This window comes from Triticum urartu, chromosome 6 (genome assembly GCF_003073215.2).
Source record: "Triticum urartu cultivar G1812 chromosome 6, Tu2.1, whole genome shotgun sequence".
Taxonomy (NCBI): domain Eukaryota; kingdom Viridiplantae; phylum Streptophyta; class Magnoliopsida; order Poales; family Poaceae; genus Triticum; species Triticum urartu.
Window position 1 is genome coordinate 508402086 of NC_053027.1, and position 72089 is coordinate 508474174.

The following is a 72089-nucleotide window of genomic DNA, read 5'->3' on the forward strand; positions in this document are numbered from 1 at the left end:
TCATGGCGACAAATTCGGCTTCGTCGTCAATCAGGCCGACCGGGTCAATTTCCAGGGCAAAGGTATCTTCTCTCACTGGTGGGATCAGATCTACTACTTTGTATGAAGGAGTGGCCATCTTCTTATTTTCACTATCAAAACCCGGCTGGTACTTCTCAACATTGGTGTCATCTCCAAGACTAGTCGCCTGAGGCCGGACTTCGCGTACACACGCTATGAAATCATCCTGATCAAACGGAGACCCGTCCTCCTTCACAGTAGGGTAACCTCTTGCTACGTCCGCCGGGTCTAGGTCTGGCACCCAAGCCTTGGAGCGGCTTAGGGAAGTCAAAGCTCCGGCTCACGCGCAGGAGCGTTTTACTTCTTGGAATCTGGCAGGAAGGATGGACAGCTTCTTCAGGACATCGCTAAGCCGGTTGGGTCCTTGATTTGTAGGAGAGATAGCGGCCAGAGCCCGTTGTGCACCAATATACAATTGTTCAACCAAGGTGTATACTGCCTTCAGTTTAATCAACGGATCTTGGCTCAGATTTTTACTTCGCGGACCTGCATATATTTTTAACAGAGTAAGTTGGCGGATTATACTCTGGTTTGGCAAAAATTATACAAAAGGTCAAATCAGGCAGCTTACCAAAGATAGCAGCGACTGTCGGTGTCAAAACCGGCGGATCTCGGGTAGGGGGGTCCCAAACTGTGCGTCTAAGGCGGATGGTAACAGGAGGCAGGGGACACAATGTTTTACCCAGGTTCGGGCCCTCTGGATGGAGGTAAAACCCTACGTCCTGCTTGATTGATATTGATGATATGGGTAGTACAAGAGTAGATCTACCACGAGATCAGAGAGGCTAAACCCTAGAAGCTAGCCTATGGTATGATTGTATGTATATGATCTATCGACTAGCCTGGCCTCAGTTTATATAATGCACCAGAGGCCTAGGATAACAAGAGTCCTAGCCGAATACGCTGGTGGGGAGGAGTCCTTGTCTTTATCACCAAGTCTTGTGGAATCTTCCATGTATGCGGCAGTTTTCTGAATTGGCCCATGAGTATACGGCCATGGGGGTCCTCGGCCCAATCTAACAGATCGGGAGACGACGTGGTGAGTACCCCCTAGTCCAGGACATCGTCAGTAGCCCCCTGAACCGATCTTCAAGTTAGGGACACTCCTCGATTCTTCCGAACTATTCTTCATCTTCGGTTGTCGGTCTTGAAAACTGGTTCAACAAATCTTCTCATCTTCTATCTTGAGGATCGCCGAAATGCATTCGACAAGTTTATACGCCGGGTATCCGAGGAGCCCCTTTAAGTTTCTGGCCTTTATCAATGCCTTGTTATTTTTATGCCACACCTCGGGTTTTGAAGTTGTTCCCGAGAGGCAGTGTCCTCTTGCGTCCGAGCACCAACGCCGGACTGCATTCGAGGTATCTTTTGCAGCCGAGCACCAATGCCGGACTGCTTCCGAGCTCCAACACCGAAATGTATCCGAGCTCCAATGCCGGACTGTGTCCAAGCTCCAATGCCAAAATGTATCCGGGCTCCAACACCGGACTGTGTCCAAGATCCAACGCCAGACCATATCCAAGATGTCATAGATCATCTTGGTACAAAAAAGTTGAAGGAGTTTAGCCGAGTTTAATGCCAGAAATGCCCTCTATGGAGCTAGCCACTAGTGCCCGAACTTTATGCTGGACTGCTTCCGAGGTGGTGCACCACCCCGACTGTGGGCCGATTTTTTGTCAATATTTTTATTAGTGCAATTTATTCTCTGCCGAGATATACAGCCAGTAGCCCTCAAGGTGTATCGGTCTAAAACCCGAGATGCACCTGAAGGATGACGTAAGACCGCTGATCCCAGTAGCCGCTAAGACTTAGGTTGATTTGCAAAATCGGCCTGAGGATCAAGTCCTAGCTCGGCAGAATACTTCGGGACACAAAAAGCGGCGTGCTCAGTCCTCGAGACTCAGGTTGGGTGCGGCCGACCAACCTAAGGATCAAAATCTCCTCGGAAACTATATTGCACATAAAATTTTCTACATTGGACAGGCAATGCAGTAGCCCCCAAGACACTGGTCGGGTGGAAACACCAGATCAGGGGATCGATGTGCCCCTTTAATATTTGTAAATAATAAGCCCAAAGCCCAGTAGCCCCCGAGCCTTAATGCGGGCACGGGTGGCCGAATTAAGGATCGATATCCATAGTAAAATCACAAATTATGTGTAATGACTCTATGTATCCAAGTACTTTACATCATTAATGCTCGGATCCGCATTGTACAAAACTTTGTTGACCGACCATCGGCTTCTACCTCCTCGGCAAGTAGCCGAGGAGTGTTTGTCCTACTTTATAAAGCCTTTATGAGGGCAAAGATTTACGACAAACAAGGCAATCTGGCCATACGGTTTTATAAACAAAGGTACGGAGAGAGATATGTTATATTACTATTTAACATAAGAAATGTCTTCTAAAGAAAATAGTCCCGCTATCGGTTCCTTTCTTTGTGTTGTCATGCTAAGCATGATCATGAAACCTCAGCTCTAATGTAATAGCAAAATATGGAGGATTTAGTTTGGGAGGCCAGTTAATAGCCCCCGGTAGTGTTCGGCGACAGTCGAGGTCAAGCCGTAAACACTTCAGCCATTGTTATGAATGGTCCATCATTTAACACAGTCATCGGATCGCTGACCAGTTTACGCTTATTGTGACAGTCAGTTTTTGGCTTTCTCCACTAAGGTGCTCAACCATGTGAGCTGGAAGCACAATCGCAGTGGTTCTCCCTTTGCAGGAGCCGGGCAATCCAACTATTGACCGAAGACACAATTCGAAACCGATGCATATATAGCAATATCCGAGAATGTTTTTGCCGAATTTCTAAAGGTGTCCGGCACTGCACTGTGAGACTTGTGCTGAAAACACACAAATAGTTTAAAAGTGTCATAAGCTTGGAAAACCAAAAAACGTCAGTAAAAACTTGACGTCCGAACAAGATCAAGTGTTCGGTGCCAATTCGAAAATTGGTCTTAGAAAAAAAAGAGTGCTTCTGTCGTGCTTTAACATGTTACATCATGTCTCAAGACTTCAAGCGGGTCAGCCTACAGCTTCAACCTCCTATCCCGAAGGCGGAGTACTTCTCATTAGGCCAGTTTAGCAAACTAAACTCTAACGGCTTTGAGAGAGAAATTAGGCTCCCCGGCTAGTGACCACACACTAGTGTCGAAAAAAGGAGTGATGAATAATAATATTAATAAAGACTTTGCAACGACTAAGAAGAAAAACACTTATTATAAAACGGCTCATATAAATTTAAGAGCCCCCAAGTGACTTGGGTAAAAGAATTTTATGTATAATGATTGTATGTACCGAAGTACTAATTGTGACGCCCCCGATTTAATCGTACACTAATCATACACGCAAACGTGTATGATCAAGATCAGGGACTCACGGGAAGATATCACAACACAACTCTACAAATAAAATAAGTCATACAAGCATCATATTACAAGCCAGGGGCCTCGAGGGCTCGAATACAAGAGCTCGATCATAGACGAGTCAGCGGAAGCAACAATATCTGAGTACAGACATAAGTTAAACAAGTTTGCCTTAAGAAGGCTAGCACAAACTGGGATACAGATCGAAAGAGGCGCAGGCCTCCTGCCTGGGATCCTCCTAACTACTCCTGGTCGTCGTCAGCGGGCATCACGTAGTAGTAGGCACCTCCGGTGTAGCAGGAGTCGCCGTCGAAGGTGGCGTCTGGCTCCTGGGCTCCAACATCTGGTTGCGACAACCAGGTAGAAGGGATAGGGGGAAAAGAGGGAGAAAGCAACAGTGAGTACTCATCCAAAGTACTCGCAAGCAAGGAGCTATACTACATATGTATGCATTGGTATCAAATGGAATAAGGGTATCATATGTGGACTGAACTGCAGAAAGCCGGAATAAGGGGGGATAGCTAGTCCTTTCGAAGACTACGCTTCTGGCAGCCTCCGTCTTGCAGCATGTAGAAGAGATTAGACTGAAGTCCTCCAAGTAGCATCGCATAGCATAATCCTAACCGATGATCCTCCCCTCGTCGCCCTGTGAGAGAGCGATCACCGGTTGTATCTGGCACTTGGAAGGGTGTGTTTTATTAAGTATCTGGTTCTAGTTGTCATAAGGTCAAGGTACAACTCCAAGTCGTCCTGTTACCGAAGATCACGGCTATTCGAATAGATTAACTTCCCTGCAGGGGTGCACCACATAACCCAACACGCTCGATCCCATTTGGCCGGACACACTTTTCTGGGTCATGCCCGGCCTCGGAAGATCAACACGTCGCAGCCCTACTTAGGCACAACAGAGAGGTCAGCACGCCGGTCTAAATCCTATGGCGCAGGGGTCTGGGCCCATCGCCCTTTGCACACCTGCACGTTGCGAACGCGGCCGGAAGCAGACCTAGCCTAGTAGGCGTTCCAGTCCAATCCAACGCGCGCCACTCAATCGCTGACGTCACGAAGGCTTCGGCTGATACCACGACGTCGAGTGCCCATAACTGTCCCCGCGTAGATGGTTAGTGCATATAGGCCAGTAGCCAGACTCAGATCAAATACCAAGATCTCGTTAAACGTGTTAAGTATCTGTGAATGCCGACCAGGGCCAGGCCCACCTCTCTCCTAGGTGGTCTCAACCTGCCCTGTCGCTCCGCCTCAAAGTAACAGTCGGGGGCCGTCGGGAACCCAGGCGCACCACTACCTAGATGGAGCCACCTGCCCCTTCAGCCCCCATCTCCGAACAGTATCACAGGTAAGGTAACTGTGTGAAGTATATTGTATATGCCCGTGATCACCTCCCGAAGTGATCACGGCCCAGTAGTATAGCATGGCAGACGGACAAGAGTGTAGGGCCACTGATGGAACACTAGCATCCTATACTAAGCAGTAGGATAGCAGGTAATGGTAACAACAGTAGTAGCAAGGACAGGCTATGCATCAGGATAGGAATAACGGAAAGCAGTAACATGCTACACTACTCTAATGCAAGCAGTATAGAGGAGAGTAGGCGATATCTGGTGATCAAGGTGGGGCTTGCCTGGTTGTTCTGGCAAGAGAGAGAGGGGTCGTCAACACCGTAGTCGTACTGGGTAGCAGCGGCGTCGGTCTCAGTGTCTAGCGAGAGAAGAGGGGGAAGAAACAATAAATATTAAGCAAACAGATGCATAGCGATGCATGAAATGACAAGTATCGGTGCTAGGGTTGCCTTAACGCGGTATGAGGTGATACCGGTGAAGGGGGTAAACATCCGGGAAAGTATCCCCGGTGTTTCGCGTTTTCGGATAGATGAATCAGAGGGGAAAAGTTGTGTGTTTGCTATGCTAGGGATGTGTGGCGGACAAACGGGCTGTGCATCCGGATTCGTCTCGTCGTTCTGAGTAACTTCCATGTACAAAGTTTTTTCATCCGAGCTACGGTTTAATTTATATTAATTTTCAAAGTTTTAAATCATTTTTGAAATTAACAGAATAAAATTAATTTGGAAATGCCATTATGATGTCAGCATGACATCAGGGTGATGTCAGCACTCAACAGTCAGTTGACTAGGTCAAACTGACGCGTGGGTCCCGGTTGTCATTAACTTAGGTTAACTAAACAGGATTAATTAGTTTAATAATTGATTAGGTTAATTTAACAGATCTAATTAAGTTAATTAATTAATTAATTAATTAATTTTATTATGTTTTTTATTCTTCTTTTTTTAATAGGGGCGTGGGTGGGGAGGCCACTGGGCAGTGGCCCATAGGGCCAAACGGGCGCGGGCGGTGGATCACATGCGGGGCGCCAGGACGCCCGCCCGCAGAGACGGGGGCTGTCCGCCTCCGGTGGAAGTGGCGAGGCCACGGCGAGTGGCCGGAGCAGCGGGAGCCAGAGGCGGAGACGAGCAACGCGCGGTGGTGCTGGAGCACAACCAGGGCGTGAGCGGGGCACGCGGCCCAGGCGCGGTGCGGGGACAAGGCCACGGCATGGCGTGCGCGCGAGGGATGGCAGGAGGTGGTTGCGGCAGAGCCGCGTGACTACGGGTGCGCGGCGTCAGGGGGACAACGGGCGCGGAAGCCGAACGACGCCGGTGGGCGCAGGTAGCGCGATGGCCAGGAGCGCGCGGGGCGATGGCCGGTGCGAGGGCCGCGGCGACGAGCGCGAGCACGCGCAGGAGGGGTCGCGCGAGGGAGAGGGGAGGGGAAGAGGCTCACATCGAGCATGTAGTTGTGTAAGCGCGTGCTCGGGGAGGGCCTGAGGTAGACGGACGGCGGCGACGAGGTCGGGGTCGTCCAGTAAGGCGGCACCGACGATGTCGGGGCAGTCCGGGGCGACGTCGAGGTGCAGGCGATGGAGACGGTGTGGCGGCACCGACGACGGCGAGGTGGCGGGGCGGCTCCGGCGTGGTGATCTCCGGCGACGGCATCGAGCGGCGGTGCGGGTGCGCGCTGGGGGAGATGAGGGGAGAGAGGGGATCGATCCCGATCCAGGGGGATCGGGGGAGGGAGTGGGGCGAGTGGGGGGGTTAGGGTTACGGGGTGGGGATAAGGAGAGAGAGGAGGGGCCGGCTGGGCCGGCCAGATTGGCCCCTAGGCCATCTGGGCCGAGGCCCAGCGAGGGGGGGCTGTAATTTCTTGTCTTTCTTTTTTTTGTTCCTTTTCTTTTACTGTTTTATTTTATTCTAGTTTTATAAAACATAAAAGTTGTATCTTAAATAGTAACACTAATTATACCTCTGCCACAAAAAGGTTTAACCCCCAAATAATATAGTTTAGTATTTTATAAAATATCAACACATTTATTTATTTGTTTTACCTACAGTTTTAGTTATTTGAATGCATTTAGACATTTTATAAAAATGTGGTTCCTCCACCAACATTACTTATGAATTATTTGTTACATTTAGAACATTTTAGTATTGACTTTTGAAAACTTTAACTGTTTGACTTGATTTTTAAATTTGAAATTTGAACGGGATTTGAATCATCGCAAGATTAACAACGATAATCATGGTGACTCAGCATCGTTAACGTGGGATTACTGTAGCGTAACTATCCGGGCGTCACAATTCTCCTCCACTACAAGAAATCTCGTCCCGAGATTTAAGATGTAGTGAAAGGGGGAGAGGTTTGGTAACGAAGCCAGCGGGTCTCCTCATTCTGGCTTGCTCCTCTCGAAGAGGCCGAACTACTACATTGATGTCCTCATTCCTCTGTTTCAGGCCATCATGATGAAATCGTCATCCTTCCCTCGGGAGCTTCAACGCACGTTCGAAAAGGATAAGGGGTAACTTCAGAAGAACGGACCTCTACAAGGTTGCTGTCTGATAGATAACGTCAATGAAGACGACGAAAGTAACTCTCGAATTGAAACTTAGAAAATTTTGAGAGGAAAGTAAGAAGGTGCAATAAGGAGTTTCAAGCGGCCAGGCAATCGCTCGATGCCTACTCAGAAGGTGAAAGGGTTTCAGGACAACGAGAAAAAGTAATGCGTGTGATACCAGAATAGATCTGTAGGAAGGTGGTTCGTGAATTTCGCACGAGGCCACGCGCGAGGGATTAACTTTGGAGACCGGGGATGTATAGGAGAGTCAGGTTTCGATCCTGTGGAAATGTGGGTTATGGGCCCACCATGTGGGTTAAAAATAGGGAGGGTGACGACGTCTTGCATGATAAGGTAAGCAAGGCATGTCAGAGGATAGCCTGTCAGTTATGTCAGCAACAACATCAGTACCAAGGGCGAGGGACGAAGAGAACCATTTTCCTGCTCGTTGAACGAGGCGGACCAATAGGCAAAGTTCTCGTCCATCGGTGTTACCGAAATGTCATCAACAATGGCAACAGGGTCTTGCTGACAGAGTGGTACAACGAGGTGTTTACATAGGCCGGGATATATTACTGCTTATATAATATAGATCACAAGAAGGTTTTAAATAAACCAATGGAAAGGAAAAGTGATTGTCAGGTTTAAACAGAACAATGGAAAGGAAAATGTGTTTAAACACATATTTCAGGGGTATATCCTTCCCAAGGACAAGCAGAGCATTATATCCATGACAGGATATAATGTAGAAAACTCTTTAGGTAAGGTGAGAGAAATTAAATGGCATTACCCATACAAGGGTGTTTGGATAATTGAGCAGTAAACATTTAACTTTAGGCTTTAAATGTTCTTGTTGCAAATTGGAGTACATATATATATGCTTCGAGATAGCATTGACATGGTCTTCAGGCAAAGGTCGGACTTTGGATACTCAATGGATTTATCAGGAACAACTTATAGAATAAGTCTTTCAATTTCCTGTGGGAAGAATGGTTAACATTGCTAAAAGGAAGAACAATAACAATAGGCCCTCCGGCCAGGTGTGCTAGGCATGACATCACCTTAGAGATCAATGTTACAACTCTTGGAAATATGTTCCAACCATCATATCTGACCGAGATCCAGTTCTGATTGGCGTCAGGATATCGCAGACTCGGGATGCCTGAGAAGAGAGGTGCAACACAAATTGTCGAGATGACATTGTCAGATTCTCGGGAATTGAACTATGGGAGCGAGTTCCGACACAAGAGTTCATCAGTAAACCAAGGAGAGGATGAGGAGGTGGCTGATAGGCTCAGCAAAAAAATCATCGAGATTTCCAAAGGATTGATTTCCACAATTATGTGAACAAGGAAATATCATTTGTCGGATCAAATGATATAATGATGTATGCTCGAGGGAAACATACACAACTGAACAATGATAGAAGGGTGCACCCAGGAATCTAGACTAGGTAGCACGATCAATGTTCGAATGATAATTCAATAAGCAATAGACTTATAATGAAACTGTAGACCAATAACCTCAAAGCAATAGGGTTGCCAGAAGTTTAGCATTTACACATCACAGACCATTTGTCGGTATTACGGTTAGAAACAACACGGAGACCAAGAAAGAATGCTGATGGTGAGAAGCATCAATATACCAAGAATTCTTAAGAGGTGGAGCAATTCTCACAACATTCTTGACATAAAAGATGGTAATACTCCAAGGTAAAGGAGAACAAATGCTGGATAGCGAGGATCTCAAGGTATAACACAAAACACGAACAAGTTTGTGTTGAACGGAAGGAAATCGAGTGGTCGATGATAACACAAATCATCAAGGGCAAGGATGGTATTTCTCATCAGGAATTCAATTGATATCCTTGAGGAGCTCGAAATGTTGATGATGATCATGACAATTTCTGTCGAGAGGTTTCATGGAGATGTAATCGGTCGGCGATGACATCAAGTCAAACGAATGATGAAGCGAAAGGTTATTGGAACCATGGGTACGACACAAACTTGAAATCAAGTTTGTTGTTTGAGGTGAAACAATAAGACAAGGAAGATCAACGTAAGCTTAGCCCATCGTCGAAATTGTGCTCCGGAAAGAAGGACCAGGTAGCATAGTTAAAATTTGGCATGATAATGATATAGCCAAGTAGGCTCGGAATGACGTGATCGAGTTCAGACTCATAAGTAATGAAGGTTACCAAGAGTTATTGAATCATAGTGCGGACTCAATTCAGTTGTCGGTGTCCTTGAGGGGTTCTAACAACTGAGAACCCGTTGGAAAAATGGAATCGGCAAGAATATTAGTTGATGAAGAACTCATAAGAAGTTATGTATTCCGTGGTATCCTCGAGATACCAGGGGGTAATACTCGACGACAGATCAAAGTAGAGGTTGGACTGCGGTATTGCTCTGCAGAAGACAAGTGCTTAAACTTGCACGAGAAATGGTACCTAAAAGAGAACATGGTCGAAACCACGATTGCAAAAGGCCAGATCCCAGATATAATATGAACTGATACCAAGGGAGTAATTAATTTAAGAGAAGCTTTAATGATAAGATCTACATCGTGTCCATGGGCATGAACACAAAGTTCAAGGTCGACTCCCACTTCTTTAATGCATAACCTTACATTTAACTCCCCTTTTCGAAGTTGTAGTGTTGAAAAGTTATCTGACGAAGCGTCAGCAGGGTATAACCCGCATAAATTTCGAGGTCACACAAATTAAGGAAGGCATAGGTTCAACCCGTCAGGGTATCGTGGAAACATATACCACAAGCTTTGAGAGTAAATATTACCAGCTCGAAAGCAGAGCATGGTTGGCAAAAGGAGAGGATACAAATTACCAAAGGCATTATGTATCAGAGAAAGAACTCACAAGGTGATTAATTATGAAGGACATCGTCGGATAATAATCCAACACTGGATATGGTGATCCACAACGGAGCTGATGTGAGTATCGATACCCAATCAGAGGAAGAAAGAATGCAAATGCATCGTTTTACAAAACATCTAAATAATTCAACGTTTAAATAACAAAGGAATTATGATTTTCAAATCAAGGGATCAGGAGCAAACGCTCCGATCAAGGACGGATAAGTTGGATAGACTTAGGGGTACAATCGATGGCAATCTGATTGGCCGAGGACCAGCTCACGTTTTAAATGACATCTGAGCCGGAAGGATGAATTCTATGATCTGAGTGAGGATTGCGAGCATTCACAACCTATTGAATCAATGGACTCAAAATGATATTGACAAAGGTTGCCAATAAGATTACTATACTTATGGGATTAACCATAATGCAAGCAAGCAAGAATTTCAGGAGCAATAGGTTGCTCAGGATTTTCGGAAGACCGAATGGTATTTTGAAGTCTTTGGCGAAACACCTGAACAACTGGGAATGAGCGGATACCTGATAAGTGCGAGAATTATCCGTAGGGGTGTATATGTGGATAATGAACTGCAAGGCAGTAGGCATAAAGTATTCTCGGAAAAATAGAGAGAATTTCTGAGGTATCTTGTAATAACAAGAACAATTGGGAATGAAGTTATGGACGACAAGTGTATGTAGCTTTCCATAGGGACTTATCGGTGGTATGGAATTGCAACGGCGAAGGACACAAAGGTCTCGGGGAAACATCGGAGAGTATCTTCAAAATATTCTGGTGCAGCCAGCGATCATCTGGACTGAAGAGGCTCTCCGGGAGAAAGTAATTACGAGAACCTAATGTTAGAGTTTTAGTAAATTCATTTAACCCGAATAGAAGAGATGTCAGAGTCCTAGAGTATAGGTCAAGGAATAAAAGATCCTACTACCACCCAATGGCGACGTGGACCCGTAAGCCGCACAACCATGTTAGTAAAAGTTTTGCAATGACTAGACTCAACTTCGGCCAAAGAGTGTGGAAGGGGGATTCCTACAGGCAGTCGGCTCTGATACCAACTTGTGACGCCCCTGATTTAATCGTACACTAATCATACACGCAAACGTGTTCGATCAAGATCAGGGACTCACGGGAAGATATCACAACACAACTCTACAAATAAAATAAGTCATACAAGCATCATATTACAAGCCAGGGGCCTCGAGGGCTCGAATACAAGAGCTCGATCATAGACGAGTCAGCGGAAGCAACAATATCTGAGTACAGACATAAGTTAAACAATTTGCCTTCAGAAGGCTAGCACAAACTGGGATACAGATCGAAAGAGGCGCAGGCCTCCTACCTGGGATCCTCCTAACTACTCCTGGTCGTCGTCAGCGGGCATCACGTAGTAGTAGGCACCTCCGGTGTAGTAGGAGTCGTCGTCGAAGGTGGCGTCTGGCTCCTGGGCTCCAACATCTGGTTTGTGACAACCAGGTAGAAGGGATAGGGGGAAAAGAGGGAGAAAGCAACCGTGAGTACTCATACAAAGTACTCGCAAGCAAGGAGCTATACTACATATGTATGCATTGGTATCAAATGGAATAAGGGTATCATATATGGACTAAACTGCAGAAAGCCGGAATAAGGGGGGATAGCTAGTCCTTTCGAAGACTACGCTTCTGGCAGCCTCCGTCTTGCAGCATGTAGAAGAGATTAGACTGAAGTCCTCCAAGTAGCATCGCATAGCATAATCCTAACCGATGATCCTCCCCTCGTCGCCCTGTGAGAGAGCGATCACCGGTTGTATCTGGCACTTGGAAGGGTGTGTTTTATTAAGTATCTGGTTCTAGTTGTCATAAGGTCAAGGTACAACTCCAAGTCGTCCTGTTACCGAAGATCACGGCTATTCGAATAGATTAACTTCCCTGCAGGGGTGCACCACATAACCCAACACGCTCGATCCCATTTGGCCGGACACACTTTTCTGGGTCATGCCCGGCCTCGGAAGATCAACACGTCACAGCCCTACTTAGGCACAACAGAGAGGTCAGCACGCCGGTCTAAATCCTATGGCGCAGGGGTCTGGGCCCATCGCCCTTTGCACACCTGCACGTTGCGAACGCGGCCGGAAGCAGACCTAGCCTAGTAGGCGTTCCAGTCCAATCCGGCGCGCGCCACTCAGTCGCTGACGTCACGAAGGCTTCGGCTGATACCACGACGTCGAGTGCCCATAACTGTCCCCGCGTAGATGGTTAGTGCGTATAGGCCAGTAGCCAGACTCAGATCAAATACCAAGATCTCGTTAAACATGTTAAGTATCTGTGAACGCCGACCAGGGCCAGGCCCACCTCTCTCCTAGGTGGTTTCAACCTGCCCTGTCGCTCCGCCTCAAAGTAACAGTCGGGGGCCGTCGGGAACCCAGGCCGACCACTACCTGGATTGAGCCACCTGCCCCTTCAGCCCCCATCTCCGAACAGTATCACAGGTAAGGTAACTATGTAAAGTATATTGTATATGCCCGTGATCACCTCCCGAAGTGATCACGGCCCAGTAGTATAGCATGGCAGATGGACAAGAGTGTAGGGCCACTGATGGAACACTAGCATCCTATACTAAGCAGTAGGATAGCAGGTAATGGTAACAACAATAGTAGCAAGGACAGGCTATGCATCAGGATAGGAATAACGGAAAGCAGTAACATGCTACACTACTCTAATGCAAGCAGTATAGAGGAGAGTAGGCGATATCTGGTGATCAAGGGGGGCTTGCCTGGTTGTTCTGGCAAGAGAGAGAGGGGTCGTCAACACCGTAGTCATACTGGGTAGCAGCGGCGTCGGTCTCAGTGTCTAGCGAGAGAAGAGGGGGAAGAAACAATAAATATTAAGCAAACAGATGCATAGCGATGCAGGACATGACAAGTATCGGTGCTAGGGTTGCCTTAACGCGGTATGAGGTGATACCGGTGAAGGGGGAAACTTCCGGGAAAGTATCCCTGGTGTTTCGCGTTTTCGGATAGATGAATCAGAGGGGAAAAGTTGTGTGTTTGCTATGCTAGGGATGTGTGGCGGACAAACGGGCTACGCATCCGGATTCGTCTCGTCGTTCTGAGCAACTTCCATGTACAAAGTTTTTTCATCCGAGCTACGGTTTAATTTATATTAATTTTCAAAGTTTTAAATCATTTTTGAAATTAACAGAATAAAATTAATTTGGAAATGCCATTATGATGTCAGCATGACATCAGGGTGATGTCAGCAGTCAACAGTCAGTTGACTTGGTCAAACTAACGCGTGGGTCCCGGTTGTCATTGACTTAGGTTAACTAAACAGGATTAATTAGTTTAATAATTGATTAGGTTAATTTAACAGATCTAATTAAGTTAATTAATTAATTAATTAATTAATTATTTTTATTATGTTTTTTTATTCTTCTTTTTTTAACAGGGGCGTGGGGGGCCCCACTGGGCAGTGGCCCATAGGGCCAAACGGGCGCGGGCGGTGGATCAGGTGCGGGGCGCCAGGACGCCCGCCCACAGAGACGGGGGCTGTCCGCCTCTGGTGGAAGTGGCGAGGCCACGGCGAGTGGCCGGAGCGGCGGGAGCCAGAGGCGGAGACGAGCAAAGCGTGGTGGTGCCGGAGCACAAGCAGGGCGTGAGCGGGGCACGCGGCCCAGGCGCGGTGCGGGGACAAGGCCGCGGCATGGCGCGCGCGCGAGGGATGGCAGGAGGTGGTTGCGGCAGAGCCGCGTGACTACAGGTGCGCGGCATCAGGGGGACAACGGGCGCGGAAGCCGAACGACGCCGGTGGGCGCGGGCAGCGCGGTGGCCAGGAGAGAGCGGGGCGATGGCGGGTGCGAGGGCCGCGGCGACGAGCGCGAGCACGCGCAGCGCGAGCATGAGGGGTCGCGCGAGGGAGAGAGGAGGGGAAGAGGCTCACATCGAGCCTGTAGTTGTGTAAGCGCGTGCTCGGGGAGGGCCTGAGGTAGACGGACGGCGGCGACGAGGTCGGGGTCGTCCAGTAAGGCGGCACCGACGATGTCGGGGCGGTCCGGGGCGACGTCGAGGTGCAGGCGATGGAGACGGCGTGGCGGCACCGACGACGGCGAGGTGGCGGGGCGGCTCCGGCGTGGTGATCTCCAACGACGGCGTCGAGCGGCGGTGCGGGTGCGCGCTGGGGGAGACGAGGGGAGAGAGGGGATCGATCCCGATCCAGGGGGATCGGGGGAGGGAGTGGGGCGAGTGGGGGGTTAGGGTTACGGGGTGGGGATAAGGAGAGAGAGGAGGGGCCGGCTGGGCCGGCCAGATTGGCCCCGAGGCCATCTGGGCCGAGGCCCAGCGAGGGGGGGGCTGTAATTTCTTGTCTTTCTTTTTTTGTTCCTTTTCTTTTACTGTTTTATTTTATTCTAGTTTTATAAAACATAAAAGTTGTATCTTAAATAGTAACACTAATTATACCTCTGCCACAAAAAGGTTTAACCCCCAAATAATATAGTTTAGTATTTTATAAAATACCAACACATTTATTTATTTGTTTTACCTACAGTTTTAATTATTTGAATGCATTTAGACATTTTATAAAAATGTGGTTCCTCCACCAACATTACTTATGAATTATTTGTTACATTTAGAACATTTTAGTATTGACTTTTGAAAACTTTAATTGTTTGACTTGATTTTTAAATTTGAAATTTGAACGGGATTTGAATCATCGCAAGATTAACAACGATAATCGTGGTGACTCAGCATCGTTAACGTGGGATTACTGTAGCGTAACTATCCGGGCGTCACACTAATATCATATCGTTGTTCAACCGAACTTTAAACGCGTCTTAACTGACCGTCGGCTTCTCCCTCTTCGGTCAAGGACCGAAAAGTGTTAGGTACTCCACCTGTCGAGAATATCGACAGTGTTTCCGATAACCAGGCAACCGGGCCATAAGGCTGTAACAGACAAAGCGCCCTCAGGGAACTTATGCTATATTACAGACGAAGTGTAAGAAGCATCTTCGAAGAAAATAGTACCCGCACCGGTACCTTTCTTCGGTGCTCATTATTTCTATGAGACTCGTGCAATAGATTTTTTGTACTCATGAGTTCCGTTGTGTGCCGACCATGATTGAAAACAATAAGGGCGCTAGCTTTCGGCTTCACCCAGTCTGAGGTCAGAGCTCGGAGGACCCGGTCGTGACAATCGCAGAGGTGCTCCCTTTACTCCCTAGCCGAACAATCGGGAACGTAGGGGTAAGCACAGGAGCCAGGCAACCCAGCTTGCAAATCGCTTAAGTCAATATGGTGCATATTGTGGCGTAATACACGAACAAGGAACGAAGTTGTACAAGTATAATCATATGCAAGAGGAAAAGCTTCATAAAGGAAGCCCCCAAATAAACAGGGTATTTGAATATGTGTGTCACAAACCAAGTTTGGACAAGGAAATTTTTTACAAGCAACTTTTTTCCAAAAAAGTATAATGCTTGGTCGAACCGAACACAAGTTAAAAATTAAAACTTTGAGCATGAAAGCGACTTAGCTGGTTAATGTGTTCGGTATTGATGACGTGGTCCGAGCTTGATGCGGGACAAGGTTCCATCCCCCAAGCCGGTCCCGAGGTGGCGGAGCGGAGAGCTCGACACACCGAAGTGGTGACATAGCACGGTCAATGCAGACCGGCAGAGTGACGGCGAAGTCCCCGGATCATTTTCCTGTGCACAAAAAATAGTGCAAACCGGAGATAATGGTAATAATAATAATTAAAAAAATCGTTGCATCATAAATAATTTATGCAAAGTGAGTAATAAAAGAAATATGGCCTGGCGCCAAAGTCAATGTCGATGCAGGGCGTCGGCGTCATGCGGTAAAGGCGTGGCAAAGCCTGACTTCACAGGTCGGTCCAAGTTCCGGATGCGGCGTTCGCCAGACTATGTACGGAAACTGACCGGACCACCACGCAACCGTTGTTAATGCGGCCATCATTTGATAGACCTTTGTACAGATGATGGACAAAACAGAGTAATAATTCCTTGGGAAAATAAACCCAAACAAGCAAAAAATACTAGGATTAATAGCACCTGGTTTATTTGTTGTAGCAATCCGAAGAAAGGTGATTCCCAAAATTGGGACTCGATCCGCACACCCATTGCCTGATGGGCGATAAAGCGACGGTATGGCGATGCTGGCAAAGGTTGGCTCGCTGAGGCAAAGCCCTCGGTCCAGCTAACGTGATGGAGCTGGTCGGCTAGTGACGTCGAAGTCTCCGGAGTAGGTTGATGAAGAGATGGTGAAGCCCCCGGTCCAGCCGAGATGTCGAAGCCTCGATGTCAGCCGATGAGTCAAAGTAGGTCGGCGTGATGGACACCAGCTTGAAGAAGCAATAGTGCGGCCCTGCCGATGCAGGTTGTGACGTGGTCGATGTCGGCTTGATGAAGTGACAGTGCGGCGATGCCGGTATGCCCGCTCCGTGTAATCCGTGGGAGGCGATGTTGGTGATGATTTATCCTTCGTGATGCCGGACTCTTGTTCGGCTTGCCGAGATGATGATCCTAAGAAGTTGAGTTCGGCTCAACAAAGTGACGACGTGTCTAGCGCAGGTCGGTAGCCTTGGAGCAATATCGCCGGACTGGTTTGACACCAGCATGATGATGAAGGCGACCTCAGGGGAGGCTTAAAAATTTGCGGGCACGTGTTTAAAAACAACGCACAATACCCTAGAAGAGAATCCCTCTAAAAAGGTTGTCCAATGTCACGTTCACAAAGAAACATGAATTCGGGTCGGATCCGTATTCACGCAGAAAACAGATCCGAAAATTGATCCACTCATCGGAAGGTTCCCGGAGTTTGAACCGTCGGATCGAGCTGAAATTTGGAGGGCTGGTAGATATGGGAATTCCATAGTAGATGAACGGTTGCATCTTCCAAAGGACCTCCGAGCTAGGCTCTGGAGACCACGCCCTAAACTCGTCCAGATTCCCGTCCAGATTTGACAGGGCTCCGGTATATCGTAGATTGTCGGAGATTCCTCCATCAGAACTCGACGAAATTTTGCATGGCTGTTGTAGACTTAATTTCGCACAATTCCACCAAAGGGATCATCAAAGAGATCCTCTAGGAGGTGGTGGCAGCAGATACAAGTTTGCTGTTCAGAAAAACAGCACGGTCGCCCGAGGGCAATGTTGATGTTGAACCCCCGAGCTCCATGGATGATTCCTCCATAATCTTGATAGAGATCGAAGTTGATGTTGATGAGGGCCCTCGTCCGAACATGACGATCGGAGATGGAGCACGATCCTTGGTCGAGCCAAGGTGACCAGTCGAGCCAGCGACGAAGATGCCGGCATCGCGGTTGACCTGCAGATGAGCCATCGATCCTTTTGCCGATCACACAGCGGAACTCTCAATGAAAGCACCAATGTCGGTGTCAAAACCGGCGGATCTTGGGTAGGGGGTCCCGAACTGTGTGTCTAAGACGGATGGTAACAGGAGGCAGGGGACACAATGTTTTACCTAGGTTCGGGCCCTCTTGATGGAGGTAAAACCCTACGTCCTGCTTGATTGATATTGATGATATGGGTAGTACAAGAGTAGATCTACCACGAGATCAGAGAGGCAAAACCCTAGAAGCTAGCCTATGGTATGATTATATGTATATGATCTATCGACTAGCCTGGCATCGGTTTATATAATGCACCAGAGGCCTAGGATAACAAGAGTCCTAGCCGAATACGTCGGTGGGGAGGAGTCCTTGTCTTGATCACCAAGTCTTGTGGAATCTTCCATGTATGCGGCAGTTGTCCGAACTGGCCCATGAGTATACGGCCATGGGGGTCCTCGGCCCAATCTAACAGATCGGGAGACGACGTGGTGAGTACCCCCTAGTCCAGGACACCGTCAGCGACCATCTGAGACACCCGGCCCTTTAAACCGTTCAGCTCTATTGAAATTTCTTTCAGAGCTGTTTCGGCCGTCTCAGCTCATCGGGTCAGAAGTGTTTTCTCATTTTCCCAAACCTTCTCCTTGGCAGCAAAGCTGGTCTTCAAATTTTCCATTGCAGAAAGGCTCATTTGCAGTTTGGAAATGGAAGATTTGATTTCGGACTCCTGACTTGCTAGCCGGGTCTTTGCGTCCGATAATTGAGAGTTCAATTCAGACAAGGCATTCTGTGAAACATTCAGATAAGTCAAGACTTGGTTTCAAATTCAAATATTCAAATTCAAGATTCAAGTCTCAAAGTACTTTACGAGTAAACCACTTGACACTTGGGGGATAATGTATGCCAAATCAAATTTTTACGACTCAACAAACATATTTAAAGTCCCAAGTCCCTTACAAAGTAACAGCACTTGGCACTTGGGGGCTAATGTACGCAGTTCGGCAAATTTATCAAGATTAAACCGGAGGATTAAGTATTTTGAAGAAGGTTTTAAATTCTAAAGTACCGATTCATTGATGGTCAAAATAAACCGGTCCTTGGGGACTATAGGTGAAGTTTTTGTTTCTATCAATATCAGGCAAAGATTCAGAGGTAAAAGTCTCGGACTGTACTTTAAGTCTACAAGTTATTCTGTTTCTCTCATAAATCTGAAGACTTGAGGGCTGAAGGAATATTAGTAAACCGGAAACAACGTACCTCATACTTCAACTGAAACTGCTTGACCATCTCGATCTCAAACTCACGACTGGAGTGTACATGACTGAGATAGCCGGATAAGATATCACTGGCATTGAGACGGTCATAATTGGCAACATCAAAGTGAACCTTCTGCCTCTCCAGTGCTTCTTGCTTTGCTGTGCACCGAGCCAACACCGTTGGGTTCCCCGGCTCAACAAAGCGGCTCCCAGTAATTTGAACATCTTGAACATGTGGAGACGGTGGGTCGGTTGAGCTTGACGGTCCAGCTATAGAAGGATTCATAGTGGCTTTGTCAAGGGACGGCTCCGGAGGATTTGCTTCATTGACAGTAGGGGGTTCTTCTGGGGCGTCAGTTAATGGAGAAGGCGGCCTAGACGGGTCAGATGCTAGTACTGGCGGGTCTTCCGCCGGTTTTGCTGCCTTCGCCTTCTTGGATTTAGCCTGGCCGCTAAGGAAAAAATATTGCAGGGTTGTCAGCATCAAGATACAATTGATCAACCCGGAAGAAAAGAGGATTTCTGATTACCCAGGAGCAGTCTTGAAAGCCGGAAATTGTGTTTGTGATGAGTCGCCTGAGGAATGAGACACCTCCTGAAAAGGTAAAATAAAGGAGTTAAAAGAAATACAAGGAGCGGGATTCATTAAAACAAGTTAAGGATAGTAATAAGTAAACCTCGTTCGGGCGTTTCCGAGGGGTCTGTTGAAGGCCGACAGCCGGTTCATCTTCAATATCAACTTCACGGCGGCTTTCATGTTTCTGCTTTTTCAAATGAAAGTTGGGATCCAAGTGAGCTAAGGGGTTAGAAAACCTTACTTTATGGATCACTCGTCGAACTTTGTGTCTTGGTAAGGGCTCTGAGTCAGAGGAAATGATAGTTACCTCTGCTTCCCCGGCCTGACTGGCCCCAGTGTCATCCTGGTAAGGATCAATGTCAATAAGATTGTTAAAAAGTTGTCCAAGGGAATCAAGGGCTACCTCCGAGTCAGACGTGTCATCAAGTTTCATTAAATCTTCAACAGTGGTTTTCTTCTTCCTCTTCGTTCTCCGGGTCGATTTCTTGGCGTTCATGGCGGCAAGTTTCGCCTTCTTGGCAGCTTCGTGATCATATTTCACTTTCCAAAAGTCAGAGTTGGCCTACAAAGACAAGAGGAAGGATCAGTGATAAACAATACGGCTGGACAAAATACACAGGAAAAAAGATCAGAATGTCCTTACTTCTGGTACCGGGTTAAGCTTATAGGAGGGATTTAACCCAACAACACTGCAATCTTCATACTTCGCATTCACCAGAAGGTTTGCCATTGCGACAATGTCCTTCTCGGTTAGTTGAACCGGGGTATGATGGAGAGAGTCGTCCGGGTCTCCACCATATTCATACATCAATTTTGAACGATGGCTTAATGGAATAATCCGCCATGAGATCCAGCAGCGGGTTAGATCGACTCCGGTTAAACCATTCCCCAACAAACCGTTGATTCTTCTGATAGATGGAAGCAGCTTCTTGCGTTCAGCAACGGTAAGTTTATCTGGCAGGGCGAACTTGGGGTCAAGACGATCGGGGCGGTAACCCGGCAGTGGCTTCTCGTTGGCGGGTGAGATGTCCTGACAGTAAAACCAAGTTTGTTACAGTCCTTTGGGCGACTTGGTAAAACTATGAGAGGGAAGACAGCACCCTGCCGGCGCTGAATTGAGATGCCTCCAAGTTCTAAGCTAAGGCCATTGGTGCACTCGTTCTGCCGGTTCAGATAGAAGTACTCTCTAAATAGTTCCACAGTCGGCTCTTGCTGAAGATATACCTCACAGAGCACTTGGAAGTTACAAATATTGCATATGGAATTGGACCCAATATCCTGAGGATGGAGTTTGAAAAAGTGAAGAACTTCTCTGAAAAACTTTGACCCGGGCGGTGAAAAGCCCCGGTTCATGTGGTCAGTAAAGACGATCACTTTGCCGTCTTTTGGATTGGGCCGTTCTTCTTCCGGGTCAGGAGCACGATAAGACATGATGCTTCTTGAGGGCAGAAACCCAATGAGGAAGAACTCTTTTAAACGCTCCTCAGTTATGGTTGAGGGGACCCAATTGCAGATGTGGGTGTCTTTGACGGCATGACGTGTAAGGGACTGAAAAAGGAAAAACAACATGCCGGTTCAATTTACAGTTAAAGGTTGAAGTTGTAAAACAAGTAACGGCGGCTTAAACTAAGGGCTAATGACATATAAGGAAAAGAAAGATGGAGTGGTAAGCCGCCATGACTACAGATTTTCTCAGAAAGCAGATTCAGCTAAGTGTTGGCATAAACAAGTTTCACCAAGCTATCATTACTATTTTGGATCAAATGGCTGTCCCAAAAGAAAATATTCTAGACCTAAAAATCCAGTACATATGAGTTTATCAGCTAACAAAGCATCTATACAGGAGAAAGAGATCTACTGCTATCAAAAATGAATGTCAAACAGCTACCACAGCAGTTCTACACTATCAGGCGATCAAGAAAGGGCATCAGAGGCGAAATCTACCAAGACTCTGTGACGAACACCGACAAACTCAAGAAGCCGTAATGCAGATCTAAGGCAGAGAAGGAAAGGGACTTACAGATGCAGGGCTACTGCGGAGGTTCATTGCGTTTCTCTGGTCAAATCAGGTCGATGCAACGGCCTGAGGTGAAGAAGACGAGGAGATCTGCGGCGGCGGCGGTGGCAGAGCTCGAGCGGCAGCGAAACAGCGAGAGGAGGAAGACGACCGAAGGGGGAGAATGAAAAAGACCTAGGTCGTGCCTATTTATAAGGGAGTACGTGAACAGGCAGGCGCGAAAATCAAGGAGACCTGAATAATGATTATCCAACTAAACGGACGTCTCGATTCTCGAAAGGCATTAAAAAATTAAAGATCCGTTGGAAGATGACGTCATGAAAGTTTTTTGTGTTTTCAGAAGATGACGTCACGGCCGGTTACAGAAGTTTTCAGACAGAGGATGAATTCCACCTAAGTATTGAAGATTGACAAAGAACAAAGTTCAAAGTCAACCTGGGGCCTAATGTTGGGGATATTACTACCAGTATGACCCGCCCAGGAGGGGCCGGGTCAGCCCTAATAGCGGGTTACATAAGAAGCCCGATAAACATTCAAGATGATAGTTTACTAAACGTATAGAAGGCCCAAAGGCCTGGGCCGGCTTAAGGCCTGATACTGTAAACCGCCGTATGTAAGGAAAGACTTGTAAAGAAAGGCATGTAAAGGAAGTCACCGATGACACGATTATGAGCCGGCCGGGACTCTGTAGGCCACTAGGCGTCAAACCGTGTATATAAGGGGACGACCCGGTGGCGGTTTAGGACAAGAAACAACCAAGTCGATAACCAAGTCGGTGAGTTAAGCCTCTTGGAGATCGAAACTTCAGCAATACCAATCCCAACTAGACGTAGGCTTTTACCTTCATCGTAAGGGGCCGAACTAGTATAAAAACTCTCTCGTGTGTCCTTTGTCCCGATTAACCCCTTTAAGCTTCCTAGTGCGATGGCCCTACGACTAAGCCCTTGCTCTAGGACATCTTCCATGTTAACTCCACGACAAATACCCTGTGTGTTATCAAACGTCACAACATAATTGGGTGATCATAAAGATGCTCTACAGGTATCTCCGAAGGTGTTTGTTGAGTTGGCATAGATCGAGATTAGGATTTGTCACTCCGAGTATCGGAGAGGTATCTTTGGTCCCTCTCAGTAATACACATCATAAGAAGCCTTGCAAGCAAAGTGACTAATGAGTTAGTTACAGGATGATGTATTACAGAACGAGTAAAGAGACTTGTCGGTAATGATATTGAACTTGGTATGAAGATACCGACGATCAAATCTCAGACAAGTAACATACCGATGGACAAAGGGAATTACGTATGTTGTCATAAGGTTTAACCGATAGAGATCTTCGTAGAATATGTAGGAGCCAATATGCGCATCTAGGTTCTGCTATTGATTATTGACCAAAGAGGTGTCTCGGCCATGTCTACATAGTTCTCGAACCCGTAGGGTCTGCACGCTTAACGTTCGTTGACGATACAGTGTTATATGAGTTATTTGATTTGGTGACCGAATGTTGTTTGGAGTCCCGAATGAGATCACGGACATGATGAGGAGTCTAGAAATGGTAGAGAGGTAAAGATCAATATATATGATGATGGTATTCGGACACCGGAAGTGTTCCAGAGTGCACCGGGTAGTCATCGGGTCACCGGAAGGGGTTCCGGATACCCCCGGTAAGTGTATGGGCCTAATGGGCCAAAGGAGGGGAAAGACCAGCCCGCTAAGGGGCTAGCGGGCCCCTCACCTTGGCTGGCCGGCCCGCGGGGAAGGAAAGGGGAGGGGTGGCCCCTCCTGCCTTTCCCTCCTCAGGAGAGAAAGGAAAGGGGGCGCCACCTCCTCCTTCCTCCCGCACTTATATAAGGAAGGGGCGCCACTTGGTGAGGACCCCAAGTAGGATTCGGCCTACATGGGGGCACCTCATGGTTGCTCCCTCCTCCCCCACCTATATATATGTGGGAGGGGGCACCTAGCACAACACAACATTGTCTTAGCCGTGTGCGGCGCCCCCCTCTACCGTTTACACCCCCGGTCATATTTTTGAGTGCTTAAACGAAGCCCTACAGAGATAGCTTCACCATCACCGTCACCACGCTGTCGTGCTTCTGGAACTCATCCACTACCTCGTCGTCTTGCTGGATGAAGAAGGCGGAAGATGTCACCGAGCTAAACATGTGCTGAACGCGGAAGTGTCGTACGTTCGGTACTTGATCGGTTGGAGTGCGAAGAAGTTCGACTACATCAACCGTGTTGACAAACTCTTCCGCTTACGGTCTACGAGGGTACGTAGACACACTCTCCCCTCTCGTTGCTATGCATCTCTGTGGATAGATGTTGCGTGTGCGTAGAATTTTTTGTTTTCTATGCAACGTTTCCCAACAAAATACACTTAACAAAGAAGATATTGACTGCCATATCACTCCATGAGCGGTACCAGCACACAAAACAAATGTTTATTTCAAGGTTTTAGAGATGACACATGCAAATTTACTTGGAATGGCAGGGTAAAACCGTATATAGGTAGATACGATGGACACTTTATTGCATGAAACTAGGTTTAATGGTTTTGGATGCACAAGCAGTATTCCCCGTAGTACAGAAATTTTGGCTAGCAAAGATTATAAACAAGCACCACATGTTGGAGGATCCATTACAATATAACTTCTATGCAAATATACCCAAACATAACTCATTACATTGTCTTCCTTGTCCAACTTCAACTTATTTGGTCGAGTTTGAAAGTAATTAATGGCTATTCACAATCATAAAATATGTCCAAGATAATATATTTTTATGTGAAATCCACGATTATCTGCCGAAAATTTAAGGCTCTCAGATATGAACTCAAACGATGGAGTAAACAGATATCCAAGCTGGCCACTGCTATAGCTAACTCCAATGCTGCACTTTCTGATCTGGACGCGTTGGAAAATAAAAGGGCCCTCACAATACCTGAAAGTAACTTTTCAGAAGAATTCTCAACAAACATCTGCTTAGACTCCTTGATTACCAAAAACAATATTGGAGAAAAAGATGTACCATAAGGTGGGCAACTTTTGGGGATGAGGACCCAAAATTGTTCAAAGCAATGGCCTCTGAGCGATATCGACGAACAATATTTCATCTCTACAACTAGATAATGGCACCATAATTGAGGATCATATTTGTAAAGAAGCACTAATTTACCAAAGCTTTAAAGAGAGATTGGGCACTTCAAGAGAATTCCAAATGAAATTTGATCTAGCCAATATTATCAAAAAGCGTAATGATCTGGATCAGCTGACAGTACCATTCACTAAAGAAGAAATTGATGCTGTCATTAAGGAATTTCCTGCGGATAGAGCACCGGGGCCGGATGGTTTTACTGGACTTTTTCTTAAATCTTGCTGGCACATTATCAAGGAGGATTTCTATAAATTGTGCGACCAGTTCCATGAAGGGACTTTAAACCTTGAGAGCATCAATGATGGGTACATAACCTTAATACCTAAAATCTCCTCTCCAGCCACGGTCAATGATTTCAGACCCATCACACTCCTCAATTGTTGCCTAAAGGTCATCACTAAACTGCTTGCCAACCGACTCCAAAAACTCATTCTAAAGATCATACATAGAAACCAATATGGTTTCATCAAGGGCAGATCAATTCAAGATTGCCTTGCATGGGCGTTCGAATATATACATCAATGCCAAACGTCTAAGAACAAAATTGTCCTCCTTAAATTGGATTTTGCAAAAGCTTTCGACACCATTGAGCATGATGCAATGTTGGACATAATGAAGCACATGGGTTTCAATGATAAATGGATCCAATGGATTCAAACAATATTTTCCACGGGAAAATCTTCAGTTCTTCTTAACGGAGTGTCGGGCAGACAATTTCTTTGCAAAAGTGGTGTGCGTCAAGTAACCCCCTCTCTCCACTTATATTCGTTCTAGCTGCAGATCTTCTCCAAGCGGCCATTAATGATGCCTTCAGACATGGTCTCCTACATCTACCATTCCCAAGACCAAATCAAAAGGATTACCCTGTCATACAATACGCGGATGACACCATAATCATAATGCCGGCTTGTCAAGACCAAGCACAATTAATGAAAGGGATCCTCACTGACTATGCCACCTCCATTGGCCTCAAAATAAACTTCCACAAATCAACCTTGATTCCTATGAATTGTGATGAGAATTTAAGCCAAGACATTGCTCAAATCTTTGGATGCAAAATAGGGAAAATGCCCTTCACATACCTCGGTTTACCTCTTGGCACCTCTAAACCTTCTGTACAAGACCTAATGCCAATCGTTTGCAATATGGAAAGAAGGCTAACGTCCACTCTGTCAATGATGTCATATGGCTCCAAATTATCTCTCCTCAACACAGTAATTACCTCACTGACAATTTTTGCACTATGCACACTTCGATTTCCACCAAAAATACTTGAGTTGTTGGATAAATTGAGAAGGAAATGTTTATGGACAAAAAAACAGAGCAAGGTGAAAAATGTAATTCTTTAGCTGCATGGGACAGAGTATGCAGACCAAAAAATGTGGAGGGCTTGGGATAATAAACCTCATGATACAAAGTGATGCGTTGCTATTAAAGTACTTACACAAATTCTATAATAGATATGATCTCCCTTGGGTTGAATTGATCTGGTCCACTTATTACACTGACAAAATTCCACATGCCTCTGACCCATGTGGATCATTTTGGTGGAAAGACATTCTTAAACTAACTCCTATCTTTAGAGGGATCTCAAGGGTTCAGATGCTTGTTGGAGACAATGTGCTATTCTGGAAAGATATTTGGCTGGATGAAATTCTCACAGACACACATCCCAGGGCATTTTCATATGCAAGAAATGAATATTGTTCGGTCAAAGACTTCCTGACCATCAACTCCCTAGAGGAACAGTTCTATCTGCCACTCTCCAGCCAAGCCCTAGAGGAGATACAAGATATGCAAGGCCTTATGGCACAAATAACTTTTGACAACAGTCAAAACGCAAAGGATGTATGGTCTTACACTTGGGGGGAGTAGAGAATTCTCTGCGAAAAAATATTATAGCTTCTACTTCAGAGACATGAGGGACCACAAATCGTACCAGTGGTTATGGAAATCAAAAGTCACGACCAAAATCAAAGTTTTTGGCTGGCTGGTACTTTCGGATAGATTAAACACAAGAAACATGCTGAAAAGAAGACACTACAATATTGGTACTAACCTTAACTGCCTACTCTGTGGACAAAAAGAAGAAGATATTGATCATATGATCCTCACATGCCCATTCAGTAGAAGCTCCTGGGCCACTTTTGGTTTGGACCCTGGACCACAAGCCAACAGATTGTCCTGGATGGAACAAGCAAAAATTAGCTGGAATCGACCTCTATTCATCGAAATTATACTACAAGCTTCCTGGAGCATATGGAAAGAGAGGAATAACAAGCTGTTCAGAAATATCCAACCTACATACAAATCCTGGCTGAATAGATTCAAGGAAGATTTTGGCCTTTACAGTATAGGGTTAAAGATAATAAGAAAGACTTTATCTTCTTACTTCTAGATTCACTGCCCTCTGATTAGCACACCCCCTTTTACTCTTTACCCCATCACCACAAAGTGGGATGGGTGCCATGTACATGATGTAACACACTATGTAAATGTGTTGTGATAATTAATATATGACAGTGGGGGACTCCCCCACTATCTCAGTTCCTCAAAAAAAATTCTCTTCCTTATACTGAACTTTCATGAATTGCTTTTATGACCAATATTGTGATTGTCAAATTTAAATAGATTTTACTTTCTAAACCCAATGTGAAATTATTACTAAGCATATGGATCGTGTATAATTTCAGATTTATGATATTCAATTCATTCAACAATTTACTCTTAGATATAAGTGAAGCACAAGAGTGAATGACAAGCTACTCCAAACGATATAAGTGAAGAACGAAGAGTGGCTAAGTAAATAGGTAGCTTTATAAAGACTCTCTCCAATTAAAAATTCAGATCTAGGAATTATTTCAAACAGCAACCAAAACAAAACTAACACTCCAAGAATAAGAAATATCATGTGAACAAATAGAAAATTAGGTTCAACTAAGACTAATCGATAGTTGTTGATGAAGAGAGGTGGGATGCCTACTGGGGCATCCCCAAGCTTAGATGCTTGAGTCTTCCTTGAATATTACCTCGGGGTGCCTTGGGCATTGATACATCCATTTTGCATCATGTTTTCCTATTGATATTTATTGCATTATAGACTACTATTTCACTTTATGATACAATTCTTATGCCTTTTCTCTCTTATTTTGCAAGTTTCACATGAAGAGGGAGATTGCCGGCAGATGGAATTCCAGACTAGAAAGGGCTATATCGGAGACATCTTTTCTTCACAACTCCAAATGACCTGAAAATTGACGGGGAATTATTTTGGAATATATCAAAATTATTGGCGAAAGAATCATCAGAAGGGGGCCCACCAGGCAGCCACAAGCTTGGGGGGAACGCTCCTTGGACTTGTGGGATCCCTAGTAGGCCTCCAAGCCCATCTTCTGCTATAAGGTGCCATTTGACCTAGAAAAAATCAGAAGGAAGGGGGAACTTGGCCAGGAGCACTTTTGCTCTCCGTCGAAGCGATTCCGCTGGGGTAACTTCCCTCCGGGAGGGGGAATCAAAGCCATCATCATCACCAACGATCCTCTCATCATGGGAGGACCAATCTTCATCATCTTCACCAACACCATCTCATCTCAAACCCTAGTTCATCTCTTGTATTAAATCATTGTCTCAAAACCTAAGATTGGTACCTGTGGGTCGCTCGTAGTGTTGATTACATCTTATAGTTGATGCTAGTTGGTTTATTTGGTGGAATAACATGAATATGATTTTTTTTGTAGTTACTTTTGTTCTTGAGCACATGGGAGAAGTTCGGTTATAAGTAATCATGTGAATTTGGTATTCATTAGATATTTTGATGATATGCATGTTGTTGCTTCCTTTAGTGGTGTCGTGTGAATGTCGACTACATGACACTTCACCATATTTGGGCCTAAGGGAAGGCATTGTGGGGTAGTAATTAGATGATGGGTTGCTAGAGTGACAGAAGCTTAAACCCTAGTTTATGCGCTATTCCGTAAGGGGCTGATTTGGATCCATATGCTTCATGCTATGGTTAGATTTATCTTAATTCTTCTTTCATAGTTGCGGATGCTTGCGAGAGGGGGTAATCATAAGTGGGAGTCTTGTTCAAGTATGAGCAACACCCAAGCACCGGTCCACCGACATATCAAATTATCAAAGTAACGAACGCGAATCAAACAAACATGATCAAAGTGACTACATGAATTCCCATGTGTCCTCAAGAACGCTTTGCTTGCTATAAGAGAAAGTTCTGGCCCGTCCTTTGATATAAAAAGGATTGGGTTACCTTGATGCACCTTGGTTACTATTGCTACTTGTTGCTCGTTACAAATTACCTTGCTATCAAACTACTTGTTGCCGATAATTTCTGTGCTTGTAGAAAATACCTTGTTGAAAATTGTTTGTCATTTCCTTCAATTCCTCATTGGGTTCAACACTCTTACTTATCAAAAGAACTACGGTTGATCCCCTATACTTGTGGGTCATCAAGACCCTTTTCTGGCACCATTTTCGGGGAGGGAAGCGCCTTTGGTAAGTGGAATTTGGCAAGGAAACATTTATATTATGTGCCGAAATGTACTGTCAGTTGTCACTATGGAAAACAGTCCTTTGAGGGGTTTTTTAGGGCTATCTTCACCTCGATTGGAAGTACAAAGAGTTTTCCCTCAACTTATTGCACCTACTAAAAATATTTACTATGAGATCCCTTTGGGTGTGTTAGAGAAACTGCTAGCTAATCCTTATGCAGGAGATGGAACAATACATCCTAATATGCACCTAATCTATGTGGATGAAATTTGTGGATTGTTTAAGCTTGCAGGTTTATCCGAAGATGGAGCTAGGAAGAAGGTATTCCCTTTATCTTTGGAGGTAAATACATTGACATCGTATAGGCTATGTGATGATATTGGAACATGGATTGGCACCGATTGAAATTGAAATTGAAATTGAAATTTCATCAAAAGTATTATCCTATGCATCGGGTTCATCGTGATCGGGATGATATATATAATTTTTGGCCTCGTGATGGAGAAAGTATCACTCAAGCTTGGGGGAAGCTTAAGTACATGATGCACACATGCCCTAATCATGAGCTCTCAAGAGCAATTATTATTCAGATTTTTTATGCTCGGCTTTCTCATAATGATCGATCCATGCTTGATTCTTCTTCTACTGGTTCTTTTATGAAGAAAACTATTGAATTCAAGTGGAATCTTTTGAAAAGAATTAAATGCAACTCTGAATATTGGGAGTTTGACAAAGGTAAAGTGTGGAAAAGGATAGTAACATTGTCCCTTCTTTCTTTTTCTCTCATTTTTTATTTTTTTTCATTGGGCTCTTTGGCCTTTTTTATTTTGGGCTCTTTGCCTCTTTTTTTATTTTGTTTTTATTTTATTCTGGAGTCTCATCCTGACTTGTGGGGGAATCATAGTCTCCGTCATCCTTTCCGCACATAGGACAATGCTCTAATAATGATGATCACCACACTTTTATTTACTTATAACTCAAGAATTACAACTCGATACTATAACAAAAATATGACCCTATATGAATGCCTCCGGCGGTGTACCGAGATGTGCAATGATCCAGCGTGACATGTATAAAAAAATATGAACGATGGCCAAGCCACAAATACTATGTCAACTATATGATCATGCAAAGCAATATGACAATGATGGTATGTGTCATAATAAAACGGAACAATGGAAGTTGCATGACAATATATCTTAGAATGACTATGGAAATGCCATAATAGATAGGTATGGTGACTGTTTTGAGGAAGATATAAGGTGGATTATGTGCGAAGGAGCGTATCACATAACGGGGTTTGGATGCACCGGCAAAGTTTGCACCACAACTCAAGGTGAGTAAGGGCAATGCACGGTACCGAAGAGGCTAGCAAAATGCGGAAGGGTGAGAATGCGTATAATCCATGGACTCAACATTAGTCATAAAGAACTCACATACTTATTGCAAAAGTTTATTATCCCTCGAAGAAAAGTACTACTACGCATGCTCCTAGGGGGATAGATTGGTAGTAAAAGACCATCGCTCGTCCCTGGCCGCCACTCATAAGGAAGACAATCAAAAATAAATCATGCTCCAATTTCATAGCATAACGAGAGATCATACGTGCATGCTTCGGGAATCACAAACCTTAACACAAATATTCTTACTAAACCACAATTACTCACTAGCATGACTATCACCATCTTTATATCTCAAAATAAATGCAAGGAATCAAACTTCTCATATATTCAATGATCTTCATGAAAGTTTTTATTATATCCCGCTTGAATACCCATCATATTAGGACTAAATTCATAATCTAAGCAAATTGCCATACTATTTATAAGAGAATCTCAAAATAATGTAAGTGAAGCATGAGAGTTCATCAATTTCTTCAAAATATAACCCCCGTCATTCTCTAAAAAGTATAAGTGAAGCACTATAGCAACTACCTAGCTCAAAAATATAAGTGAAGCACATATAGTATTCTAATAAATTCATGATTAATGTGTGTCCCTCTCAAAAGGTGTGTACAATAAGGATGATTGTGGAAAACTAAAAAGAAAATAAAGCAAAGACTCATATAATACAAGACGCTCCAAGCAAAACACATATCATGTGGTGAATAAAAATATTGGCTCAAGTAATTTATAGATGGATCGTAGACATAAGAGGGGATGCCATCAGGGGCATCCCCAAGCTTAGATTCTCGGTTGTCCTTGAATATTACCTTGGGGTGTCATGGCAATCCCCAAGATGAGGCTCTTGTCACTCCTTATTTTGTAGTCTATCGAAACTTCACCCAAAACTTGAAAACTTCACAACACAAAACTCAACAGAAAACTCGTGGGATTTGTCAGTATAATAAAGCAAATCGGCACCTTTAGGTACTGTTGTAAGCTCATTCCAATTTTATATTTGCATTATATCTACTCCCTCTGTTCACTTTTATAAGTCCTTAAAGACATTTCAAACAATGTACAAAACAACCCACTTTGAGTTGTCTGAAATGACTTACAAAAGTGAACGAAGGGAGTACTATATTCTAACTTCATCATGGTTCATACCCCCCCCATACAACCATAGATTCATCAAAATAAGCGAACAACACAATGAAAACAGAATCTGTCAAAAACATAACAGTCTGTAGTAATCTAGACTTTGTACAAACTTCTGTAACTCCAAAAATTCTATAAAAAATTAGTAAAATGTATGAAATTTGTATATTAATAAATTGGAAATAATTCAGAATTTTATCACGCTCCAGAAAATTTTAACAATTCTGCTACCGGACGCAAAAGTTTCTGTTTTTCACATAATCAAATCAACTATCACCAAAATCATCCCAAAGGTCTTACTTGGCTCAAACACTAATTAAAACACTAAAACACAATCATAACAGAAGTATAATAGCATGTTTATTAAAAACAGAAGCAAAAGCAAAAACATAAAATAAAATTGGGTTGCCTCCCAACAAGCGCTATTGTTTTACGCCCCTAGCTAGGCATATTGCATAGATCTAGGTATTGTCATCTTGGGTATTCAATTCCTCAATTGCACATCCATACTTCCTAGGTATTTCATTATGTTTGTTGATGATCACACTCCCAGGTAGAAAATCAAGAAATTCGTTCCTAAGAGTGGTTTCCTTAATCATATTGATAAAGTAGTAGGGCAAATACTTATCATCTTAAAATCCCTGTTTACTTTACTAGATGATCCGCCCTTATTTTTAGGAACATAAATAAACTTACTAGTTTTATTAGGAGGAAATTTTGGAGTAGTCTTGACAGAAGCAAAAGCGGTACCCAAATTGGTAATAATATCCTCCAATTTATCGGTTCTTGTGGGACTTTGTTCGACCCTCTCATCAATTATAGGCTCCTTATCCTTTAGAGTTTTTAAAGTAATTCCCACCTTTGATCCAATTTGAGTAATATGATTATGAATCTTTTTATCCAAATTTTCAATATGCTCTATGGTAGAAATTTTATTCTCAATAACATCAAGCCTTTGCATCACATGTTCCAAGGTTAATGTTGTTTCATTAATCATTATTGGCGGTGATCCCACCAAATTTTCCATATCATTAAAAGCATCCATAGGGCTCGAGGGCTTGTGTGGCTTCGACAAGACTGGCGCGGGGTTGATTCAAGACGGTGCACATGGGAGCTTGAAGTCGACGGGGCGTGAGGATGGATTGATCATCTACAGTGTAAGGATCTGGAGAATCGAAGCATATTTCAATGCGAAAAGCAAGAAGCATGTTGTTTGGGCTAGAACTCCATGGTTTGAGGGATATGTGTGACTCGTCATAGGTCGGTGATGATTGGTGGTACTTTGAAGCAGGGTTGGACGGTGTGGGTTTGCGGCCCTGAAGACTTGACCAGAACAACAGACGCTCGACGCGATGACAGTGGCGAGGTGTGTGGTAAGCACTAGACATGGAGGTGGGACATGGCTCTGGTGGTCATACATGCGGTTAGACAACCGTGAATTTGGCTCAGGATGAGTATAAGCAACAGTGAAATCCCTTCAAGTTTCAGATAGACACTCAAAAATGAGAAAAACTGTTGAGTTCAGGCAACTCTTATGTGTGACACCTGATAAGTGAGTTGTCCACTTTCATGCAGATCAGTGGTCAGTATGTGATGACGTTGAACGGATATTCTAGAAATTGAGAGCACAAAGTAGAGTAAAGAGGAACTTAATTTTGATTGAGTGTTGATTGTGATGAAGAAGAGAAGGGACTACAGTTGCAGGTGGACTTACATGGTGTCTGGGAGTAGCAACAACACTCATAGGATAAGTTCAAGTCCAATGTACATGAAAGTTTGATGCATTGATGAATTCAATGTGATGGAGAATATTTGTCAATGTGGACTTTGTTAGAGTTGTGAAGAATATTATGTGCAATGTAGGTTACACTTGGACTCTGAGCCATATGGTATGTAGACACTGTATATATGTAGTCATGTCCTGATAGAACACTTGTATTCCGGGACTCTTATGTAATGTGGGGTAAACGGAAACTGCATCGATGAACCCGGATATATATGAACCCACTTTGGAAAACACATCTCTAAATGCTAAAATGATCTGAAAAAGATTGCACGGATATGTCTTCATGTTTTATGTGCGTACATAAAGTTTCACGAAAAAATAACTTTTTTGTGGCCTATGCAAAAAAGACAAAAATTGTGTCGTAAAACAATATTTAGAAGCACTAAAATTTGTCTTTCTTGCGAAGACAAAATGAAAAGACATTTTTCACAAAACTTTATGCCGTGCACACACATTTGCGAACATGTATGTGTGGAATTTTTTTTTTGAATTTTTCGACATTTGAAAATGTGTTTGAAATGTGTTTTTCAAAAAGTGGGTGCATATGCCCATGGGTTCAGGACGTGCTGACTCAGGGGTACACGCACGATTTAACACATGCCAACATAATAGTACAGACACACAGGAGGCGTCGACGACGTGTGTCGGTGCCCGGGTGGCTGGTGTGCTGTATTGTAGAGCTATCATGGGGAGTAGCGCACATAGTTAGGCTCTGGGGATGTAGCCGATGTTCGGTGAACCTCGTTAACAAATCTCGGTGCCCTGCATCTTGTGATTGCTTCCTCATAAATCGATTATGCACCTCGAGTTATTCTAACATAGTGTTGTGTATTTTATCGGTAAAAAACATATCCGATTATTTGTTTTTATCATCGACCTGGTTGAAAAATATTTTTTCCATCTGATATGCAATAGTCTTGTTCTGGACGGTGATGTGTTATTAGGTGCTAAAATTAACATAAAATTATATTTTGCCTTAGCGAACTATATTTGTTTTTGAACATTAGAGCCGAAGCTTCATTAAGAAATCAGTTGGGCATACCGCTGAATACAAGTTCAGTGACTTGCGTCGGACCATTAACATTCATACTCAACGTACATTGGGTCCTCATAGCGTAAACCCATATTTGCTAAGGTGCAAGGCACCTGATAGGCATCTACACATGAAGAGAACCAGGTTTTATCAAACTATATTTTGAAATATTTGAATTGGTTTTTCTCTTTTAGAAGTAATCCAAATTGGTGTTTTTAGGCCAATATGGATTATTATTTTTAAGGTAAATATGGATTAGTTTGTAGCGTAGTCAAGTAATTATAGGAGGCGTGGAGGTTGATGGGCACATGACTAACAGTATGATGGAGCATGTTCCAGTCAATTACAGCTGCCACGTAACTTCGAGGAGGGTGCCCCCTCACCAAAAGGGGGTCACGGTGCGTAGGCTTGGACGGCAGCTTATCAAAAACACAGGGCTTCACAAAGTCGTAATATCATGTGTGGGCTTAGCTCCTGCCTACTGTCGAAAGGTCAAGAAAGTTGATGAACTGGTGACAGGGAAGTCGAAAAGTGAAGCCTTTGTGAACATCAAATGTAACTATAACGGTTTTAAGGTGACAAAATTCGTTGTAAGATAAGTACCGACCCACATGAAAGACATAAAGATGTGGGTACTATCTCAAAGAGACGGTGCAAAAACCTGTGTAAAAGAGAAATATAGCGCTTGGTGTAATGGCCAGGGCAAAAATACATTGCTTAAAGTGGCCGAGATACCCAACTACATTTTTTTTTCATGACAAATGGTGCTTTTATTAACTTAAAATATAGCATCAAGAGGATAAAACTCATAATAAGCATATATCCATTCTCTACATGACTAGGATGCACACAACCAAGATAATTAGAAGTATAAAAATATAAAAGACGTCAGTCAACAATAAAGTCGTTCATGACCCAAACCATGCCTATGACAACGAATGTGGGAGGCATATCCGTAGACTATGCCGCCACTCATGTGGGGTAAATATATCCTTCACCACCTGCTCCAAGAGTGTACACACCATTGTAACATTGATTGGTGCTGCAAAAAACCTAGAGTAAAACCACAAACGAAGTTAGTGCGTATATGAGTAGATAACCTGCATAGGAGATGAATTTGTACCATTAAACACCATGTCCACCATGCTATAGCTGGCGTTCAGACTTCGTTAAGCATTTTTTTGTTTCTATTTAATTATAGTATTTCAAACAATATATACTGGTAATAGAAATTGTTTTGAATATATCCAATGATGTTAATTATACGTCGTATAATTTATACTCTAGAATATGTGGAATTTGAATTTTATATTAGTATAATTGTTGATCAAACTTAGTTCTTGAAATATGTGTATTATGCCATAAATCTGAAACAAAGAAGTAAAAGGGGATGAGAAAGCTTCCTAGTCTCATTGGACGTTTGACCCAATGAGTCAATACAATTACCAAGGCGTGCAGTAATTCCTAGTGCCTCGTGCAAATCCATCGGCACTATAAGGAGTCACCTTTCACACACTAGGTACTACAGGTCAGCAGCAGTGCCATCTCCTGAACGCACACGCCATGGAGAAGGCCACACAAACACAAGGGCATCTGGGCAACGGATCGGTGGAGAAGCCATCGCTCACCTTCGAGTTGGTGTCGAAGTTTTTCTGCATGCTGATCCATGAGGCGGCGCGGGAGCTCGGTGTGGGGATGACGCTTCTGAAGAAGAGATGCAGGGAGCTCGGGATCCGCCGGTGGCCGGCGCGCAAGGTGAGAAGTCTACAGAAGGTCATCGATGATGTTAAGGTGCTCTCCCTGTTACAACTCTTCTAGCACTCCTGATTTCTTCAGCATACGTTTGCAAATCTGCAAGGTAGGTGAGTATCAATGTCATGTCCTGCAGGAGCTCGGGAATGAAGGCACCCTGGAAAGGGCAGGGCAAACTAAGATCCTGGTGCGGAAGTTGCAGCAGGAGATGAAACTGATTGTGGAGAGACCTGATGTTCAGCTGGATGAGAAGACGAAGGAGTTTAGGCAAGCATGTTACAAGGAGATGTATTGCCGCCGAAGAAAGAGGAAACTCGGTAAGGTTCTTGATTAATGACGGGGATGTAGACCATGTTATTTCCTGTTGTCCGTCTTGAAAAGGTTCTAGTGCACTTCGAAATAACATACTCCATCTGCCCGCATACACGTTTTGTTTACTCAAGTTCAAGGTTATGACTAGCCCTCTAGATGAGAATTAACTGGGTCACATCTACTCCCTCCGTTCCTAAATATTTATCTTTTTAGAGATTTCAAATGAAATACTACATACGGATGTATATAAATATATTTTAGAGTGTAGATTCACTCATTTTGCTTCGTATGTAGTCACTTATTGAAATATCTAAAAAGACAAATATTTAGGAACGGAGGGAGTAACAACTACACCATTTGATTTTACACCAAGATGCATGCGAATTTTTTCTTTTCTTTTCTTTGTTTGATTAATCAAATGATGTAGGAGTTACTTCCTCCGTTTCAAAATATAGCGTGTATAGATTTTTTTTCAAAAGTCAAACTTGTAGAGTTTGACCAAGTTTATAGAGAAAATTAGTTATATTTACAATATAAAATATAAAAAATATGAAACTACATCTTATGATGAATCTGATGATATATGTTTGACGTTCTAAATGTAAATATATTTTTTACAAACTTAGTCAAAGTTTGTGTGAATTGACTTTCCAAAAAGTATATGCACTACATTATGAAATGGAGGGAATATATAAGACATCGTTATTTCTCACCAAAGATGAGAATTAGCAAATCTGCTATTTCAACCTTTGACCATAAATTTCGTGTACGCTGTTTTGTCAATAGTTAACAATCAGAGTCATCTTCGGTTTTGGTTTTCTGGAATTATTGGATACTACAAATGTTGTGTCATATAAATCACATACATATTATCAAATTAATAGTGGGTTAAAGCTCGAACATTGGCAAACAAAATACATCTTGCATATATCCATACAAATAGAGTACAAAATATAGTCACGAGTAAACACCAAACATTTGTGAGGTAATCACTCAAGTGTTTTGTCACCCCTTTTTTTGTGGGGAAGTGCTTTTTTCACTTTGAGATTTATCAATGTGAGTTTTGCTTCAGAGCACACATCTTAGATTGTGACTCCTGATGCAGATTAATAGCTGAGATTAAAACTTACATTTGTTACAGGTCCATTTTAGATGGTATTTATGTTAGCATTATGCGATCTTTAACCCCATTCATTTTTTGACAAAATCCAAATTAGTTTTATAGCAATAGCTTCTGCTTCGTAGCTCATAGCTCATAGCTCGTGTGAAACTGATTTGTCACGCTCTTTCGTTCCTAACATATTGTGTTGGTCTACATGAAGCCCGAGACACAGAAGCGCGGATCGAGGGGGCTGCAACACTGCAAGACATAACCGTGACAGGACATGGTGGTGGTCATGCTGCGATGGAAGAAGTCAAAACTGAAGATGACTGAACTCCAAAGGAACTATGAACACTTCTGCCTTTGCGACAGCGCTTCGTGGCCTCGACGCTACATAAATAGTCTCTAAATTTACTTTTCTATCAGAGTTGTCTCATTTATATGTTTCGGCTGTCAAATGTAGGCGGCAGTGAACCCAGAACCCTGCTTTTGTTTTTGGCACATGGACGTTGGATGTTGGATGTTGGATGTTGGACAGTTTATTGTCAGGTCAGCTAGGTGATGGGCTGGACTATGTAGCGGCGGCGGCGTCTCTTCGTAACTCTCATCTCTATCAGTCTCTTACAGCATCTGCAGCCGGACTTGGTAAATCCGACCTTTTAAACGTCTGCAGTCGCATCTGGACGTGCCCGCAGACAGTGACCAGACACGTCTAAAAAAATGCATTCCATATCTAGATATTTCAAATTAAAAACCTCATATCCATATTATTACATTCCTTTTAGAAAAGGAGGATAGCCTCTGCATCTGGACAATACATACGGTCACTTTATTAATTATTCTCACAAGACCTTACAAAATTATACAACAGTAAAATTAAAGCCACGGTCTAAGCAACAACTGTCGCTACACATATCCAATTGATGAAGGGACGCTGATAGCCTGGGCCTAATACAAAACAGACATCGCAGCCAGACCTAACATATAAGACCTGAGGTCCCAACCAGGATGCCTGCCGGGTATGCGCACCCACCAGTCCGGCGCGCTCCTCAACCACGGACGCCTGCCGGGTATGAGGCCGCCGCAGCCACTTGCCACCAATCCATCTTCAGAGTTGTACTGTTGCATCTACCTTGCATGGTCTAGCTACCGTCCACGCCACCATGACGCCAGACAGCTTCCTCCTCCTGCGCGAGTCCATCTCCGCGCATCGGACACCGAGTCTCCACTGCGCCATGCCGCCAAGACCCACCGTCGATGATACTGTTGATGCCACACCGATCCACCTACATGCCATCTCGCGTCGACTCCGAACTACCAGCAACTCCACCACCCGCGCAGTCCTCGGCCACGCCTTCAGGAAGGAACACGACACCAAAGTGCCATCGTCACCCAAACAGAGGAACAGATGCTTTCGCCTGCGCTCATGGCAGAGGTGTGGGCGTATGATCCACAACGAAGCCTCCAGGAAGGGAATTGGCGCCGAGGGCGTCAACTTTGGTGCGGCCGCCACGCCGACCTGGAGTTTCCCCCGGATCCATGCCCACCCGCCAAATCCATCCAGGCAGTATTGGCGTCGACCGTAGTCGCTACCGTAGCCAGCATGAACCGGAGTAGATCGAGTCGGAGACGACGCCTCCCATGGAACTCCAGTCGGCCATCGAGGAGCCGCCGCAGCGCCGCCGCCTCCATGCCGCCCATGCAGTCGTGGAAGGCCCCCCCATCTGCACCCGCGGGTGCCGCCCGCCAGGCAGGCCGCACCGCGCGCCACCGACCGAGGCCGCCACCCCGAGATCCCTGCGCCGCCCGAGGCACCGGCGGTCAGATCTGAAACATATCGACCACGACCACCATAGGAGCGCCCCGAACGGCCTCCCACGCCACCACCGGGGGAAGTAGCTCCTGCCGTCGCCCCCTGAGTCCTCGCCGGCGCGCTCCGTCGCCAACGCGCCGCCAACCGCCGCCGAAGGCCACCCACGCTAGGTCCGGCTGCAGTGGAGAGGAGAGATCCCGCTGCCGCCGGTGCCAACCGGGCTTTGCCCGGCGGCGGCGAGCAGGAGAGGTGGGAGAGGGAGCCGAGGGCTTGGCGGCGCTAGGGTTCACCCCTGGTCGCCGCGCGGGGGCGACCCAGGGGAGAGGTGGGAGAGGGAGCCTACAGGTGAACTCGATCCATATTATTACATGCAATGTGAAACCTAATCTAAACGAAGCTCGCTCGGTGCAGCTACCGGCTCGCCCTGGCCATGCCCGGCGGTCGGCTGTGCTCCTCATAATGTTGATCCTGTCGCTGGCAAGGTAAAGTAGGGCATGAGACATGAGCCAGCTCACGGGACTCAATGCGTCGCCGTCTCCCATGCCCTACTCTTCCTCGTCGGAGCCCGAAACCCGTTAGGTGCCGGTGGACATTAGATCGATGACGGATCCGTCCGGGGACGAGTCCCCGTCGTCCACCATGATGCGGCTACGTCGCCTGGACTGATGCCCCATACGGGCCGCCGGAGAATGCGACTCCGCCTTGCCGACGCCCGCCACCGCGAGGGCTGCCGCCGCCTCCTACACCTGGTGCCTTGCACAACGGGCACGCCTGGCCTCGTGGGACGATGGTGTGTCCCGAATATCGGGGCGCCAACGGAGGGGTTGCACGTCCACCAGCGCATTCGGACGCCAGACAGACTGCACGGCCTCCGGCGAGGCAGCTACGGCTGGCTTAGCGCTGGATCCATGTGCCATTTGGGCAGACACAATGGATTCCCAACGAATGGAGTCTGAGCGAAGTCGTGCACGGGCGTCCTCCCGGGCACACGGAGCGCAAGCCGAACGACCGTTTCCTACTCTGGGCCACGTGGGATGAGCTCAGGGTCGACGGATCTAGAGGTGAAGGACTCGGATCCGCTACCCGCCATGCCGAAGACGGCTGGAAGGAGCTAGAGACGAGCTTGGGTGTCGGAGGGCAGCGGAGCGGAGGGGAGTGAAGTGGCTAGAGTTTGGTACGGCGAGCAGATGGGGAGGAATTTACATGGGGTCTGTGGGCCAGCATGGGCCGGGTCCGACGTGGCAGGCGTGCCCTGGCGCCCGGGCGCCCCCATATTTGGGCTGGATATGGGGGGTGCCAGTTAGCCCGGGCGTTGAGGGTTGTTTCAGGAGTCCGTCTGGGTCAAAAAATCATGACCGGACAGTGATCGGACGGCCCGTCCGGACGTATGAGGCGAGTTTGAGGCGTCCAGCTATAGATGCTCTTATGCATATGAACTATAACATGAGTAAGATTATTTCAATTGTTAAAACTCAAACGGATATTTCTCAAACTGCTAATTGATGACTCGCTTTCGCAGTTGACTTGATTACGACATTACTTTTATTAAAGATGTTAGAGTATCGACTTCTAGTCGCCTCTACAGGCGAGAAGGGTCTCCGCACGGTCAGTTTCGCGGGCACCTATTTGGGGCTTTCCATGCCATCCGATCTATCCGGACAACGCACACCTAGGTGGCTCGCCTTGAGGGCCATGAATGTGTGGGTTGCGGGCGCGATCGGGTCCAGCGTCATGGCGTGGTTTCGGACACCCGTGGGTGCGCCCTCTCTCATGCCCGCTCACGCGCGACAGGAAGGCTGGGGCAGCCTATCAATTTCCTTTGGTCCAGGGCGGGTGTGTCGCTCACTCCAGTGGGGACCTCGCGCGCGCCCGCCTCAAGGTGGCGCGTGCCAGGTGGTTGGAGGGGGGAAGTGATCACGATGGTGGGCCAGCCGGCCATGAGTTCCATCCGGCCAGGGGTCGTGATGACAAGAGGTTAGGCACGCACACACTTGCCCTTGTCGGGTTGCTTCGCAATGGCGCTCTCTTTGTGCCGAGTTCTTTCACTCGGCTGACGCGGGCTGCATCGGGGTATGAACATAAGTTGCTTGGCGAATTGGGTTGTTGGGTCTGACCCGTGAGGGGATGCCTGGGACTGTTAACAACTTGTGTGTGTCGGGGCGTGCCAATTCGGTGGTCTTTGTGGGTATTTTGGTCTTTTCCTTAATACGGTTGTGATTTACTATAAGTTTGTTGTTTTACGCCACACATAGAGCGCCGCACACACTAGGCTTCCTTTCGCATTCCTTTGCTCTTGCTGGCAGCAAGCGTGGCCTATAGGTGGACATCCTTCGGTGTGATGGCTGGCAGACACAGGGCTACCTGTGTGTGCCAGAGGTCATCACTGTGGAGGTCAGTGTGGGCGGCAAGCAGCACAATGCCTGGGCGCGTGGGCTGAAAGTGTATGGAAGGTCATCCATCAGCTTCATGATGAGCACCCTTGTCTAGGAAGGTGACGATGTCCTTCTCGAAACAGGAGCATGAACCAGGGGTGTAAGCTACTGTCGAAGAAGCTTTTCATCCCGACGGCGGTCGGCAACACCCTGAGGCACTCCTCAGTGCCAGGTCGCAAGCCAGCGTCCGGTTCCCTGCTTCTGTTTCGGTTCGGTGTCCCCTTCGCTCCATTGGTCGCGCTCGTGCTTCTCCCCGCTTTTGTTGTTTAAGCCCTTCGTCGCTCTGACACTGCTGTCATTTCTCTGCCAAAAACATGAAACCGCATGTTTGGTATTGTCAATGTCCAGCAATGGTGTGCAATGTCATTGTTTTAAGAAACTTTCTAGTGGATGTTGCCTGTTTTAGCAAATATACTGTTAATCGTTGGGGCTTGCTCCAAGCGAGTTGCATAACTTGGAGCTCACGAGTTGTTTATATGTGTACCGTGTGGGTTGTTCATATATGCTCGTGTGGATAGGAATATCACATGTCACCTACATTGGCCCTTTGTGTAAGGCAACAGCTACGACTACTAACTAACAATACGTTTATCATGATTTATTCATGTCTCAAATTATGGTTTTTTGGAGCGTCTCAATTTATGGTTGTTGTTACATGTGCGATATTGATGTGCATGTTTTCTTGTTCTTCTAGTATGCTAGATTGATGCATGCTACTTTCTGTTTTAGTCAAGAGTTATTTACTGAAATTAATCATAAATTTGCCTAATATATCAACATCACCTCCATACATCCTCCGACGACACTAGACACACTGTCATAATGTGGGCTAGGAGGGATAACCTTATTCTATCTCCATGGGAGTCATTGCTGCCCCGCCTTCCTGAACATGACACAAACACTAAACAAACTAAATAAAAAAACTAAAAAACAGAGAAGGCGTCCTCCTGCCAGCAAGGGTCGGGGTCCACTAACGAAGATAGGAAGGCCTAAAATCTACAGTTGAGGGAGGGCGGTTGTAGATAATAGTAAAACAATTCCACTGTCCATATGCATAGTAGAAGGAAATTAGGATATTGGGAAGGGCCCAGGCCCCTGCTGACGACCCTGCCTCTGCCACCGTCGGGGTTCACCATGTCTCTGTGGCCCTAAAGTCACGTGAGATGAGATGTAATGGCAGCAGGCGGCAACGCCGATGGGAGCAGGGAACCCTGATCGCCTGGAGTGAGGTGAAGAAACACAGGGGCTGTGGAGGCGTATTGGTTGTAAATAATTATCGGTTTTGCTATTTGTCAAGTACCTAAAAATTTTCCTCGTGGCAGTCACCTCTTTCCTTCCTTCCTTCATGTTGGACATCGTCGGAGAAGAGAACCCCACTATGTATCTTAGGGGGACCATGGTCCTATTATCTATCTTAGAGGGTGGGGGTGCATGAAATCATCAGAGTTGTTTTCCGATGCGTCGGAGCTTAGAGGGATGGCCGGGACGGTGGCTAGCACGACGGTGGGGGAGGTAGAGGGGAGGGCGGGGTGGCAAGGTGGCGCTAGCTGCCGACCACGGGAGGGGGCGGGGGCGGGGGCGGAAGCAGGCGGTTAGGCATGGGCAAGCCGGCGGCTGTGTGAGGAAGAATTGCTGGAGATAGAAGATGTACAATAACACAGTATGTTTTGGACCATTGGATGAAGATCTAAGGGCCCCATACCCTATATCAAAGTGACAGATGCAGTTTTTTTTCAGTTAACTGATTTTTTTCGAAAAGGATGATGACCCCTGGCTTTCTGCATCTGGGAGATGCATGCAACCATTTTAATAATTATTCACAAAGACCTTATATAGTACATCAGGTAGTCTGAAGCCACCATCTTAGCAACAACTATCGCTAATCCTATCCACTTCATGAAGGAGTGTCGATGGTCCGAGCATAATACCAAATAGACATCGGACAAATGCCTAACATCTAAAGCCAAAGGCACCAACCAAGCCACATACTCGGTTTGGGGCACAAACCAGTCCAGAGCACTCTCATAGGTCATCCCCGCCATCCTCCATTGATCCATGTTCAGAGCAGGTATGCTTGCCAGACCTGCCGTCGATTCCCCCACGGCGCTAGACAACGCCTCATCCCTACGTGTGTCCATCATCACACATCCAGCGAGGAGGCCCCGCCGTGCCACGCTACTAAGACTCCACGTCGTTGATGCGTCATGTGGAATGCCACTCCATTGTTGGAACCGTCCACTGGTCCCTCAAGCCAATGCACACCTCCAAGAATGACGCCCCCAAGGAGAAAATGACACAAGTGCACCACCGTCATCCGATCGACCGATCTTGGGTTTCCTTAGAGGAAGCGGAAGGAGTTAGGAGCTTTACCTCGATGATGCCTTCAAGAAGGAAACGACACCAAGGGAGTCACCATCACCGGCTCCGGTGTAACACCCCGGGTGTAACTTTCCCAATTTGTACTTCAACTCTTGCCGTTTCCGGCGTTAAGTTATATTTATTTTCTCGGGTTCGGGTTTTTTGTCTCCGTGTGTTGTTGTCGTTTTCATGCATCTCATATCATGTCATCATGTGCATTGCATTTGCATACGTGTTCGTCTCATGCATTCGAGCATTTTCCTCGTTGTCCGTTTTGCATTCCGGCGCTTCGTTCTCCTTCGGTGGTCATTTCTAGCTTTCTTTCGTGTGTGGGGATTAAACGTTTCTGGATTGGACCGAGACTTGCCAAGCGGCCTTGGTTTACTACCGGTAGACCGCCTGTCAAGTTTCGTATCATTTGGACTTCGTTTGATACTCCAACGGTTAACCGAGGGACCGAAAAGGCCTCGCGTGTGTTGCAGCCCAACACCCCTCCAATTTGGCCCAAAAACCACCTAACTCTGCTCCATCATCTAGAGCGTTCGATCACGATCGCGTGGCCGAAAACCGCACCTCATTTGGACTCTCCTAACTCCCTCTATGCCTATTTATAGCCTCCCCTCCATTCCAAATTCGATCCCCTCGTCAACCCTAAAAAAACCATCTCCGCCGCCGCCGGACGTGTCCGCACAGGCCGGACAACGTCCGGATCCGCCTCCGCCAACCGGGAGCCGCCACGTGGGCGCCCCGGACCACATCGCCGCCGCACTCCCCGCGGCCCGCGCGGCCCAGGCCGGGCCCCCCCCCGGCCCGCATCGCCGCCCGACCCGGCCGCATCGCCCGCCTCCTCGCGCCGCCTCCCCCTCGCGCCGGTCGCCGTGCCACCCCAAGCCATCGTCGCGCCACGCAGCTCGCCGGCCGGAGCTGTTCCCCGGCCGAAGCTCCTCGCCGCGCGCACCCGCGGGCCGGCGACCCAACTCCGGCACCCACCTCCGTCGCCCCGTGCTCGTCCTCCTCCGCGCCCCGCGCCCGTCCTCCCGTCCGGCACTAGTCCGGCCGCCCTCGCTCGACTCCGGCGAGGCCCCGGCGGTGAACCTCGATCTGCGTGCCCCGATCTAGATCCGGTGAACAGTAAACCCTAATCCGGAGGTTGTTTTTCTCTAAGTCCCAGAAATTCCGATCCAAGTGCTCTGTTCGTACCGTAACTTTGCATCCGTAGCTCCGATTCATGCATATAGCATATCAAAATGTTCATCTCAGAGAGTACATCATTTCATTCCATTGCATCATTTTCATTTGAGTTCATCTTGATGCCCGAAATGCTGTTAGAAGAGGGCTACTTGAGTTAATTGTCAATCTGCTACTCCATTTAGGTTTTTGTCATTTTTGCCATGATTAATGTGTGCATGATATGCCCTGATGCTCTACATATATTTTGTTAAGGGTTTTGTCATCTTTCCAGAGGTGCAACCCATGTATTTTTGTGATGTGTGTGGTGACTTGTGCAAGCTTGCAAAGTGGTGCACTTGCTAAGTCTATTTTCAGGGACTTAGTAATTTCACTGTCCTGGAGCTGTTTATCTCATGATGTCATATGTTCATGTTGTTTCCTAGTGATCCGTGTCTCTTTTGAGGATGATAAGTAAGGATGTTTTGTTAATATTGTAGTGCTCTATCCATCCATGTCTTTGTTTGCAATTATGGAGCATCCTAGCTTGATTCAGTCGAGCTCTACTTTTGCTACTTTGTGAATCTGGGCATATTGTCAACTTGTTTGCAATTTTGCCGATGATGTTGTAGTTGATCCGTGCATGCTATGCTATTGTTCTTGCCATTTCTAGCTTGCATTTTGTTCCTTCTTGCTGGATGTATGCTTGTATTGCCATGACTTGCACTATAGTGAGTGCATCGAGCTCGTAAAACATGCCTACTTGAGCTATATTTCAGCTTGCTCCAGTTTTCACTGTATGAAACTGATTATGTTTTGCTATGTTCACATGCTTGCAATGTATTTTATGATCCCTTTTGGCTCAAGGTCACTAAGGACTTTTGTTAAGATCTTTGAGTAACTTCCATGCCATGCTTTACTTTTGCCATGTTCAGATTCCTGTAGCATGTAGTTTTGTTGCTCGAGAGGGCTTACCTGATCTGAAATTCCAGACAAGTGTTAATTTCGCTAAGTGTGAGATCTGTTTGCCATATGCATTTTTGCATGCTTGTTTGAACCTGTTAATGGATGAATTGGCCGGAGCTCAGTTGCTTAGAACTTTTGTTTAAGCATATTGTTATGCATCCCTTCCTATGTATTTTGTTCTCATGTTTGTTGCTGTAGCATATTCATCTCATTGTATTTAGATGGCTACTTGCTGTAAATCGCAGACCGGTGTCATTTTTGAATCGCTTGCCATTTCCAAACCGTAACTCCGATTCCGGCGTTCTTTATATCGTTTTCAAGCGATTTCATCTCATATTTCCAGTGGCACACTTGGTTTTCCAAGTTGAGGCCAGGTTCTTGCATATCCTGTCATATCTTGCATTTTGCATTCCGCATCGCATCCCGCATAGCATATCATCTTTGCATTGTGTTGTTTGAGTTTGCACGTGGTTGATTGTATCCTTGTTGCTTGTTTGTCTTGTTTGGGTAGAGCCGGGAGACGAGTTCGCTAACGAGGATCCTGTTGAGTTTGCTTTCGAGGATCCAGTCAACTCTGACAACTGTGCATGCAAGATGATCATACCCTCGAAATCACTACTATCTTTGCTATGCTAGTTTGCTCGCTCTTTTGCTATGTCATTGCTACGATGCCTACCATTTGCTTTCAAGCCTCCCAAATTGCCATGTCAAACCTCTAACCCACCATGTCCTAGCAAACCATTGATTGGCTATGTTACCACATTGCTCAGCCCCTCTTATAGCGTTGCTAGTTGCAGGTGAAGATTGGAGGATGTTCCTTGTTGGAACATTGATTTACTTGTTGGGATATCATTATATTATCTTGTTATCTTAATGCATCTATATACTTGGTAAAGGGTGGAAGGCTCGGCCTCTCGCCTAGTGTTTTGTTCCACTCTTGCCGCCCTAGTTTCCGTCATATCGGTGTTATGTTCCCGGATTTTGCGTTCCTTATGCGGTTGGGTTATAATGGGAACCCCTTGATAGTTCGCCTTGATTAAAGCTTTTCCAGCAATGCCCAACCTTGGTTTTACCATTCGCCATCTAGCCTCTTTTTCCCTTGGGTTACCGGAGCCCAAGGGTCATCTTATTTTTAACCCCCCCCCCCCCCCTCCAGTGCTCCTCTGAGTGTTGGTCCGAACTGAGCTGCCTGCGGGGCCACCTCGGGGAAACTTGAGGGTTGGTTTTACTCGTAGCTAGTCTCATCTGAGTGTGCCCTGAGAACGAAATATGTGCAGGTCCTATCAGGATTTGTCGGCACATTCGGGCGGTGTTGCTGGTCTTGTTTTAACCTGTCGAAGTGGCTTGAATTACCGAGATACCGAGTCTGATCGGAACGTCTTGGGAGGAGGTCTATTCCTTCGTTGACCATGAGAGCTTGTCATGGGCTAAGTTGGGACTCCCCTGTAGGGATTTGAACTTTCGAAAGCCATGCCCGCGGTTATGGGCAGATGGGAATTTGTTAATGTCCGGTTGTAGATAACTTGAACCTTAACTTAATTAAAATGAATCAACTGAGTGTGTTACCGTGATGGCCTCTTCTCGGCGGAGTCCAGGAAGCGGACACGGTGTTGGAGTAATGTTTGCGCAGGTTGTTCTCTAGTTTCTCTCTCGTGCTTTGCCTCCTCTTCTCGCTCTCTTTTGCGAATAAGTGAGCCACCATATTTGCTAGTCGCTTGCTGCAGCTCCACATACACTTTACCTTGCCTTACCTATAAGCTTAAATAGTCTTGATCGCGAGGGTGCGAGATTGCTGAGTCCCTGTGGCTCACAGATTACTTTCACACCAGATGCAAGGCCTGATGATTCCGCTCCAGGTGACGCGCTCGAGCTCAAGTGGGAGTTCGACGAGGACTCTCAACGTTACTATGTTTCCTTTCCCAACGATCAGTAGTGGTGCCCAGTTGGGGGTGATTGGGACCGTGTCGCATGTTGGTTCTCTTTTATTTTGGCGCCGTAGTCGGGCCATGAGTGTTTGGATGATGTAATGTTATTTATGTACTTGATTGACGTGGCGAGTGTAAGCCAACTATGTTATCTCCCCTTTATTATTATTTATATTACATGGGATGTTGTGAAGATTGCCTAGCTTGCGACATATGCCTTCAATGCGATTATGCCTCTAAGTTGTGCCTCGACAAGTGGGAGCTATAGTCGCATCGAGGGTGTTACAAGTTGGTATCAGAGCCAGGTTCATAGGTGGGAGTTCTAGTAGCTCTAGTTCTTCTTCCACAGATATTGGTTTGAGATTGGGATTTCTTACCGATTATTCGTTCTTGATCCGTACCTTGTTGATTTATTTCTCTACCTTAATTCTACGTGGCTTCTCAATTTATGGATATGTGACCATTTCAAGAGGAATGCATTCGTTCATTTTGTTCGGATGTGAAGACTATATGTTGCAATTTTCATTCTGTTGGATTCAGCTTCAATATTTCTCTGTCAATGTGCTAATGGTGGTCAACCTCTTCAGGATGGCTCCTCCAACGCGCACGACTCCGAATCCTGATCCGCCACCACCTCCACCTCCTCCAGAGGCATGGCAAGCTGTAATGGCCGCAACCAATGCAAACACATAGTTGATCATGCAAATTCTCCAAGAGCGCAATCAAGGCAACCAAGGGAATCAAGGCAGCAATCAGAATCACTTTGCTACACTCAACCAGTTCCTTGCTAATGGGCCAAAGACTTTCAGCAATTGTGTTGAGGCAACCGATGCTGACGATTGGCTTGTGGATCTGTGCAAGCATTTCGAGTGCAGTAACGTTAGGCATGAGGACTTTGTCAAGTTCGCTTCCTTCCAACTCAAAGATCAAGCTGCAGAATGGTTCCAGCAGTATAAGGATTCCAGAGGTGGACGTGTTATCACTTGGGATGATTTTCGTCGAGATTTCCGAGCTCATCATATTCCTCAAAGCGTGGTTGAAAGCAAGCGTGAGGAATTCCGCAATTTGAAGCAAGGCTCTTTGTCTGTCTACGACTACAACAAGTTGTTCCAGAAGCTCGCCCGCTTTGCCAAGCAGGACATCCCTGGTGAGAAGAGCATGATATACCAGTTCAGGGGTGGTCTCAGAGAAGAAATTCAGCTAGCTCTTGTCCTCTTTGATCCCTTGAGATACGATGAGTTCTACAACATGGCACTGAAGCAAGAGGCTGCTCAGTTGAGGTGTGATGCTTCCAAGAAGCGAGTCAGAGATGTTACTCCTTCTTCCTCTACTCAAGTGGCCAAGCAGCAGAAGTATTGGCTTCCTCCTCCTCCGTTCCGTCATCCGTATCAGCAGACGAGCAAAGGTGGCATTGGATCTTCCCACCCACCCAACCCTGGCTTTCAGAACAAGACTTCGTCTCAAGCTCCAAGATCGAGTGCTCCATATCACCGTCCGCTTTCAGAGATCACGTGCAACAAGTGCCAACAGAAGGGTCACTATGCCAACAAGTGTTTCAACCAGAGGCGTCTTCCTCCTCCTCCTCCTGTCAGATCGGCAAGTACAGCTGTGGTCAAGCATAACCCCAAGCACGCCAAGGTCAATTTGATGAATGCAGCCCAGGCAGAGGATTCTTTAGATGTGATCATGGGTAACCTTCCTGTTAATGATATTCCCGCAAAAGTACTTTTTAACTCTGGTGCATCGCATTCCTTCATGTCATTTCCATTTGCATCGGAGAACAATTTTAGTACTAAGGCTTTACCTAGAGCTATGCAAGTCGTCTCTCCGGCTAAGCGTCTGAGTTCTAGTTTGATGGTTCCGGATATTTCTATCTTGATGGGTGATTTCAAGTTTCTGGCTTCTCCAATGGTTCTTGGTAACTCAGATATTGATCTTATTCTCGGGATGGATTGGCTTTCTAAGCACAAGGCTCAGCTTGATTGTGCAGCCAGGCAGATTCAATTGACTCATTCGTCTGAGGATGTAATTGTCTTTGCCGCTCGGGATAATACAATCCATCTGTTTTCTCTCAATGAGAAGGGTGAATTGGATGCCATCTCTCAAATTCCAGTCGTTTGCGAATATCAAGACGTCTTTCCAGAAGAACTTCCAGGAATGCCTCCGCACCGGCCAGTTGAATTCGTTATTGATCTTGAGTCTGGCACGGAACCTGTGTGCAAACGTCCTTACAAGCTCGGACCTGAAGAGTTGAAGGAGCTGAAGAAGCAACTCGATATTCAAGAGAAAATGGGTCTCATCCGGCCTAGTTCTTCTCCGTGGGGTTGTGGTGTTCTTTTTGTGAAGAAGAAGGATGGAACGGACCGACTTTGTGTTGATTACCGTCCAGTGAACAAGAAGACCATCAAGAACAAATACCCACTTCCCAACATCAATGAGCTGTTCGAACAACTCAAAGGTGCCCAAGTATTCTCCAAGCTTGATCTCCGTATGGGTTATCATCAGATTCGAATCCGTGAGCAAGATATTCCCAAGACGGCTTTCAGGACAAGCTTTGGTTCATATGAATACACTGTCATGTCTTTTGGCCTCGTCAACGCTCCTCCGACGTTCTCTCGCATGATGAACTTCATCTTCAACGCCTACACCAATGATTTCATTTTGGTCTATCTCGACAAAATTCTGGTTTTCTCCAAGAACAAGGAAGATCATGCCAAGCACTTGTGTTTGGTTCTTGATAAGCTCAGAGAACATCAGTTCTACGCCAAGTTCTCCAAGTGTGAATTTTGGCTCGATGAGGTTCTTTATCTTGGTCATATCATCTCTGCCAAGGGCATTGCCGTGAATCCTGAGAAGGTGTCTGCAATTGTGAATTGGGAACCTCCTCAGAACGTGAAGCAACTCCGTAGTTTTCTCGGTCTCGCAAGCTATTGCCGAAGATTCGTTGAAAACTTTTCTAAGATCGCGAAGCCTCTCTCTAATCTTCTTCAGAAGCACGTCAAGTACGTTTGGTCTCCGGAGTGTGATATTGCTTTCAACACTTTGAAAGAGAAATTGATCACTGCTCCAGTTCTGACTCCGCCTGATGAATCCAAGCCGTACGAGGTCTTTTGTGATGCCTCTCTCCAAGGTCTTGGCGCAGTATTGATGCAAGAGAAGAAAGTTGTTGCTTATACATCTCGCCGGTTGAAGCCGAATGAGAAGAACTACCCCACTCATGATCTCGAGTTGGCGGCAGTTGTGCATGCTCTTTTGACTTGGAGACATCTTCTATTGGGAAGAAAAGTGGACATTTTCACTGATCTCAAAAGTCTCAAGTACATCTTCACTCAGCCTAATCTCAACCTCAGGCAAACTCGATGGGTCAAAATGATTCAAGAGTATAATCCGAGTATTGAGTATACTCCAGGCAAGGCCAATGTGATTGCTGACGCATTGAGCAGGAAAGCTTACTGCAACAGTCTGATTCTCAAGCCTTATCAACCCGAGCTTTGTGAAGCTTTCCGCAAACTTAATCTACAAGTTGTTCCTCAAGGTTTCCTCGCCAACCTTCTAGTCTCTCCTACCTTGGAAGACCAGATTCGCCAAGCCCAGCTTCTTGATGCTATGGTGAAAAAGGTGAAGATTGGGATTGCCAAGAGTCAGTCCAAGTACAAGTGCTACCGCCTTGATGACAAGGATACTCTCTTCTTCGAGGATCGTATTGTTGTGCCCAAAGGTGACCTCCGTAAGGTTATCATGAACGAGGCTCACAATTCTCTCGTCTCCATCCACCCTGGGAGCACGAACATGTATCAGGACCTCAAGCAAGCTTATTGGTGGACTCAAATGAAGCGCGAGATCGCTCAATTCGTGAATGAATGTGATGTCTGCAGAAGAGTGAAGGCAGAACACCAAAGGCCGGCAGGTCTCCTCCAACCTCTTGCCATTCCAGAATGGAAGTTTGACCACATTGAAATGGACTTCGTGACTGGGTTTCCAAAGTCCAAGCGTGGCAATGATGCTATATTCGTTGTCATCGACAAACTCACCAAAGTGGCTCATTTTCTGCCTATCAAAGAGTCGATCACTGCAGCTCAATTGGCGGAACTCTATACCTCTCGTATTGTCTCTCTGCACGGTATTCCACAAGTGATCTCTTCAGACCGTGGCAGCATCTTTACCTCGAAGTTTTGGGATTCTTTTCAGAAGGCCATGGGCACTAACATCCGCTTCAACACAGCTTTCCATCCTCAAACTAGCGGTCAAGTCAAGCGTGTCAACCAGATTCTTGAAGATATGCTCAGGGCTTGTGTGATCTCCTTCGGCATGAAGTGGGAGGATTGTCTTCCTTATGCTGAATTCTCCTACAACAACAGTTTTCAAGCAAGTTCGGGCAAGGCCCCATTTGAAATTCTGTACGGAAGGAAGTGCCGTACCCCTCTCAACTGGTCTGAAACCGGTGAACGTTGGCTTTTGGGTAATGACTTAATCACAGAGGCAGAAGAAATGTGCAAAGTCATTCGTGATAACCTCAAAGCAGCCCAATCCCGTCAGAAGAGCTACTATGATAGTAAGCACCGTAATTTGGCTTTCGAGATCGGAGATCATGTTTACCTCCGTGTCTCTCCTATGAAAGGTACTCGTCGCTTCGGTATCAAAGGGAAGCTTTCCCCTAGATACGTGGGACCTTTCAAGATTGTCAGCAAGAGAGGCGACCTCGCCTATCAACTCGAGCTTCCTTCAAACTTTGCAAATGTTCATGACGTGTTCCATGTCTCTCAGCTTCGAAAGTGCTTCAAGACTCCTGACCGCACCGTCAACTTCGAGGACATTGAGCTCCAAGAAGATCTCTCTTATCGTGAGCACCCAGTTGCTATTCTTGAAGAGACTGAACGCAAGACTCACAACAAGTCAATCAAATTTCTCAAAGTCAAGTGGTCACACCATTCCGACCGTGAAGCTACCTGGGAACGCGAGGATCACCTCCGTTCTGAGTACCCAGCGTTCTTTCAGTCCTAGATCTCGGGACGAGATCCTTTCATAGTGGTGGAGTGTTGTAACACCCCGGATGTAACTTTCCCAATTTGTACTCCAACTCTTGCCGTTTCCGGCGTTAAGTTATATTTATTTTCTCGGGTTCGGGTTTTTTGTCTCCGTATGTTGTTGTCATTGTGTTGTTGTCATTGTCATGCATCTCATATCATGTCATCATGTGCATTGCATTTGCATACGTGTTCGTCTCATGCATTCGAGCATTTTCCCCGTTGTCCGTTTTGCATTCCGGCGCTTCGTTCTCCTCCGGTGGTCATTTCTAGCTTTCTTTCGTGTGTGGGGATTAAACGTTTCCGGATTGGACCGAGACTTGCCAAGCGGCCTTGGTTTACTACCGGTAGACCGCCTGTCAAGTTTCGTATCATTTGGACTTCGTTTGATACTCCAACGGTTAACCGAGGGACCGAGAAGGCCTCGTGTGTGTTGCAGCCCAACACCCCTCCAATTTGGCCCAAAACCCACCTAACTCTGCTCCATAATCTAGAGCGTTCGATCACGATCGCGTGGCCGAAAACCGCACCTCATTTGGACTCTCCTAGCTCCCTCTATGCCTATATATACCTCCCCCATTCCAAATCTCGGATCCTCTCGTCAAACCCTAAAAAAACCATCTCCGCCGCCGCCGGACGTGTCCGCACAGGCCGGACAACGTCCGGATCCGCCTCCGCCAACCGGGAGCCGCCACGTGGGCGCCCCGAACCACATCGCCGCCGCACTCCCCGCGGGCCCGCGCGGCCCAGGCCGGGCCCCCCCGACCCGCATCGCCGCCCGACCCGGCCGCATCGCCCGCCTCCTCGCGCCGCCTCTCCCTCGCGCCGGTCGCCGCGCCGCCCCAAACCATAGCCGCGCCATGCAGCTCGCCGGCCGGAGCTGTTCCCCGGCCGAAGCTCCTCGCCGCGCGCACCCGCGGGCCGGCGACCCAACTCCGGCGCCCACCTCCGCCGCCCCGCGCCCGTCCTCCTCCGCCGCCCCCGCGCCTGTCCTCTCCTCCGGCAAGCTCCAGCCGCACTCTGCTTTGGACTCCGGCGAAGGCCCCTGGCAAACCTCGGATTGCGTGCCCGATCTAGATCCGGTGAACAGTAAACCCTAATCCGGAGGTTGCATTTTTCTCTAAGTCCCAGAAATTCCGATCCAAGTGCTCATGTTCGTGACCCCGTAACTTTGCATCCGTAGCTCCGATTCATGCATATAGCATATCAAAATGTTCATCTCAGAGAGTACATCATTTCATTCCATTGCATCATTTTCATTTGAGTTCATCTTGATGCCCGAAATGCTGTTAGAAGAGGGCTACTTGAGTTAATTGTCAGATCTGCTACTCCGTTTAGCACTTTTGTCATTTTTGCCATGATTAATGTGTGCATGATATGCCCTGATGCTCTACATATGTTTTGTTAAGGGTTTTGTCATCTTTTCAGAGGTGCAACACATGTATTTTTATGATGTGTGTGGTGACTTGTGCAAGCTTGCAAAGTGGTGCACTTGCTAAGTCTGTTTTCAGGGACTTAGTAATTTCACTAAGTTCTGGAGCTGTTTATCTCATGATGCCATATGTTCATGTTGTTTCCTAGTGATCCGTGCCTCTTTTGAGGATGATCAGTAAGGATGTTTTGTTAATATTGTAGTGCTCTATCCATCCATGTCTTTGTTTGCAATTATGGAGCACCCTACCTTGAGTCAATCGAGCTCTACTTTTGCTACTTTGTGAATCTGGGCATATTGTCAACTTGTTTGCAATTTTGCCGATGATGTTGTAGTTGATCCGTGCATGCTATGCTATTGTTCTTGCCATGTCTAGCTTGAATTTTGTGCCTTCTTGCTGGATGTATGTTTGTCTTGCCATTACTTGCACTGTAGTGAGTGCATCGAGCTCGTAAACATGCCTACTTGAGCTATATTTCAGCTTGCTCCAGTTTTCACTAAGTATGAAAACTGATTATGTTTTTGCTATGTTCACATGCTTGCAATTGTATTTTATGATCCCTTTTGGCTCAAGGTCACTAAGGGACTTTTGTTAAGCTCTTTGATTAGCTCCATGCCATGCTTTACTTTGCCATGTTCAGATCCTGTAGCATGTAGTTTTGTTGCTCCGAAGAGGGATACCTGATCTGAAATTCCAGACAAGTGTTAATTTCACCAAGTCTGAGATCTGTTTGCCATATGCATTTTTGCCATGCTTGTTTGAACCTGTTAATGGATGAATTGGCCGTAGCTCAGTGCTAGACTTTTGTTAAGCATCTTGTATGCATCCCTGCCATGTATTTTGTTGTCATGTTTGGTTGCTGTAGCATGTTCATCTCATTGCATTTAGATGGCTACTTGCTGTAAATCGCAGACCGGTGTCATTTTTGAATCGCTTGCCATTTCCAAACCGTAACTCCGATTCCGGCGTTCTTTATATCGTTTTCAAGCGATTTCATCTCATCTTTCCAGTGGAACACTTGGTTTTCCAAGTTGAGGCCAGGTTCTTGCATATCCTGTCATATCTTGCATTTTGCATTCCGCATCGCATCCCGCATAGCATATCATCTTTGCATTGTGTTGTTTGAGTTTGCACGTGGTTGATTGTATCCTTGTTGCTTGTTTGTCTTGTTTGGGTAGAGCCGGGAGACGAGTTCGCTAACGAGGATCCTGTTGAGTTTGCTTTCGAGGATCCAGTCAACTCTGACAACTGTGCAGGCAAGATGATCATACCTTCGAAATCACTACTATCTTTGCTATGCTAGTTTGCTCGCTCTTTTGCTATGTCATTGCTACGATGCCTACCATTTGCTTTCAAGCCTCCCAAATTGCCATGTCAAACCTCTAACCCACCATGTCCTAGCAAACCATTGATTGGCTATGTTACCACATTGCTCAGCCCCTCTTATAGCGTTGCTAGTTGCAGGTGAAGATTGGAGGATGTTCCTTGTTGGAACATTGATTTACTTGTTGGGATATCATTATATTATCTTGTTATCTTAATGCATCTATATACTTGGTAAAGGGTGGAAGGCTCGGCCTCTCGCCTAGTGTTTTGTTCCACTCTTGCCGCCCTAGTTTCCGTCATATCGGTGTTATGTTCCCGGATTTTGCGTTCCTTATGCGGTTGGGTTATAATGGGAACCCCTTGATAGTTCGCCTTGATTAAAGCTTTTCCAGCAATGCCCAACCTTGGTTTTACCATTCGCCATCTAGCCTCTTTTTCCCTTGGGTTACCGGAGCCCAAGGGTCATCTTATTTTTAACCCCCCCCCCTCCGGGCCAGTGCTCCTCTGAGTGTTGGTCCGAACTGAGCTGCCTGCGGGGCCACCTCGGGGAAACTTGAGGGTTGGTTTTACTCGTAGCTAGTCTCATCTGAGTGTGCCCTGAGAACGAAATATGTGCAGGTCCTATCAGGATTTGTCGGCACATTCGGGCGGTGTTGCTGGTCTTGTTTTAACCTGTCGAAGTGGCTTGAATTACCGAGATACCGAGTCTGATCGGAACGTCTTGGGAGGAGGTCTATTCCTTCGTTGACCGTGAGAGCTTGTCATGGGCTAAGTTGGGACTCCCCTGCAGGGATTTGAACTTTCGAAAGCCATGCCCGCGGTTATGGGCAGATGGGAATTTGTTAATGTCCGGTTGTAGATAACTTGAACCTTAACTTAATTAAAATGAATCAACTGAGTGTGTTACCGTGATGGCCTCTTCTCGGCGGAGTCCGGGAAGCGGACACGGTGTTGGAGTAATGTTTGCGCTGGTTGTTCTCTAGTTTCTCGCTCGCGCTTTGCCTCCTCTTCTTGCTCTCTTTTGCGAATAAGTTAGCCGCCATATTTGCTAGTCGCTTGCTGCAGCTCCACATACACTTTACCTTGCCTTACCTATAAGCTTAAATAGTCTTGATCGCGAGGGTGCGAGATTGCTGAGTCCCTGTGGCTCACAGATTACTTTCACACCAGATGCAAGGCCTGATGATTCCGCTCCAGGTGACGCGCTCGAGCTCAAGTGGGAGTTCGACGAGGACTCTCAACGTTACTATGTTTCCTTTCCTGGTGATCAGTAGTGGTGCCCATTTGGGGGTGATTGGGACCGTGTCGCATGTTGGGTTCTCTTTTATTTTGGCGCCGTAGTCGGGCCATGAGTGTTTGGATGATGTAATGTTATTTATGTACTTGATTGACGTGGCGAGTGTAAGCCAACTATGTTATCTCCCCTTTATTATTATTTATATTACATGGGATGTTGTGAAGATTGCCTAACTTGCGACATATGCCTTCAATGCGATTATGCCTCTAAGTCGTGCCTCGACAAGTGGGAGCTATAGTCGCATCGAGGGTGTTACATCCGGTCACCGGCCAGAGACCAGGGTTTCACCCGGATCTGTCCCATGAGCATCCAACCAACAACATATTCACCATCCAGAATGCCTTCAAAGCCCCAGATCTAGCCACCCAGATCCGGCGACCATCCATGAGGGAGTCCTGGATTAGGGGGTCTCTGGGCAGCCGGACTATATTCTTTGGCCGGATTGTTGGACTATGAAGATACAAGATTGAAGACTTCGTCTCATGTCCGGATGGGACTCTACTTGGCGTGGAAGGAAAGTTAGGCAATACGGATATGTATATCTCCTCCTTTGTAACCGACCTTGTGTAACCTTAGCCCCCTCCGGTGTCTATATAAACCGGAGGGTTTTAGTCCGTAGGACAACAGACAATCATACCATAGGCTAGCTTCTAGGGTTTAGCCTCTTTGATCTCGTGGTAGATCAACTCTTGTAATACTCATATCATCAAGAACAATCAAGCAGGACGTAGGGTATTACCTCCATCAAGAGGGCCCGAACCTGGGTAAAACATCGTGTCCCCTGCCTCCTGTTACCATCCGCCTTAGACGCACAGTTCAGGACCCCCTACCCGAGATCCGCCGGTTTTGACACCGACATTGGTGCTTTCATTGAGAGTTTCACTATGTCATCACCATAAGGCTTGATGGCTCCTTCGATCATCGCTAGCGATGCGGTCCAGGGTGAGGCTTTCCTCCCCGGACAGATCTTCATATTCGGCGGCTTCGCACTGCGGGCCAATTCGCTTGGCCATCTGGAGCAGATCGAGAGCTACACCCCTGGCCATCAGGTCAGATTTGGAAACTTGAACTACACGGCCGACATCCGCGGAGACTTGATCCTCAACGGATTCGAGCCCATGTCGGGTACGCCGCATAGTCATGACAAGCATGACGTAACTCTGCCGTCGGACAGTGTTCGAGAGATCGCATCCGCAACTACTCCGGCCGTTAATCCGGAGCAAATCGCACTGTCCGAGAGCGGAGGGATAGACCCTGCCATGGAGGCCGCCCTCTCAGTGGCGATAGAGCCAGATACTAACTTCACCCCTTACGAGAGCCGTATCGCCGAACCACTAGGTTCATCTCCAGCCACGGACTCCGAGCCGCTCACATCTGTGCCCGTCGAATCCAACTGGGCGCCGATCATGGAGTTCACCTCCGCGGATATCTTTCAGCACTCGTCCTTTGGCGACGTGCTAAATTCATTAAGGTATCTCTCCCTGTCAGGAGAACCTTGGCCAAACTATGTCCGGCTAGAATGGGATGTGGACGACGAAGAAATTCGCTGCCCACCCACCACCCACTTAGTAGGCACTGTCGACGACTTAACCGACATGCTCGACTTCGAATCCGAAGACTTCGATGGTATGGACGACGAAGCCGGAGACGAACAGGAACCACCGCCCTCAGGGCGCTGGACCACCACCTCATCATATGATATATACATGGTGGACACCCCCAAAGAAGGCAATGGTGACGAGACAATAGAGGATGACCCCTCCAAGAAGCAACCCAAGCGCCGACGTCAGCGGCGCCGCTCTAAGTCCTGCCACAGCAAGAGCAGTGATACTGGCATAGGAGATAATAACACTCCGGATAGCGCCGAAGACAATAACAATCCCCTCCAGCACGATGTAGACCTGGATGACGAACAAGCTAGCCCTCCAGAGTAGGCAGCAGATGGAGAACCGGAGGAGAACAATTACATGCCTCTCTTTGAAGACGAGGCGAGCCTCGGCGACGACGTGTTTATCGTGCCTGAGGACCCCGTCGAGCATGAGCGCTTCAAGCGCCGGCTTATGGCCACGGCAAATAGCCTGAAGAAAAAGCAGCAACAGCTTCAAGCTGATCAAGACTTGCTAGCAGACAGGTGGACCGAAGTCCTTGCGGCCGAGGAGCATGAACTCGAGCGCCCGTCCAAGAGTTACCAAAAACGCAGGTTGCTACCTCACCTCGAGGAGGAAGCATTGAAACCTCATTCACCAGTATACGATGCGGCTGACCGGCCACTACGCGGTCGAGCCAGAGAGGCGTTTTAGCCTGAAGTTCAGCCCGCACCCCGTCGCCACTCAATCAAAAATACTAAGGCCCGGGGTAACACAGAGGACTTGCGAGACATATTGGACAGTAAAGCAAAAAATCGCAAGGTCAATATACGGGACATGGGCATGCGTGCCAACACGGGACGATGATCGTCGCGTCAGATACACCAAGAGTAAATCCGTCCGGGCCGAATACAGCAGACAAGACTCATACGAACTGCGTCGGGATATAGCCCGGCACAGAGGCGCCGCACACCCCCTATGCTTCACTGATGAAGTTATGAATCATGAATTCCCGGAGGGTTTCAAACCCGTAAATATCGAATCATACGATGGCACAACAAAACCTGCTGTATGGATTGAGGATTTCCTCCTTCACATCCACATGGCTCGCGGTGATGATCTACATGCCATCAAGTACCTCCCACTAAAACTCAAAGGACCAGCTCGGCATTGGCTGAATAGCTTGCCAGCAGATTCCGTCGGCAGTTGGGAGGATCTGGAAGACGCATTCCTTGACAACTTCCAGGGCACTTATGTGCGGCCACCGGATGCTGATGACTTGAGCCACATAACCCAGCAGCTAGGGGAACCGGCCAGACAATTCTGCACACGGTTCCTGACTAAGAAAAAACAAATTGTAGACTGTTCGGATGCAGAGGCCCTAGCGGCATTCAAGCATAACATCTGCGACGAGTGGCTCGCCCGCCACCTCGGCCAGGAGAAGCCAAAATCTATGGCAGCCCTCACAACACTTATGAATCGCTTTTGCGCGGGCGAGGATAGCTGGCTGGCTCACAGCAACAACACATTGAGGAATTCGGATACCTCGGATACCAAAGATGTTAACGGTAGGCAGCGTCGTAACAGACCAAAGCGCCGCAATAACGGCGATAACACCAAAGATACGACAGTCAATGCCGGATTCAGAGGCTCTAGATCTGGTTAGCGGAAAAATCCATTTAAAAGAAATACTCCGGCTCCGTCCAGTCTGGATCGCATACTGGATCGCTCGTGTCAAATCCACGGCACCCTCGATAAGCCAGCCAATCACACCAACAGAGAATGCTGGGTGTTCAAGCAGGCCGGCAAGTTAAATGCCGAAAACAAGGACAAGGGGGTGCATAGCAATGACGAGGAGGAGTCCCGGCCGCCGAACACAGGAGGACAGAAGTGGTTTCCCCCACAAGTGAAGATGGTGAACATGATATACGCAACCCACATTCTCAAGAGGGAGCGAAAGCATGCACTAAGGGACGTCTATGCGATGGAGCCCGTCGCCCCAAAGTTCAACCCATGGTCTGCTTGCCTGATCACCTTCGATCGCAGGGACCACCCCACTAGTATCCGTCATGGCGGATCCGCCGCACTGGTCCTAGACCCCATCATTGACGGATTTCACCTCACTCGAGTCCTTATGGACGGTGGCGGCAGCCTGAACCTGCTTTATCAGGATATAGTGCGAAAAATGGGTATCGATCCCTCGAGGATCAAACCCAGCAAAACCACCTTTAAAGGCGTCATCCCAGGTGTAGAGGCCCATTGCATAGGCTCAATCACACTGGAAGTGGTCTTCAGATCACCGGACAACTTCCGGAGCAAAGAGTTAATCTTCGACATCGTCCCGTTTCGCAGTGGCTATCATGCACTGCTCGGACGGGCAACATTTGCAAAATTCAATGCAGTGCCGCATTACGCATACCTCAAGCTCAAGATGCCAGGACCTCGCGGGGTCATAACAGTAAATGGAAACACAGAAGCTCGCTCCGTACGAAAGAGCACACTGCGGCCCTTGCAGCAGAAGCACAAAGCAGCCTGTTCAGGCAGACCACTCATTCGGCATCACAGCCCCCGGACACCTTCAAGCGAGTCCGGAACAAGCTACAACAGGATCTCCTGGCATGATCAGAGCTCGCCTAGCAATTCGGCCCCCGTCCCAGTCCCAGTAAAGCGAAGAAATCCGTGCCACGCATACATAACTACGCATTGAAAATACCATGGACATAGGCGGGGGCACGATCAGGACACGCCCCGCATTGTGGCTTAACCGCACTAGGGGCTGTATACCGTTTTCATCCCTTTTCTCTTTTAGGGCCTAACTCTCTAGAAGCCCTTTCCGGCAGTACGATTGTCGGACATATTCCGGAAGCAACAACCAAGGCGACAAGAAGCTAAGATGAACACGGGAACCGCCAGGTGATCTCTAGTAATAATTGATATACCCGCTTTTCACTATTTATGCGTAGCTTGCCCTGGGATAGGACATTTCGAATTGTCCTACTTTATGCTTATTGCACTACTTGTACCAAGTACGCTTCGACGTATTATTTAAATAACAATGCATATCATTAACCTGTCATTGCATTATTTAAGTTTTTCTCTTTCTCTTATATGTCCATTTACGACAATCCGCACCCGCACGTTCTGGTACGGTCAGTTCGCCAGGGGTTCTCGTTTACCCCATAATACGGCGCAAGAAGTCCGAACACTTTCGACAGTGTGGCACCCCGAACTTATAGCATTATATGCATCAGCTCCGAAACATTGTCTTTGGTCAAATGTTGGGTTGCCCGGCTCCCATGCTTTGGTACCTTACGTTCCGCTATATCGGCTAAGGTAGCGGTGGGAGAACTACTGCGATTGTGTCCCGGTTCTTCCGGATGAGCACCTCAGTAGAGAAAGTCAAAAACTGACTGTCATGATAAGGCGAGAGACTGGTCGCTGTTTGAGAGGTCTCAAGTCATTAAAGACTTTTTCCGCTTTGGGCGAGGAGTCGGCCTTGTCCGGCTTAGGCGTGTATAGCGCCCCAAATTCGGTCCTCCGAATACCAGGGGCTTCGCCAAAATTTAAAATCATAGACTTCTATGGCTAAGTGAGAGTGATAAAGCATTATAGTCCGATTGCCTGGTTCGTTGCGCTGAACACCTCCCTTGAAGGACCCAAAATTGGGGTAAAGAGTGCTCAGGTTTATCCCGAACACCCCAGTACTAGTTACATGGGGGCAGAAGCCGACGACTGGCCAACTCTCAGATTTTATAAACGGCCGCATAGAAGGTAATATTTTAAATTAAGAAAGCATCGCATGACGCAAATGAACTCGTTTCATATTACAGGATCACATGAGCATGTTCATTCAAAAATTACATCCTTGGCACACTCATCTGCCACTAGGCGGGAACCCTTCAAGACACTCATAATAATTCTCGGGGCAGCGATGCTCCTTGCCCTCTGGCGGCCCCTCCTTCACCAGCTCCACGGCGTCCAGCTTCGCCCAGTGCACCTTCGCCCGGGAAAAAGCCCTGAGTGCACCCTCGATGCAGACGGACCGCTTGATGACTTCAAGCCGTGGGCAGGCTTCCACAAGCCGCCTCACCAGACCGAAGTAGTTGCCAGACAGGGGCTCGCCAGGCCACATCCAGACTATAAGGCCCCTCACGGCTTGTTCGGCCGCCTTGTGAAGCTCGACCAACTGCTTCAGCTGGTCGCTCAAGGGCACGGGGTGTTCGGTCCCAGTATATTGAGACCAGAACAACTTCTCTGTTGAGCTCCCCTCCTCAGCCCGGTAAAACTCCGCGGCATCCAGTACACTGCGGGGAAGATCTGCAAACGCTCCTGGAGAGCTCCGAACTCGGGTAAGAAAAAGGAAAGTCTCCTTCACGTGCTTGCTTTGCATAATGAATGCCTTACCCGCTGCTATCTTCTTCACCGCGTCAATCTCCTGGAGGGCCTTACGTGCTTCGGCCTTGGCGCTTCGGATGCTTTCAAGAGCCTGCGCGAGCTCGGACTCTCGCGTCTTAGAGTCAAGCTCCAAGGGCTCGTGCTTTTCTGCGAGAGCCTCGAGCTCTTGCTGCACCTCTCCTACTCGGGCTTCTTGCTTCTCCCGCTCAATACGCTCCTTGGCCGCTTTGTCTTCGGCCTTGGACAGCGCTTTCCTCAGGGTCGCCACTTTGGTCGTGGCCCCTCGCAAACCCATGATGATCCTATTATTTTTTAACTGAATTTCTTCTTAACTATATATACAGGGGTATTTCTTACCTTTGCTCTCTTCAAGCTGCCTCTTGGTAAGGCCGAGCTCGTCCTCGGACCGCTTCAGGTCATGCTTCAGCGCAGAGACCTCCGCAGTACGTGCGGCAGCGGTCAGCAGTGAAGCCTGCACATACACATAGACATACTCTAATTAGACTCCTGAGTTATCATTTGATCCTCTATTCGGCTTTTCTTCGCGAACGCCGAATAGAGCATCAGGGGCTACTATCTATGCGGTAATATTTTCTTATATTTTGATTGCTTACCTCAAATCCTCTTAGAAGGCTGGCGCAAGCTTCGGTCAGTCCATTTTTGGCGGACTGAACCTTCTCGACCACCGCACTCATGATAGTGCGGTGCTCTTCATCGATGGAAGCACTGCGAAGCGCTACCAGCAAGTTGTCCGGTGCCTCTGGTTGGACAGAGGACACCGGCACGGATGGTTGGCCCCCCTTAACCGGGGACCGCCTACCGGAGTATAACACCCTCGATGCGACTATATCTCCCACGTGTCGAGGCACGACTTAGAGGCATAATCGCATTGAAGACATATGTCGCAAGCTAGGCAATCTTCACAACATCCCATGTAATATAAATAATAAAGGGGAGATAACATAGTTGGCTTACACTCGCCACGTCAATCAAGTACATAAATAAGATTACATCATCCAAACACTCATGGCCCGACTACGGCGCCAAAAAAAAAAGATAACCCAACATGTGACACGGTCCCGATCACCCCCAACTGGGCACCACTACTGATCATCAGGAAAGGAAACATAGTAACGTTGAGAGTCCTCGTCAAACTCCCACTTGAGCTCAAACGCGTCTCCTGGAGCGGAATCATCTGGCCCTGCATCTGGTGTAATAATAATATGTGAGCCACAGAGACTCAGCAATCTCGCACCCTCGCGATCAAGACTATTTAAGCTTATAGGTAAGGCAAGGTAAATATGTGGAGCTGCAGCAAGCGACTAGCAAGTGGTGGCCAACTTATTCGCAAAAGAGAGCGAGAAGAGGAGGCAAAGCGCGAGCGAGAAACTAGAGAGCAACCTGCGCAAAACATTACTCCAACACCGTGTCCACTTCTCGGACTCCTCCGAGAAGAGGCCATCACGGTAACACACTCAGTTGATTCATTTTAATTAAGTTAAGGTTCAAGTTATCTACAACCGGACATTAACAAATTCCCATCTGCCCATAACCGCGGGCACGGCTTTTGAAAGTTCAAATCCCTGCAGGGGAGTCCCAACTTAGCCCATGACAAGCTCTCATGGTCGACGAAGGAATAGACCTCCTCCCAAGACGTTCCGATCAGACTCGTTATCTCAGTTATTCAAGACACTTCGACAGGTTAAAACAAGACCAGCAACACCGCCCGAATGTGCCGACAAATCCTGATAGGAGCTGCACATATCTCGTTCTCAGGGCACACTCAGATGAGCAAGACGTCGGGTAGGCCATCCCAGAGTTGCCCCTGGTAGCCCCGGACATCGCTCGGTTGGACCAACACTCAGAGGAGCACTGGCGCGGGGGGGTTAAAATAAAGATGACCCTTGAGTCTGCAGAACCCAAGGGAAAGAAAAGGCTAGGTGGCGAATGGTAAAACCAAGGTTGGGCATTGCTGGAAAAGCTTTAATCAAGGCGAACTATCAAGGGGTTCCCATTATAACCCAACCGCGTAAGGAACGCAAAATCTGGGAACATAACACCGATATGACGGAAACTAGGGCGGCAAGAGTGGAGCAAAACACTAGGCGAGAGGCCGAGCCTTCCACCCTTTACCAAGTATATAGATGCATTAAGATAACATGGTAATATAATGATATCCCAACAAGTAAATAAATGTTCCAACAAGGAATGGCCTTCAATCTTCACCTGCAACTAGCAATGCTATAAGAGGGGCTGAGCAAAGCGGTAACATAGCCAATCAACGGTTTGCTAGGGCATGGTGGGTTAGAGGTTTGACATGGCAATTTGGGAGGCTTGAAAGCAAGTGGTAGGCATCGTAGCATTGGCATAGCAAAAGAGCGAGCAAACTAGCATAGCAAAGATAGTAGTGATTTCGAGGGTGTGATCATCTTGCCTGCACAGTTGTCAGAGTTGATTGGATCCTCGAAAGCAAACTCAACGGGCTCCTTGTTAGCGAACTCGTCTCCCAGCTCTACCCAAACAAGACAAACAAGCAACAAGGACACAATCAACCACGTGCAAGGAACAAACAATATGATGCGATGATGATATGCTATGTGGGATGCGATGCGGGATGCAAAATGCAAGATATAACAGGAAACGCATGAACCTGGCCTCAACTTGGAATTCCAAGTGTGCCACTGGAAAGATGAGATGAAATCCCTTGAAAACGATATAAAGAACGCCGGAATCGGAGTTACGGTTTGGAAATGGCAAGCGATTCAAATATGACACTGGTCTGCGATTTACAGCAAGTAGCCATCTAAATGCAATGAAATGAACATGCTACGGCACCCAAATATGACAACAAAATACATGGCAGGGATGCATTCAATATTCTTAACAAAAGTCTAGCACTGAGCTACGGCCAATTCATCCATTAACAGGTTCAAACAAGCATGGCAAAAATGCATATGGCAAACAGATCTTAGAATTAGTGAAATTAACACTTGTCTGGAATTTCAGATCAGGTAGCACTCTTCGGAGCCACAAAACTACATGCTACAGGACCTGAACATGGCAAAGTAAAGAATGGCATGGAGCTACTCAAAGATCTTAACAAAAGTCCCTTAGTGACCTTGAGCCAAAAGGGATCAGAAAATACAATTACAAGCATGTGAACATAGCAAAAACATAATCAGTTTTCAGACTTAGTGAAAACTGACACATGCTGAAACATAACTCAAGTAGGCATGTTTACGAGCTCGATGCTCTCACTATAGAGCAAGTCATGGCAAGACAAGCATACACCCATCAAGAAGGCACAAAATGCAAGCTAGACATGGCAAGAACAATGGCATAGCATGCACGGATCAACTACAACATCATCGGCAAAATTGCAAACAAGTTGGCAATCTGCCCAGATTCACAAAGTAGCAAAAGTAGAGCTCGATTGACTCAAGCTAGGGTGCTCCATAATTGCAAACAAAGACATGGATGGATAGAGCACTACAAGATTAACAAAACATCCTTACTGATCATCCTCAAAAGAGGCACGGATCACTAGGAAACAACATGAACATATGGCATCATGAGATAAACAGCTCAAGGACTTGGTGGAATTGCTAAGTCCCTGAAATTAGACTTAGCAAGTGCACCACTTTGCAAGCTGGTCTGACATATGTAGAACTCATGGGCATAGCATGCACATATTAATCATGGCAAAAATGACAAAAACCTAAATGGAGTAGCAGATCTGACAATTATCTCAAGTAGCCCTCTTCTAACAGCATTTCGGGCATCAAGATGAGCTCAAATGAAAATGATGCAATGGAATGAAATGATGTACTCTCTGAGATGAACATTTTGATATGCTATATGCATGAATCGGTGCTACGGATGCAAAGTTACGGGGTCGTGAACATGAGCACTTGAACTGAAAATCCGGGGACTTAGAGGAAAAAATCAACCTCCCAGATCTAGGGTTTTGACCCGAGGCACGCAGATCAAGGCGGGGCCGGTGAGGCACTATTCACCGGCGGGAATGGAGCTCGCCGGAGCCGACGTTGAGGAGGGAGGAGGCGGCCGGAGGGGCGCCGGACCGGATCTGAGGCGGCGGAGGCACGGGAGGGCAGCGGCGACCGGAGCGAGGTGGCGGTGGCCGGATCGAGGCGGCGGCGGCCGGTGGGTCGACGGCGACCGGCGCGGCGGCAGGGCGGCACCGGCGAAGGCTGCAGGCGGCGCTGGAGGGCAGGCGGCGGCGGAGAGGCTTCGGGCCGCGGGGGCCTGGCCCGGTCCTCGCGGGCTTCGGCGGGAGGCGGTGGCTGCGCGCCACGTGGCGCTCTGCCAGAGTCCAAATGAGGTGCGGTTTTCGGCCACGCGATCGTGATCGAACGCTCTAGATGATGGAGCAGGTTTAGGTGGGTTTTGGGCCAAATTGGAAGGGTGTTGGGCTGCAACACACACGAGGCCTTTTCGGTCCCTCGATTAACCGTTGGAGTATCAAACGAAGTCCAAATGATACGAAAGTTGACAGGCGGTCTACCGGTAGTAAACCAAGGCCGCTTGGCAAGTCTCGGTCCAATCCGAAAATGTTTAATCTCCACACACGAAAGAAAGCTAGAAATGACCACCGGAGGAGAACGAAGCGCCGGAATGCAAAACGGACAACGGGGAAAATGCTCGAATGCATGAGACGAACACGTATGCAAATGCAATGCACATGATGACATGATATGAGATGCATGACAACGATAACAACACACGGAGACAAAGACCCGAACCCGAGAAAATAAATATAACTTAACGCCGGAAACGGCAAGAGTTGGAGTATAAATTGGGAAAGTTACATCCGGGGTGTTACACGGAGTCCGGAACCATCAAAGGTTCTGGCGCAGTGTTCGGCTGAGGGCCGAACTCGGAGCTCGTAGGAGCCTCGCTCCCTTGGTACCCAGGGTCCGGGAAGTCGCCTCGAGGCGCCCCCAGGACCACCTCCCCTTGGCTCTGTGCCTTTTGAGACAATACCTCGGCGTTATCCATAGGGCGAGGGGTGGTAGCGGTCGGGAGAGAGCCGTTGTTCATATCCGACGAGTCCAGAGAGCCGCTCGACGAGGATACGTCGAGACGAGCTCGGGACGGACTGCATAATCATGTTCGGCATGAGGAGAGGCAGTGTAATAAAGTATACCATGAAGTACTATGGCGCCCGGACACTTACGATTTTGCCAGGGGCTTGACCCTGGGTAGCCACTTGTCGCCGCAGTCGGCGGCTGTCGTGGCGCAGTCCGGAGGGAGGGTCCTTCCCTTCTTGGACCCTTCGGCCTCCCCGGTTGGGTCGACCTTCCTTTTCTTGTCTCCCCCGGCTGGGGGGAGAACTTTCCTCTTCCTCCTCCTCGTCTTCGTGGGAGGAGTGCGCGTCGGAGTCATCGGACGATGAGTCCGATACAACCTTGCGCCGGAGACCTTTTCGGGTCCCTGTGGCCTTCTTCTTGGTCTTCTTCACCGGCACCTTGTAAGGTGCCGGAGTCAGCATCTCCGTTAGGAGAGCGCCTGGAGGATCTTCGGGCAGGGGGACTGGGCAATCAAGCTGCTCCGCTGTCTTTATCCAGTCCTATTAATGGCATAGAAGCTTAGATCTTGCATATGACTAAACCGGGGAAAATAAATACCCTGAGAGATATAAAAACTTACCGGATTGGCGCGGCGTTTTGCGCTAAGTCCGCGGTCCTCGGTGAGGGAAGGAGGAATCTCGACGCCCTTGAACAGCACCCTCCAGACGTCCTCGTGCGTCGTGTCATAGAGCTCTTGCAGCGTCTGGTGCTTGGCCGAGTCGAACTCCTACAAATCGAATACCCATTGTTGACACGGGAGGATCCGGCGGAAGAGCATGACCTGGACCACGTTGACGAGCTTGATTTTCTTGCTCGTCATGTTCCGGATACAGGTCTGGAGTTCGGTCAACTCTACCAAGGAACCCCAGGATAGGCCCTTCTATTTCCAGGAGGTGAGCCGCGTGGGGATTCCGGATCGAAATTTGGGGACCGCCACCTAGTTGGAGTCGCGCGGCTCGGTGATGTAGAACCACCCCGATTGCCACCCCTTTATGGTATCCACATAGGTGCCCTCGAGCCAGGTGACATTAGGCATCTTGCCCACCATGGCGCCTCTGCACTCTGCTTGCTGGCCACCCACCACCTTCGGTTTAACATTGAAGGTTTTCAGCCATAAGCCAAAGTGGGGCCTGATGCGAAGGAAGGCCTCGCATACGACGATAAACGCCGAGATGTTGAGGATGAAATTGGGGGCCAGATCATGAAAATCCATCCCATAGTAGAACATGAGCCCGCGGACAAACGGGTGGAGGGGAAATCCCAGTCCGCGGACAAAATGGGTAAGAAAAACTACCTTCTCATGGGGTTCGGGCGTTGGGATGATCTGCCCCGCATTTGGCAGCCGGCGCGCGATATCCGCGGCCAGGTATCCGGCTTTCCGTAAATTTTTGATGTTCTCCTCCGTGACGGAGGAGACCATCCACTTGCCTCCTGCTCCGGACATGCTTGGAGTGGTTTGAGAAGAGGAACGCGAGCTTGGGCGCTAGAGCTCGAGTGTGTGGGAATGGGTAAGCAAGGAGGAAGAAGGCGTGGGTGAAAAGAGTGAATCCTTATCCCTTTATAAGGGCGGAAGAGGCGATGTGTCTCTCCACTTGCCTGGTAAAACCGCTTATTCCCCAGGCACCGTAATTGATGGCGCGCTTGTGTTACCCACGTCCGTGTTGATGAGAATCCCGTAATAAGGGGGACACGATCTCTGCTTTGACAAGACGTGTCGAAGAAAACCGCCCCATGTTATGTGCGGTGCTGGTTGAGAAAAACAGTTCGAATAATGACCGAGCCATGACATAACGTCATGCTGTCAAAACGTGTCAGCAGATTAGATTTGTGAAAATATTATTCTCTCTACGGTGGTATGTGGAACTTATTTTGCAGGGTTGGTGACACTATCCTTGTATTCAAACTCTTCCATGGTGTATTCGGAGGAGGAACCCGCATTGCAATACCGAAGACAACACTGCGCGCGGGACTCATCGTCATTGAAGCCTGGTTCAGGGGCTACTGAGGGAGTCCTGGATTAGGGGGTCTCCGGACAGTCGGACTATATCCTTTGGCCGGACTGTTGGACTATGAAGATACAAGATTGAAGACTTCGTCTCGTGTCCGGATGGGACTCTACTTGGCATGGAAGGCAAGCTAAGCAATACGGATATGTATATCTCCTCATTTGTAACCGACCTTATGTAACCCTAGCCCCCTCCGGTGTCTATATAAACCGGAGGGTTTTAGTCCGTAGGACAACAGACAATCATACCATAGGCTAGCTTCTAGGGTTTAGCCTCTTTGATCTCGTGGTAGATCAACTCTTGTAATACTCATATCATCAAGAACAATCAAGCAGGACGTAGGGTATTACCTCCATCAAGAGGGTCCGAACCTGGGTAAAAAATTGTGTCCCCTGCCTTCTGTTACCATCCGCCTTAGACGCACAGTTTGGGACCCCCTGCCCGAGATCCGCCGGTTTTGACACCGACAATCCACAATAGCACTGCTACCGTAAGAGCCCTGGCACACCGGCCACTGCCCCTGCGTGTGCCACCACTAGAGTCTAGGAGAGAGGGCCGCCACCCCACCTCGCCAAACCATGAGAGCCACCGAGAGGAATCTCGCGTGCTTGTCACCGTCCTGATTCGGTCCAATCCGGAGCCAAAGTCACCAGATCGCCAACGCAGATCCGCCTTGGACAAGGACATCGCCATGCCATGCCACCGCGAGAGGCCTATGCTTCGCATGTCACCACCTTCCAAGGCCACCGCCTTGGGTCGCCACCGCCACGAAGTCCTCCACGTCGTCGCATCACCCACGCAGGCACCCCACGCCAGTGAGCCGTCGTGCCGCGCCGCCCTGTGCCATGCCCAAGCCCGAGGAGGCCGGCCCACGCTGCCCCATCACGCGAGGGGAAGAAGACGCCCCGTCGGCGCCGGCACCGGTGGGAGGCAAGAGGAGGCAACCGACGGCGCAGATCGAAGGCCCCTCCCCGTTGCCTCGCGGGGGCGGCGGCGAGGGAGTGGGAGGCAGGAGGAGGCGACCGGAGGCGCAGATCGAAGGCCCCTCCCCGTCGCCTCGCGGGGGCGGCGGCGAGGGAGTGGGAGGCAGGAGGAGGCGACCGGCGGCGCAGATCGAAGGCCCCTCCCCGTCGCCTCGCAGTGGCGGCGCGGGAGGGTTAGGTTTCATTTTCAGTTAACTGATGAATTGGCGGTCCCAATAATTATTTAAGAATCTGTTGAGAGCTTTTCACTGTTTTCACCGGATATCCGACAACATATCTCTAAATTCAACGTGCTGCCTGGTTGTTGCTAACCCATTTCATTCCATTTCTCGTTCGTGAGAACAAACATGAACAAAAAGTTGAAGCCTTAGTTTATACTTCCTTCATTTCACAATGTAGTGCTTCTTCTATCCCCGTACTTCAACTTTAACCGTAAATTTAACTATTAAGACCGATTGCGGCAGGAGCAAAAGTTATATCAATGAATTTGTATTCGAAAGAAGTTTTCAATTATATAATTTTTTCTCCCGTCGCAGTTGGTCTCGTTGGTTAAATTTATGATCAAAGTTATACCTCAGAAAGCGCGGGCGCACTATATTTTGAAACGGAGGGAGTACTACATTCATTCACATATCGAATATTGGCGCGCTTCAACAATCCAGACGAACTGCTCTGAAGTCTGAACATCACCGTGC

General features: G+C 47.3%; 1 protein-coding gene across 1 annotated transcript; it reads left to right on the forward strand.

Annotated features, from left to right (window-relative positions):
• The first annotated feature begins 35990 nt into the window (after positions 1-35990).
• LOC125516886 (protein RKD1-like) lies at positions 35991-36513 on the forward strand. Its single transcript, XM_048682164.1, has 2 exons — positions 35991-36218; positions 36316-36513. The coding sequence occupies exons 1-2, from the start codon at positions 35991-35993 to the stop codon at positions 36511-36513; spliced, it is 426 nt and encodes a 141-aa protein (XP_048538121.1).
• Positions 36514-72089: the final 35576 nt, after the last annotated feature.

Coding starts and splice junctions, on each gene's coding strand:
- LOC125516886 (XM_048682164.1), top strand. CDS start 35,991: ATGGAGAAGGCCACACAAACACAAGGGCATCTGGGCAACGGATCGGTG. Junction 36,219..36,315: donor AGGTCATCGATGATGTTAAG/GTGCTCTCCCTG, acceptor CATGTCCTGCAG/GAGCTCGGGAATGAAGGCAC.